This window comes from Tympanuchus pallidicinctus, unplaced genomic scaffold (assembly GCF_026119805.1).
Source record: "Tympanuchus pallidicinctus isolate F22 unplaced genomic scaffold, pur_lepc_1.0 scaffold4, whole genome shotgun sequence".
Taxonomy (NCBI): Eukaryota; Metazoa; Chordata; class Aves; order Galliformes; family Phasianidae; genus Tympanuchus; species Tympanuchus pallidicinctus.
The window spans coordinates 25049273-25121361 of record NW_026294758.1 but is presented as its reverse complement, the minus strand read 5'-3'; the positions used below and the strand labels follow the sequence as shown (position 1 = coordinate 25121361).

The following is a 72089-nucleotide window of genomic DNA, read 5'->3' as shown; positions in this document are numbered from 1 at the left end:
GCTGTGACTTAGCATTTCCACTACAAACATAAACTGTCTTTTCAGAAGTCTTTTTAAAAAAAATAGGTGACTAAAGTGGTATGTAGATTTCACCACCTTCTCATCTGCAGTACTATATAAACATCTGATTTCCCACAAGCATATAGAAATATATTTTAATAACACTGAATAATGCTGTTTTCTGGCTGGTAAACTTTCACACCAGCAATCTTAATATACGGGCTGCGAATACGTTAATGGCTCTAATTTAACATTTCTGGCTTCTGTCTTGCTTACACCGGAACACACAGGACAGTATGAAAGATTTATGCAGCAGCCCTTTGGACCAGTGAAACCTGCAACATGAGGGGAGTCAGCAAGATGAGGAGCACGCAGGTTTGTTCTTATTTTGTGGCTTGTTTACCAGACTGCCTGCATGGACTGGAAAATTCATTGCACATTAACTTTCTTTGTTTTTCCTCCTGAAGCGTGTGCATGAGCTGTGCAGCAGAGTGAGGTGCAACTTTCTATACTCTGTCTGCTATCCTTGTTAAACACAGAAACCTTTTTAATGATGATGTTGTTGTTCGTTTACCTGTTTGTTTATTCTGTTTTTGTTTGTTTGTTTATTGATTTTATCCTGCTGGAACTGTTACATTGGACATAGGAGCTGAATTTAGGATGACAGAGCAGATAAAGCAAGTCGCAACAATGAGTACTCTACAGAAAATTATCTTCTAAAAAAATGTCCATGATCACTTGTGTTAGTGGATTTTCCTCATCTTTATCACTACACTTTATACTTTATCACTACAGCTTGTGTGCTAGCAGCTGTACAATACTCAGCTCTGTATATGAGAGTAGAAATCATATAATTACAATACAGCCAGCAACATATCCTCTCTACATATTCACAGTGACTTTAGGTCCATTATTTCCCAGCAGAAGTTTGCTTGCATCTGCTGTTCAACAACTCAGCACATCCAAATGGGGCAGGTTTTCTACAACATAGCCTACTTGAATGGCAGCTTGGGCAATGTCCATTCAATACAAGTACAGCAGATTCTGATGTTCTGTTTTGATGTGTTTGTACAAGCAAGATATTTATACAAGTTTTTCTGGGCATCTGCATCTTATGCTCCACCCAGGCTGTCTGATTTCCCAACTAGAAAATCAAAATCCACTACTGCATCTAGACATAATTTCCAAGGAAAAAGCATACATGTAAAGGAATTCAACTGCAGTGTACTTAAATACACTTTTCTGTTTACTAGCTACTTAGGTTGGTAACAAAGCTTAAAGTAATATAATTTCATATCTTCTTTTAAAAATATTTTCTCTTTGACCTGCTGTCTCCTTACAGAAAAACTGTCAAGCATCTTTTCTTGTATATGGGAACTTTCTCTTGAAAATGCAGCACAGCTGTGCTACCTGATGTTCTGCATGTGAGCAGCCCACGGGGGAACTGGTTACTTTAAATGGAGAACATGAGTAAGTGCTTTGCTGGACCACAGCCAGGATGTGTGGATCACTTCAGAGCTCAGCCCTTCCTTTCTTTGCTTTGTTATTTTTCAAGTTCAAAGTGTGCCAGTGTGCATCAAGTTAATATGGTTGAATTACTCCAGAAAAAATAACTAGTAATTGCCTGACATTTTCAAGAGAGTTTTTCAAGGGTTGATTAAGGGCTACTTGTGGAAACTGGCCTAGTTTCCACAGGACTGTTTAAAACAAAAAATTTCCACATGCCTCAGACTGCATTTGGCCGTACTAGACATATTGTGACCTGTTTATTTTCAGAGATGGGAAAAAAATTCTCTTTTTTCCTGTCAGTAAACTTGTTGCCCTATATTTGGATAAAATATATATGACTGCATAACTGTTTGTGGTATTATGGCATTGGAAAAATATTGTCAACCAGGAAACTTTAAAGTATTGGGGTTCTCTGCTTGCAGAGTGCTTGGAATGTAACCACCTTTAAATCTGATTGCATGACTCCGACGGTAAGAAAGCCTGAGAACAAATAAATCTTAGAATTCAGTCGTGTATACTTGTTTTGGAGAATGAAGAGATCATGTGAGTTTGATAGCTCTCAAAATAAAGAGTTTTGTAGACACCTACTTTTCTAGGAAAGTTTTAAAAAGTAACGTAGGGCAAAATATTTATATTCCTTACTTTGTCTGAGCAAACTTGTTAGATACAAGACAAAAGCTGGAATAATTTTTCCTGATCCATTATTCAAAACATCTGACTTTTGTTTATAGCTCAGTTTACGTGAATGAGTGCTGGTGGAGGAATTTTATCCATTTAAAATAGAATTGCAAGTTAGATCAAAACATTTGTACTTGAGTAAGATGGTTTAAAGCTTATGGTTTAACATAGCAACCAAAACAAGTGTGGTGAACTAGAAAGTTTGCTCTGTGTTTATGCAGATACATTGTTCTCACAATGTAAGAAAAGTGTCCAATGTTTAACTCTGATTTACCAAATGGAGACTTGCAGGTACACATTACACTCCTGAGGCTGGTAAGTAAGATTGGATTTTTGGCATTTCTTTCTCATAAACTTGCCAAGCTGGAAAACTTCCTACATAACTGTTGCCTTTTTGGAAAATACTTATATTATTTCTTGGAAAGTGGCTGAAGGTCAGGCAGAGTTTGTTCTGAGTTTTACAGTATTTGTAATTGCATAACAAGGTTGTGTCCTACTTCTCATTGAGGTCTGGCTAAAGACTACTAATGTGAAGGACATGCACTTGCTGACACAAAAGGAACCCTACTGGGGACAGAAGCAGCATTATATGCAGACCCCGGTACATGCTTGACATCTATATTTATATTCAGAAAATATACTCAAGAACAATCTTTCAAACCCTTCAATTATATTCAAACTGAAGGAATTTTGATTCTAACAAGGGCTTGAGATAGGATCTCCAATTACATAGCTTTGAGATTATCCTGCTCTTTAGCATGGGACCTCAAAAACATGACCAAAGGATGGCAGAAGAAATCATCAAATATGTTGGAAGATGCTAGTCCTTAAACTATAGGCACAGGTGGTAAAGGAGACCACGGATGGTGGCACCAATCACATATGGCCATCCACTTGTCACTAATTGTGTGTCCTCACCCCAAGCTGCTGAGTCTGAGTGTAGGGCATAAAAAAGAGAACAAGAATTGCATGTGTCCCACATATAAAAATCCCATGTATGGTAAAAAAATAAAAAAAAAAATAAAAAAAAAAAAAGCAAAAAAGCAGGTTATAGGGGGAAGGTATGAAAGGTGGTCACACTTCTAGCAGGAAAGGAACAAAGTAAAAGCAGAAAGAGAGGAGTGGCTCTACTACTGTCCTCCTCAGCTAAGGACACTGCCACTTGGTAGCCACAGCAGATCATCCTCAGCTTTGGTAGATGAAGAGTGCTGCTTTTGTTTTTCTGCATGTTTTTCTGTGTGCAAAGTAGCTTTACCACACCACTGGGTTAAATATGGAATCACCAGAGCTCTGGAAGTTTGGTTGTGTGTGTTGCTCTACATGTGAGCACGAGAGTCTTTGTAAATCTGTGTTTTCTGCTCCAAGCTGTTCATGCAGTACAGTGACTGATGCCACAGTACTGAGTCAAAATAAATGAGTATAGCAGCTCCCTTGAATGAACTTGAGAATTTCAACCTCCTCTCAGTTTCTTTGTTCTGCTCTTACTTCTTATCCCATCAAGTGATTTGAGCAGGTATGCATTTATGCACACAAGCAGTTCCAGCAAAGCTAAGGGTCGAAGTGCTGCTTGCTTTCTCAGAGGCACATCTGGACAAATATCTCTCTCTGCACTTTTCCACTTGTCTTTTCTGATTTGTGTTTTTTGAATTTATGGCTTGCTTGCTTGCTACTGCCTGCCCCAGTATTTGCACGTTGCTCAGAGGAATGGCGTTCCACCCCATAAATCACAATTAACAGAATTGAAAAAAAAAAAAAAGTCTGCTTTGGGGATTAATGGGTCTGCTGTGGAGAAAATGGAACAGTTAACACAAGGAAGAAAAGTACGAGGGTGTGTGTGGTATTTCCGTTTTATTTTCTCCTTTAAGGTTTGTCTAACGCTGTTTCTGTAAGTCATAGAACTAGAAAATTGTGGGTGGAGGAGAAACAGTCCATACAATCATATATATATTCTATGGTGTTCCTGGGTTTTGGCAACATCTCGAAATTAAAGGAATTATTTTTCTCTAGAAATGCTATTACTTGGATTGAATATTGAAAGATAATGATTAGAAAAGATCTGACTTGTACTTTTGAGTATTCTGGAAGAAATTGACTTTTTGATGTTGTTCATTTTATGGCTTTTGAAAGGCATTCTGTGGTCGCATACTCAATGCTCTCTCCTTCACTATGGTTGTGCTGCAGGGCTGTAGTACATCAGCTCTGAAGTTGTCCCAGTAATTTCACAGAACATTTACTCACTGCGGAAGTTCAAAGCAGCCTTTCACTGAGCAGTGCCTGGATAGACAGGCAATAAATTGCCTAAAATTCATGGACAAAAGCCCAAGTTGTTGCATTAAGTCCAAATTGTGTCATTAGCTGAGCACAAACACGTGCTTCCAGTCCATCATGGAAGTTTCACCACGTTCACACCGCTCTCTGGAAATGATCCTCCCTTCTCTCAGTGGCTTTGCTGACAGAGGAGGTGAGAGGTGAATGAGCATGAATATGAAGGCACTGCGTAACACAGATACTGACTGAAAAACAAAGATTTTTGGGCAAACTGTCTTCTGGGAAAGTGACTGTTTTGTGAAGTGTGTAGGCCAGGCCCTGCAAATGACAAAATCTTGTAAGCTATCACACACTGCATGCCTCAGTGCCTTTTCAGCTCCCCCATGGCAAAGTTTGAGACAGAGATCACACAGAACTGATCAAGCTTCCCTCTTTCTAACTCTTCCTGGGCCCTCAGGAGGATCCAGTTTAGCAGTGTATTTACATTAATAAGCAAACAAGACCAGAAACCCTCACACCATTGCTGGGAAACATAAACACTCAGGTTCTTAATTTGTATACTTCTTGGTTTTAATGGCCTTTTCAAGAGAAATTTTATTTTGTGTTTTTAAACAGCATTGGTGTTTTAGTTAGAAATTATATATTTGCTTACAAATGCACAACTGCTAGGAAAAAAAGGGCCAAGTAGCTAAAAATAGAGAGGGGAAAGTCTTTCAGTGAAACACAATTTCCTGTCTGAACTTGAAAGAGAAAAAATACCTCTGAGGCAATCACCAGAAATCACCAGATTTTAGATTTTTTTTTTCTTCATTCAGAATGCTCCAATCTTGTTCTTGGTATCTTTCTAGCAGACAGATGCTGAAAATGTGCTGTATCAAAACCTGAGCAATTGCCACTGAGACGCTCTCTGTGTAATAGTGACTTTCAGGATGCTGATTTTTCATTGTGTGAGATAAACATGAAACACAGCAGTGTTCCCATGAAGCTAGATCAGCAGTATAGCCCCCTTCTAAAAGCTGTGCTTAGTTTCCACTTTCACAATGCTTGCTCAGGGATGCTCACGTTCACTGGTTACTGATTTCAGTACAGATATTCTGTACGAACGATATCAAAGAGGAAAAAGGCAGGAGTAAAAGTTACTTCTACCTCTTGTTTTCATGTTACAGCTGTCATGCATGCAGCCCCAAAATCAATACGGTTTCAGAAAGGATTTCCAGAAAAGAATGATTTATGCTATTTCCACAGATGCGATTCAATACCAAGTACCAAGCTGCAGCTGATAAGACTCGTTGTGACTGTGCTGTATCTTTCACATCTAGCAGTACTACTGTGTATTTAATCTGAAATACCTAGAAAACACTGGGTTAGTTATAATAATTCCTGTAATTCCTGTAATAATTCCTATAAAGAGCAGCATACCAAAGTTAAAGAAAATCCTGCTAGAATTTAGGACGAATCTGCTTCCTCCATGCTTTACATACTTAGATTTCTGTGTTGCAGACTCTCTTAGTGCTTACACTGTCCTCTCTTCCAACAACAGCATTCAAAAAGGGAGAGCACATTAGCTCTTTTCTATAGACATGGAAATACAGCTTGTTTTATTTCTTCCTGTGATTTAGGGATAAATGCAGGGATAACGTGGAGTTCAGGGATCCTAAGCAGTCTGCAGTGTTTGCTATTGACTGCATCATTTTAGAAACCTCTGAGAGCTGCATGAGGAGGAAACCAGTCAGTCATTGATTCAGGTCTAGTCAGTACAGATTTAGCTCAGAGAAATGTATTATATAGCAATACAGTGATCATCGTATATTTCAAAGGTAATACTTCGCGTTCTGCTACAAACGTTATTTTCCAGGATTTCTGACTAGATAGGAGCATTCCTAGATATGATCTACCTGAGAACTTGGAGAATTCTCCTCATCATTACAAATTACTTCTTAGCAACTCATTCATACTGTAGTAGAAGCTGGTAAATCTCTTTTATGTTAATATATAGGGATTGTTGTACTAAGTCAGGCCAGCAGCCTGATTAGTTGTGTGCAATGTCTCTTAGGGTGACTAGGGTTCAGATACATTGGATAACTGTGCAAAACCAGGTTGGTAGCAGGAAAGTTTATCTCCAAATTAGCTATTTCATTTTATCATCAATAGCAAAAATAAGAAATCATAAATGGAAGTTAAAGAGATACTGTTTGATGGTGGTCCTCTTGTCTGCATGAAAGCCAGCTCTACAAAATTTCCCAGATTCTTGACTTTACCTCTGAAGAAAAATGCTTACAAAGCTCTTTTTAATGAAGTTCAGTAATAGTTGCCTTGGCTTTAAAATGAGGAAAACCACACAAAGTAATCCAAGGTTTTAATATTTACAACACAAGGAAAAGCAAAGTAATTGACGTAAGTTGGCTTCCATATCACACAAGAAACACAAATAATCCTTCCTAACAAGTTTTCCCTGTGGAAAGTCTGAAAAAAGGTGCTTTTCTTCCACTTTACCAGAATAAAGAATGTTTAAACGTTGTTTTGTTTGAACATACAACTTCAGATCTATCCATATTTCAGCACTGACTCCTCGAAAGCACTAAGAGCCCTGTCTTTAGAATTAAATAAAAATGATGCCCAGAAACAGAACTATATCTCTATACTTAGGGAAATTCATAATAAATTATAGTATTTCAAATGTATGTGAATTGATCTAGTCATCCTGATAACGATTTCAAGTGAAGGATGTGCATATTAATGGGTAGAATAAAGAGATTCTGAAGGAGATGATATGAATGTTAATCTGAAAGTAAGGTTAATTTGTGAACTCTTGCATGGCCTTACGTAACCAAAGCAATAGGAAAAGCATGTAAGGCATAGGTTTGCTGCACACACTTCTGAGCACCCAGGAGTAGGAATGGGCCTGGCGCCGTGAACAGCACTGTGTCCATATTGTTCCCCAGCATACTGCTGCAGGAATTTCTTGTGCTTCCTGGCAGTGCATCGGATGCATGCTCTGAGGGGAAATCTGGCTCAATGTCTGGATGGCTGTCTTAAAACCATCCCTTACATTTAATTCATAATGTTCTTAAGACAGTGTTCTAAAGGGAAACATTTAAATGTTTAAATACTGAAACAAACATAAACAGAGTAAACTGCAGAGACTGAATGTAACATGCTGTATCATGCTGATCTTACTGCACATGCTGCTCATTTTCCCTTTCATGCTTGTTACACTCTGCACCTCACCTTCAGGACACTGTTGAGCCAAGTGGCCACAGACTGCCACTTTCTTCTGATGCTAGCCTATGGACTTTGGTAGGCTGCATATAAATAAAACCCTTTACAGTGAGGGTGACGGAGCACTGGAACAGGCTGCCCAGGGGAGGTGGTGGAGTCTCCTCCTCTGGAGATGCTCAAGAGCCTCCTGGACGCCTACCTGTGTGACCTGGTGTAGGGAACCTGCTTTGGCAGGGGGGTTTGATCAATAATCTCTGGAGGTCCCTTCCAACCCCTACAATTCTGTGATTCTGTGATTCTGTAATATAGCCCTACCACAGTGTGAAAAGCAAGCAGCCATTATTTGAATGCTTCTCTGCTCTTATCTGTAGACAGCAGTGCACTTAAAAGCACAGGAAATGTTTTAAATTTGAAGAAGTTGAAGAAGGTAGAAAAGGATGGAAATATCTGAAGCATAAATCATTGAAGCCTTTGATTCTTTGATATGATTCCCATTTCTTTTTCATCTATGTAGAAGGAGACTGCAATGAAGGAGAAAATCTACCAAGCCTTCTTTTATCATATATTACTAAAAGTAATTTAAATCATCCACATGGTGTGAAAATTCAGCTAAACTTATTCAGTGGCTATCTTCAGTGATCTTAAGTGTAAGCCTATGAGTTGACACTAAGGCCTACGTGTGTAAGAGAAGATGAAAAGTGCCATGGCCTCTCTGTGTGTTCATTGCCAGTGATCTGGTGAAGTTGCTGGTGGACAAATTCAGCACAGCACACAATCTCTCTTGTCCAGTTTCTTGCAGCTGCTGTAGCCACTAGCTGGTCTGCGGAAGATCTGCTCTTAGCTGACAGAGAGCAAGAGTTAACAGGAATAAGGCATCTCACTAGGTGGATCAAGGACATGGCACTGCTGGGGAGCCAGGATATCTCCATCATACAGTCTTCAACCATTACATGTTTATTTTGTATTTCTTAAATTACTGCAAAGTAGAATAGAGGCCTGAAAAACCTCATTTACCCCCTAAATTATTTACCAGTTCCGCACCAATCTTCCATCTACAGTTTCCCTTTCTTTTGTTTGATACAAATGAAATGAATGTAGTTGATCACAGTTATCAATCCAGAAAGGTCTTCTTAGCCTTCAGCAGCAGAATGAACTACCTGCATGGCTCCAATATCTCTGAGACAATTTTTTGTAACATTTCCTTAGTGTTTATCTGAAAATTTCCAAGATGTTCTCTAGCACTGCCCTGTCCATTAGCACCCACCTCCCAATTTTCATCTTAAAGCCTCATACTGAGGAGCATAGGCCCCTTTTTATCCTGACCTGATTTTCATGGGCTGGGAAACAAAACTTTCCCCTTCACCTCTGCAGCTGCTTTCAAGCATGTTGCCGTGTTCTTCTCGCTTCAAACTGAACAGTCCTATTTCTCCCAGTCTCACCTCACTAAATGTGTTTTCTAGACCTCTGGGTAATTCTCACTGCTCCCTTCTGGAATCCCTCCAGCTACTCCCCACCTTGCAGGAAGTGCAGCAGTTTGGCTGGGACTTTACACATGCTGACTAGAGTGGAACAAATACTGTACAAACCCTGTAGGTAATGCCTCTGTTTATATATCCCAATGCTGTGTTTACTTTTCTAGCAACAGCAGCAGATTAACCCCTGCTGGCTTCAGAACCACTGTGGCTCTCAGATCTGCAGAAGTACTGCCCAAAAAAGTTGGTTTCTGTGTAATCACTGAGTAATGGCTGCATGTGGCATATTCTTTTTGAGCTGTGCCTAAGTGGAAGGAAGAAAGGTCATTTCTCCAGACTGTCAAGCAAACATCATGTTTTAATGACACCAGCATCACTGCCTACGTCACTATCTTGGTGCCTAAAATTTAATAGGGTTGTTCCCTACTTTGATACCTTTGTTCTGAAAATGTTGATTTGAAAAAAAAAAACAAAACACAAACAAAAACAAAAAAAAGAAAAAAGAAAAACAAAAAACAAAAACAACAACAACCCCCCCACACACACAAAAAAAAAAAAAGCAAAAAAAAAAAAAGACAGAACTTAATCTACTGTTGTGTTTTTGTAGCAAATGACCAAACACTTCTGGTTCCACTTCTGCTTTCACCCGACTGTATTTCATCCTGACCTGGTATGCCTAGATTGCTTGTGTAAAGATCACACTAGCCAATGTCAAAAGCATAATGAAAGGTAAGATTTATGGCTTCCATTATTTATTCACAGGTCTTTGACATTATTGTGGAAGAAATGAAATTTGTTGGATGTGATTTTCTTCTTGATGCATCTTTTCTGACCATTAAAAAATTCTTTGCTTTAATATCAGTAGATCATTTTGTTTGGATTAAAATTTTCATTTTATTTTCTTAAAACTTTATTCAGTCACTTCATTTAATTGGCTAAGACAAAATTATCTTATCTGTGGTAATATCAGCTTAACAAACCTTGCACAACTGCACCCTTCAGGATGGAGCAGAATTTAAAATGTTATATTGCAAAGCACTGCTCAGCACAAAAGATCAACCTACCTGAATGATCTCAAGGAGTAGATTAACAGGTACAGGGTAAGTGTCAAACTTCAAAGGAAGTTTGGGGCCCTCTGTCTATTAGCAGGCAGCTTGCCTAGGGGAGAACATGAAAGGCATGGAAAGGTATGGATATTCTTGTCAGTAATTGCTCTGAGTTTTCATGACCAGCAATGACTACTGTTATTTGGAGGTATGATAGGGCTTTTGGAAAGTTGTCTTGGGAAGAGATGAGTAACTTCATATATTTCTGTGGTGATCAAGGAATAGCTTTCATGAAGAATAAAATCAAACAGCCACAAATAACAACAACAACAAATAAAATAAAGGAAAAAAAAAAAAGCAACAGGTGTGTAGATCCTTCTGTTAAGTAAGCCAGAGATGAATGTATAGAGAGAAGAAAGAACCACTGATGATCCTAGAACTGTTACTCCTTGAATAAAGGAATATAATTCATCTGAGATGAGACAAGAAGTGGTAGCTATAGTAGATATTTCATAATTGTACAGAGCAAAAAAAAAATCAGTATCAGTTTTATGGATCATTGTAGTGATAGCATATATAGAAGGATAATGGCATCTGCTGCACAAATCTTTCATACCTGTGTGAAGAAGATTAGCACGCTTCTGCTGTTGCACAGTCTCAAATGTTTAGAGAGGAGTTACAGTCAAAAAGGGGCTACGGAGTGGGGGAGACAACGTGAGTTAGAAATTGTGTTCCTGTAACATCAGCAAACGGATTACAGCACTGAATCTGCAGCTGGTTAACTTTTTGTACTTAAAAAAAAAAAAATGCTGACAGATTTGCCATAGTTTGCTTAGGAAGTCAAAGGACTCAGACAGTTTCTCATATTTTTTAGAATCATGTTATGGCCTTTTGGGAGTTAATAGGCTGTTTTTAATGGAGGTTTTTAATTTGCCTTCAAAGAACACTACAACCTCACACGTTACAAAACCTAGTGAATATTATTATCTTTTCTTAAATCTGGAAAAAAGAGGGCCACAAAGTTAAAGCGACGTTCTCAAAAAGAACTTTTCAGCTGATGTATCACGACCTGCAATCTTGAAGGCCTTCAGCATGTTCACCTTGAAGGCCTTCAGCATGTACAGAATCTCTTGTTACCAAATGCAAAATGATCTCAGTGAGAAAACAGCTCAATCCGCAAACACCACTGAGAGGGGCTGCAAATCAACAAATTCTGCAAATGTACCTCAAATGCAGTTCTACTGTCCACGTTCACACCTTCAGGAGCCAAATGTTGCCACATCCTTCCTTGCAAAATTTGCCACAGAGTCAATGACACTGGAGGCAGTGCAGTGGGCACGCAAGGATGCTCCTTAGTGCCTCGCCAAACCCCATGGCCACCTGCCCATGCCTCCTGATGTGCTGGGGCCAGTAGCTCTGATCCTTCATCTGGAGAAAGATGGCCTCATTGGCATCAGTAGCGGCAACAACAGGTCCTCCAGGCTGTCCCACCGCAAATGATGCAGATGTATTAGTGCTGCAGTCATCAACATCCTCCCTCGGAGACTTTACCTCTGTTTTTAAAACTGTTTGCAGACAGTCATTTTTCTGAATACTCGGAGTACCATGTTGGTAGGATATGAAACCAGGATGTCTTGTTCATTCAGTATTTTGTTTTCTTTCTACTATTCCTTATGAGGGCCAAGGATGGGCCTTATGTAGCAATAAATCAAGAAAATAACATGAGAGTGAACATACATGACTGTTCAGATTGGCAATGTGAGGTGCATACACCTGCAAATGCCTTGGTCCAAGATGCTGCCATATTGTTTCATAGAGGAAAGATTCTTCTAGCAAGCAGTAGAAGATAGGAATTTTGAGTGCACTAGGTAAAATAGTTCCTCTGATCCATTGCTTTTTTTTTCTCTTACTTTTAAGCAATTTCCACATCATTCAGGAAATGTGAATGAAATCAGGAAACCAGCTTCTGGCACATGCATAGGGTAGAAATCGTGTACTTTGGGGTACTTGAAAGGAGGTGTACAAGCTGAGATCTGCCCGTTCACAAGTGAGCTGCACAGTTCTAATTAGCCACAAATACTCTGTGGTACCCACAATCATTTCAATAGTCACACCTCTCTCAAGTGTGTGTAACAGGCACTTGCTGTGGTGCTGAGGTATTTTGAACTGACATATCGAGGGCATAGCTTTCTAGTTAGCATCCTTTAAAATCTCACAATATCCAAAAGTGTCTTTTGTGTAGCACAGGAATTGCTCCTAGCATGTAGAACATTGTAGTTGCCTGTGGTCTCATGTTTCTGCCACAGAAACCACTTGCCACCATCACCAGAACAGCAGACACTTCAGTCTTACTCCTTTGCGCTGTGTTGGTGTCATGAGAGCAAAGTGCTGGCTCACAGATAGGCAGCATGAGGCCCTTAATCTTCTTTGCTTGTTCACACTGAACTTGCATAATAGATGTAGCAGCCAGGCCAAATCTAGTTATTTATAATCCAGGAACACTCTGGCCTGCTGTCTTCATTGTGACCGAAGGGGTTTTCCAATGCGCAGGGCAATGTGCTGCTCACCATACCACTTCTGGTACTCTGCTTTAAGAATATTACTGCTAAAGATCATTTGCATGAAATGCACTGTCTTGATCTACTTTAAACACTTCTTTTGTCTCCACTGCAGCTACCACCTTAAGCATACCTAGTTATGTTCATCGTAGTATTAAAAATTGCTATTAACTGTTTTAGTTAATTTGGAATATGGAAATAATATGTTCAAAATTGAACACATCTGCCTGTAGAGTTTGCTATTCCTGCAGGAATCTAGGGAAACGTATTCTTGCTTTTCTGTGGTATTTCTTCCCTGATGCATTTGTTAGTCATTTCTGGAGATTGAGGCTTAAAAGCCTACCAGCAAATGGTATGTTATTTTCCAAAGAAAAGCAAATGCACCAGTAATAAGTGCTATTCTACCAGTCATTGAAAATCCAGTTATTCAACACAGTTATATCACACAGAGAGAACATTTATGTTGGCCTGGTGTACACAGGAACAGGCCTAGTGCTTCAAGCATAGTTCAAAAAGATATAAGGAAATCCGGGCTTTCTTAAATAGGTTAGTACATAATAATAAGCAAGACAAAAGGGTTTTTGGAAATAGAAACAAACTTGATTTAACACTGGACAAAATGTTACTGTCTATCCACAAACAAGATGCTCTCTGTTTCCATGCTGGTGTATAACTTCATCTATTCACATACATGGGATTAACATTTCCAAACACGACTAGGGGAGTGTCAGATAAAAGGATATTGGCCTGGCAGCAGAGTGCAGACAGGAACTGCAGGAGCAAGGAGTTGCTTCCCTCTTGTGCCTTCATGGTGGCCCAGCAGAACAAAGACCTATTCTTGGCCCTGATCTTGGGTCATCTTCATCTCTTGAGTGAACTAGAGCAGTGCGAGAACTATTAAAGCAGTTGAGGGAAAGTGAATATTCATGGCATTTGTGCTGTAACTCCTTTCCCTGGGCCTTGATCCTTAAATCAGTACAAAATTATTTCCTGACCAAAAATTACCTGGTATCTGATTAAGTGTGATTTAGTGACTTGGTTTTCTAGGGTATAAGGAGAAACAGATCCCAAGCTGTCCCAGCACAAATGCAGCTGTGACTCGTGTCTATGAAAAGCAGAGCTGGGAAGGCTGGCAGAGCTCACTGCAGCACAGCCATCTTGATCAGAAGGGAAACACACTGACAACCAGGATGGTAACCACATTTAAAATGCATGAGAAGATTGAAGTCAATTGCCCTGTGCAGGAGAGAAAATCTCAAGTTTCAGATGCCAAAGAAGGGTTGAAATGTATGGAGAGAGCTCCATACCACTGACTGGGCTCAGCTATTACCCCTGCTCAAGATCTGCGCTCCCCTGGAACATGCTCAGTGACTTTCCAGGCACTGAGAGTAAGCTACACAGCTCCAATTTCCTGCCCAGCTGAACTATCTGCATTACAAGTACACGGAAAGATTTGGATCAGCCCAATGAATCGAGTTCTGACCTTGTTTATTCAGCCTAGTAACTCCAGTGGAATAGCTCAGGATTTACATTTGTGTGAGATCAAGCTGATGGCTTTCTCTTTCAACATCCCTGGTGTTTTGCCATGTGGTTTAGACACATAGTGTTCTTGGATTCACTGTCCACTTAATTTATTGGAATTTAGGATAGATAACACCAGCCATGTAAAAGCATTTGATTAAGGTTCCTCTTTTCTACCACAGGGAGTCATTCCTCATGTTCCAGATCGGTGACACTCTTGCTTTTGGGAGTCTGGGTGACCCCACTCCTCTCCTTTAGTACGATTCTCCCCAGATCCAGAACATTGTGTGTCCCATTTTCATTTGAACAAACACACCTGGAAATGACTTTAATACATACTTTTATCTAATAGCTAGCTCACACAACTGCTAGACAGGAGATGATGTGGCTAAACCATGCTTGCCTGTGACCCTTGGGCAGAAGGATGTGGGGAAATGAAGGGATGCAGCTCCACACCCACAGCCGCAGCACAGCTTCACCTTCCTGGCCGAACAAGTGCAAGCAGGCAACAATGGGATAAGAGAAGGGGTGCATCAGCTTTCCCTCTGTTCATGTGCTTGAACTGATCTGCTATGAGCATCACCAGTGGTAGCAAACTGCAAGTCTGCAAACTTGGGGCTCTCTCCTGGAAAGAAATTCACAGAACTTCTGTATTTCAGAGAAAAAAAGCATGAAATACATCTCTTCTCACTGTGTTGATCAAAGTACACACTGAAATAGAAGCAATTCTGTACTTTACATAACTGTTTCCTGCCAACAGTTAGCTTTCCAGCATCTGACAGAGACATTTCCTGCTGCTACAGTTAACTTACTGATAACTTACTGCTGTTTGTTTACAAACATAATGTTCAGGTATCCTCCTATACCTCCCCCTTTCTTTTTTTTTGAGGCTGTTTTTGCCCCACACAGCCCCGTCCTCACTTGACCTTCCTGTGAACAGCACTGCCAGCTCACATGGGCTACCAAGGAAACATTGAAAACTGGTTGGACTTGAAAAGAAAGCAAATGGACTGTGAATTTCTGAGAGGCTACAGGTGGTTTTGAATGGCCAACTGATGTCTGTGCCGGTAACTTGATGTCTCTGGATCCTCTCCAGAGACCACACCAGACGGGTTCCACAGTCAAACTAGTGACTAATGGGCAGAAACCTACCCTCCAGAAGACAGTAGTGAGGAAAAAGTGATAGAGCCACAGTGATTCACAGGGAAGTGAAACCTCCAGGGATAAGTGAGCCTTGGCAGCCTGCAACCTTGCTCAACTCGAGCAACAATTGTGCAGCTGTCAGTACAGTCAGCAATGAGGCTAATTGCATAAGCAGTGGGAAAATAAATCTAGATAGAGCAGTAAACCTATGGCAATCTTGCCCTAACTCAGCAGTATCTGAATCTTGTTTTGTAGCTATGCTGTAGAAAATTGGACAATCAGTAGTAAGTTCTTAGTGGCTGGTTAGAGCGAATTTTAATTAGTAGCTGATACGTCCAGATAAAAATGCTAATTTGGGGATGATGAAGTGTTCAGAGGAGAAATCACGGAGCGGAGAGTTTTTTAGGTTTTTAATATAAATTGATAGGAATTTATTGAGATGAACTGAAGACTTGAATCTTCAAGAAAACACATTAAAAATGCATAAAAATCCCGAATGGTACTTCCATCCTGAGCATGTGTCTGGAAAGAAAGAAGTGCCTACTGCTGCAACTTCTTCAGGCATTCAGGATTTGTTCTAAATTAAATTTCCCAACAATACAATCATCTGTCTGGACAGATTCATGTGTTTAACTCTGGACACGTGCAGTACAAATCTGAAACAGTGCTGTGCAAACAGGATACTGTTTCTTTGTATAAAATATCAGCTGTGGGGTCACATTTCTTCCTCTGGATTCAGCAGCTGGAAAATATTAGATGAGTCACAAGGAGCTGAGTGCTTTGAGAAGCAGTACGCACCAAGTGCCATACAGGGTGAAGTCTTTAAACCCGCAGGTTTAAACACTAGATTTTTGCCTTCAGAGTGAGAATAGGCTGCTTTGAAAAGCAACTGATGTTATATGTTGACAATTGTGTTCAAGTTGGTTTAAATAGCATGCCTGAGAATATCTCACCAGAGTGCAGATGAGTCTTAGAAAACAGAGACATGCAGGACTGCAAGGAGCACTCCGGTGCTTCAGCATACAGTTCTCACAGCCCGCTCAGACTCAGTCTACAGCAAAAAAAAAAAAAAAAAAGTTTCTAGGAAGCCATAAAAAGACAGAAATTCTTGGTTCTTGTCTACCATTCCTATATTATAGGATCATCTGGCTTGGAATAAGAGGCAACACAAATAATCAGAGGCATTTATGGGCCTGGTCTGAAAGTTCTGGAGATACCCCACTGCCCCTTCTCAGCAGTCCTCTCCAGCACATTCCTATCCTTCTACCTCTGACATGTTTCTAGCTATTTCCTACACCTTTTTTGTGACACTGAAGTCTACTCTGTCTCTCTGTACCCCACAAAGAACACTCTGTTGGCATCACTTTGTGCTGATCGTGCCTGTGTCTTCCCTTTGTTCCTCACCACACGGTTCCTGCAGCCATATGCTCCACATGCACTGCACACCCCTGGACTCTTGCCACCAGGCGCGTATCTTCTCTGAACCGGGATGCCCAAGAAGAATGTCTTGCTCCAGCTGTAGCCTTGCCAATGCTGAGCAGCACTAAGCTATTATTACTTCACTTGATTTGCTGGCTACAATCCAGATTACTCCAGCATCATGTTTACTTTCTTTTTATTATTATTATTTTTTAATTTATTTTTTCAACAGGAAAACAGTGCTGTTGAGAAAGATCTGGGCTCATTTTAATTCTTTTTAAATTTGCTTCTTGAGTTTGAATTTCTTATCTGGCATATTGATTTTCTTTTCTTTTCTTTTCTTTTCTTTTCTTTTCTTTTCTTTTGTATGGTGAAACAGCTTTGTATTGGAAGTTGGAGTCTGACACTGAAGTAATACTGATATAAATGAGCTGCTCATCTTATGCATAGATTTTGTAACCATGCAGGCAGAAGTTTTGTGTCTTCCACTGAATAAGATAGTGAATATAAATTGTTTCTTTTTTAACCTAATAAGCTCCAACATGTAAGGGCTAGTATTTTCTTTATTTGGTAATTAACAATGCACTTTCTACTACTGAAATTTAACTGAAAACACATGTAATTCTGCACTACTTTTCATTTGAAATGTGATGCTTGTTCCTAACCAGTAATTTCTTATATACATAGTTTCAAATGTTTTGTGGAAAACAAGTACCCTTTGTTATTTCTACTTTCCAGATTTCAACACTGAGCTGTTTCCTGCTTGATCTGCTGAGGCACAGGTGTCAGTTTGTTAGATCTCCCATGGCATGTTATTACACAGCTTGAGCTTTAGAATCAGAGTTTCCTGATCTACTTAGCCATAATGCTTTAAAAAACACTTACTACCCTTTCTGCTGTGCAGATAGTTACAGACGCAGTGGGTTAAATAAGTGGCTTGCCTTGCTGTACTGCATCAACTAGCTGTCAGATATATTTGCTCCTGTCATTTTTCAATAGTTTTAATCAGTTTTCCAGCTCCAGATAGCCTCCTTGACTGCATAAGGAATATCATGCTGTTCTATTTGCCCCACTTGCCTTGTCACCTCCTTTCTGGATCAGCCTTTTTGCTGTTAATTCTCAGAACCAGCTCAAACTATTTTGTGTCATAGTTAAAGGTTGCTGCCCCAAGATTGAGAACAATATTGCTTCTTTTGCTACTGCACTTAGTGTAGCAAAACTCAGTTGTGCTGAGGTTGTGTAGGGCACTCAGCCAGTGGAGGTAAGTGACATTTTGGGGTTCATGGGAGTGTGAGGCAACGAGGACATGTGTTTGGGAGACATGTGAAGATTTCCATTCTCCACTGAACCACCAAACCTCAGATCATCTGAATTTATTCAGTGACTCTCCCTTAGGACCTGCATTTACTATAGCTGCAAGGAAGGTGAGGCTGACCAGGGCACTGTGCCAGAGCAAGACCCGAGACTGACAACTAGTGCACCAGGAACTGTGCTGGGCTGGAAGGTAACTTAGTCACTCCTGTTCCCCAAATCCAATAGGTGTCCAAAGCCCGTGGATTATCCTCACCCCTCCTATGCCCCCAGCCCCACTGCAGCACCTTCTCCACACTCAGCCTCTCTGCTGTCAGCCCTATCATGTGTGGGTGAGTTCTGGAAACGGAGCCACTGGGCGCACGGAAGATGCAAAGGGCAGAACAGGGCCAAGGCCAGACAGGTGTCACATATCAGGGAAGAACATGTGTGTGTGTACAGCTGCTGGCTGCAGCTCCCCAGCACAGGATCTGGCTACGTGTTATGGAATAAAAAAGGGTAGCTAGAGCTTGAAGATATCTGTGTACAGAGCCAGTTTTGTCTCATATGTACAGGAGCAAGTATGCTGCATGTGGTTAGAGTCCCAGAGAGTCAAAAGAGACCATTTCCCCATGGTTGTGTCTATTAATTAACATTCTAGGACCATTATAAGAAAGCTACGTATGAAACATCAAGGAATTCCTTAAAAGGACTGTACTACTGTTTTTTGGTGGGCTTTTGGCGGGTTTATTTGTTGTTGGGGTTTTTTTTTTGTTTCTTGGTTTCTGCTTAGTTACTCTGTAATTTCAAAAAAAAATTTGGAAAGTGCTGCTACATTGCTACATACAGGCAATGCTCACTGTTATATAATGAGATGCATATAATACAGGTTGTGTTTTCCTGATTAGGAAGCCTGTATTAATTGTAGAGCATATGAAAATATCTCTGGCAAAACTCAGTCTCTAGAATGGCAGCATAAGAGAAGCTGTATATTTTAAGGCATCTTTCAAGTTTAACTGTGCTATTCAGGGGCAATTTTCAGTTCTGTTGTTTGTTTGGAGACCTTAAACCACGGATCCTTATGTTATTATTAAAATCTAACATGTTGCTCTGAAGATCAAAAACCAAGGTTGTTATTACTCTGGCAGTTGCAAATTTTAAAATACTGTGCAATCCTTCTGATTGGTCAGTTTTAAAAGCTTTTCTTCTGAAGCAAGTTTAGATATTGCTAACAATAAGGCAGGGATTTTAAGGCTTTTTCATCACCTTTCATATCTCTTTCAGAAATGCTTCACGTACTGCCCAAACAAGTGGACAACAGGTTAAAAAAAAAAAAAAAAAGTTAATAAATTAATGATTCCTCTAATTATAGTAATGGTTTCTGTCTATGCGTTTACCTGTACATATACTATGTGTATATCTACACGCGTATACTGTAGATCATAGAATCACAGAATCACAGAATTCTAGGGCCTGATTCCAGAGATCAGCTTGTCCAATCTACCTAGTAACACGGGCTCCCTACAACAGGTTGCACAGGTAGGCATCCAGATAAGTCTTGAATACCTCCAGTGAGGTATTCCTCAAGACTTAAGATATTCCTGAGGTATTCCTCAGACTCCACAACCTCCCTAGGTAGTCTGTTCCAGCGCTCCATCGCCCTCAGTGTGGAAAAGTTCTTCTATATATTGGTGCAGAACTTCCTATGCTCCGGTTTCTGTCCATTTCCCCTTGTCCTATCTCTGTGAACCCCTGAAAAGATTCTGGCCTCATCTCTTTGCCTCCTGCAACTTAGATATTTATCAACACTGATCAGATCCTCTCTCAGTCTTCTTTTCAAAAGGCTAAACAGACCCGGGTCATTCAGCCTTTCCTCACAGGGGAGATGCTCCAGACCTTTATCATCTTTGTGGCCCTCTACTGGTCTCTCTCCAGATCTCTTATTTGTACAGGGGAATCCAGAAGTGGACACAGTACTCCAGGTGAGGCTTGACCAGGGCAGAGTAGAGGGGAGGATCACCTCTCTTGACCATGTTCCTTTTAATATACCTCAGGATGCCATTGGCCTTTTTGTTCACAAGGGCACACTGCTGGTTCATGGCCAACCCGTAATCCACCAGGACCCCCAGGTCCCTCTCTGCAGAGCTCCTCTCCAGCAGCTCATCCCCCAACCTGTACTGATACTTGCAGTTATTCCTCCCTAGGTGCAAGACTCTACACTTGCTTTTGTTAAACCTCATCTGGTTCCTTCTGCCAACTCTCCAGCCTGTTCATGTCTTGCTGGATGGCAGCACAGTCTTCTGGCATGTCAGACACTCCTCCTCTTCTGGCATGTCAGACACTCCTCCCTGCTTTTTATTGCTGGTGCACTTGCTGACAGTGGACACTATCCACTTGTCAAGGTTGTTGATGAAGATATGGAATAAGGCTGGACCCAGCACTGACCCCTGGAGAATACTGCTTAATTTAGGCTTCCAACTGGACTCTGTGCCACTGATCAGAACCCTCTGAGCTCATCCAGTTCTCAGCTACCTCACCATTCACTCATTTATCCCACACTTTCTCAGCTTCTTCATCAGGATGTCATTGGAGATAGTATCAGATGCTTTGCTGAATCCAAGATAGATTACATCCACTGCTCTCCCCCATCTACCTAGCCAGTGATGACATCACAGAAGGCTTTGAGGTTGGTTGAAGACGATTCCCCTTGGTGAATCCATACCGAATATTGGTAAACTTCTTTTCTTCCAATTGCTTGGAGGTGGGGTTTAGAACAAGCTGTTCTATCACCTTTCCAGGGATGAAGGTGAGACTGATTGGCCTGTAGTTTCCCGGATCATTCTTCTTGCCCTTCTTGAAGACCAGAGTGACATTGGCTGTCCTCTAGTCTTCAGGTACCTCTCCTGTTTTCCAAGACTGGCCAAAGATGATAGAGAGTGTTTCAGCAATCACCTCTGCCAGCTCCCTCAGAAACACATGGATGCATCTTATCAAGATCCACAGATTTATGCTCACTGATCCCACCCCTCATACAGAATCACAGAATCACAGAATCGTAGGGGTTGGAAGGGACCTCCAGAGATCATCGAGTCCAACCCCCCTGCCAAAGCAGGTTCCCTATAGCAGATCGCACAGGTAGGCATCCAGGCAGGTCTTGAACATCTCCAGAGAAGGAGACTCCACCACCTCCCTGGGCAGCCTGTTCCAGTGCTCCGTCACCTCACTGTAAAGAAGTTCTTGCGCACATTTGTGCGGAACTTCCTATGCTGCAGTTTCCAGCCGTTTCCCCTTGTCCTGTCTCCACTCACCACTGAAAACAGTCTAGCCTCGCCATTCTGCCCCCCACACCTCAGATATTTATAGACCTGGATCAGGTCCCCTCTCAGTCTTCTTTTCTCAAGGCTGAACAGACCCAGATCACTCAGCCTTTCCTCATAGGTGAGATGCTCCAGGCCCTTCACCATCTTCGTGGCCCTCCGCTGGACTCTTTCCAAGAGATCCTTGTCTTTTTTGTACTGGGGTGCCCAGAACTGGACACAGTACTCCAGATGAGGTCTTACCAGGGCAGAGTAGAGGGGCAGGATCACCTCCCTCGACCTGCTGGCCACACTCTTTTTAATGCACCCCAGGATGCCATTGGCCTTTTTGGCCACAAGGGCACACTGCTGGCTCATGGCCAACCTGTCATCCACCAGGACACCCAGGTCCCTTTCCGCAGGGCTCCCCTCCAGCAGGTCATCCCCCAACCTGTACTGGTGCATGGAATTATTCCTCCCCAGATGCAAGACTCTACACTTGCTTTTGTTAAACCTCATCTGGTTTTTTTCTGCCCAGCTCTCCAGCCTGTCCAGATCTTGCTGAATGGCAGCACAGCCTTCAGGCATGTCAGCCAATCCTCCCAACTTCGTATCATCAGCAAACTTGCTGAGGGTGGCCACTATCCCCTCATCAAGGTCATTGATGAAGATGTTGAACAAGACTGGACCCAGCACAGACCCCTGAGGAACACCTCCAACATCTTTCCAACAGATGCAAAGCCCATTTTAACATTCTTCAATTTCCTCATTGCAGCATCCTGGGACTCAGCCTGAATGACAATGAAAGGATAGTAGCCTTCTGGTTTAATGAGCCGTGGTAGAGCCTTCCTAATGTCTCTAACACGTGCCCCTGGAAGACAGCACACTTCTCTGGAGAGGTTATCTGGGCAGCAAATGAAAGCCTTAGTGCCTCCCAGCAAGGAGTCCCTGTTACTAAGACTCTCTGCCCTTTCTTCATGGCACTGGTATTAATGTAGTGCCCCCAGCTGGCCCTGCTCTCTATGCTCGTTACTTCCTGCATTCTTGATGTGCTTCACAGGGCCTGGGTTTGGACCACTTTGCAAACCCTCATGGCTTTCTAGCCTGAGAACCCTGAATTTAATATGCAGGGACACTGCAGGGGTTGGTAACACTGTGGGTGTTGGGGCAGATGCCTCTTTCAAACAGATACCAGAGTCCAGTCACTTTTCTCTCGTGGGTTATCAAGCCCTCTGTCCTGCAAGTGAGAAGCTGGATTGGCTACTTGCCTGTAAGGATTTAGGAGGAGGCTGCCAGTCTGCAGTAGGTGTATAGATAGATATAAAGGTGTTCACATAGATAAGGAAAAATTGCCATCTGTGGTGTTTCCTACACAGCAGTGAGATCACTGGCCATTTAGATCAGAAAGTGGTGGTACATGATCAGATTTCTGTGACACAACCAAAGGCATCAAACTCTGTCCTGATGTAAATTCCTTTAGTGGAATAAACAGTTATGGTATACGGAATTGCTCTCATTTGGTCTCAAGACTTGAAAACTTGAGAGCCAGACCATATCTGGTATCAACTGGAAGATCATTGCCTGTGTTTATAGAAAATGTGTTCTATGCTAAAAAAACTGTTCCCTATGCTAAAATGGAATCTGTGTTCTGTATTCTAAACACAGCAAATTCTAAGCACTTTGTATTCCATATTCTAAACACAGCAGTTCTAAACACAGCATGCTTTTTCCTCCAACAACACTGCTTTTAAAAGAGAGGAGTATACTGGTGTCCTTTCAAACTTCACTGAACATACTGAAAAAATACCATTTTAACTGGATTCATAAGAAGTGGAAAATGAGATGTACTGTATTTTCCACACATATAATGTCAGTCTCCTCCAGAAATTATTAAAAATATTATCAAGACTTGCATCTAACTCAGCAGGCTTAAAAGAGAAGCACATGAATACAGTTGTCCAGCAGCCATCAGTTCAGCAAGGTCTTCGACACTGTCCCCAGCAGTATTCTCCTGGAGAAGCTGGCAGCCCATGGCTTGGACAGGTACACTCTTTTCTGTGTAAAGAACTGGCTGGTTGGCTGGACCCAGTTAGAGGTGATAACTGGCAGTCACAACCAGCTGGTGACCAGGCACTAGTAGTACTCCCCAGGGGTCAGTTTTGAGGCCTGTCCTATCCAGTATCTTTACTGATGACCTGAATGATGGGATTGAGTACACCCTCAGTATGTTTGCAGATGACACTAAAGTGGGATAAAGTGTTGATTTACCTTGTGGTAAGAAGGCCTAGAGAGAGATCTGGACAATCTAGACTACAGGGCTGTGGCCAATGGGATGAAGTTCAGCAAGACCATATACTGAGCCCTGCATTTTGCCACAGCAACCCCTGGCAACAATACAGGCTTGGGGCAGAGAGGCTGGAAGACTTTGTAGAGGAACCAGACCTGGAAGTATTGGTTAACACTCAGCTGAACATGAGCTAGCAGTGTGCCCAGGCAGTCAAGAAGGCCAATGGCATCGCGGCTTGTATCTGAAATAGTGTTGCCAGCAGGAGCAGGGAAGTGATCATCCTTCTATACTCAAGGTGACGCCGCACCTTGAGTGTGTATTGAGTTTTGGTCCACTCACTACAAGAAAGACATTGAGGCCCTAGAGCATGTTCAGAGAAAGGCAATGAAGCTGGTGAGGGATCTGGAGCACATCTCACAGAGAGCAACTGAGGGAGCTGGGTTCTTTATTCTGGAGAAGAGGAGGCTTGGGTGTGACCTAATTGCTCTCTATAAATAGCTGAAGGGAGTTTGTGGTGAGGTGGGGGTCAGCCTCCTCTCCCATGTAACTAGCAATAGGGCTAAACAGAATGGCCTCGAGTTGCACTAGGAGAGATTCAGGTTGGACTTTAGGAAATACTTCATCTCCAGGCACTGGAACGGAGTCACTGTCCCTGGAGTTGTTCAAGAAATGTTTAGATGTTGTACTGAGGGACATGGATTAGAGGGAAATACTGGTGATAGGTGGATGGGGTTGGACTAAACGGTCCTAGAGGTCTTTCCCAATATTGGTGATTCAATAATTCTGCAATTCTATGATTATTCCCAGATCACTTCAGTTACCTTAATGGCTATTGTTTAGAAGGCAACAAAAGGAATCAACTTTTGCATCACCCAATATTCCTGAAAAAAATTAATAGTCATGTAAAGAACAGGTTGAAAACTAATTAAAGGAGCACTCATGTTAGAATAAAGAAGCAGAGACATCACAGTTACCATTAGAGCTTGCATATTTATTGAACAAATCCTACTAAAATAGCTAAAATACATTGGGTACTTGTAGTGCGTTATTAAAGATCACATCGTTACAAAAGCCTGCATTTTCAGCAGTACACAACTGCAACTATACATAAATGCCACAACTGCTGAATATTATTTGTTGCTCTATATACAGCACAATAGATGAATCTAATCTATTGGAAAAGAAAAGAGATACAGAAGGAGAGGAAGGGAAAGAAATCAAGGAAGTGCAGTGCATGCATTGGTATTTAACAGTCAGAAGCTAGAACAGTTCAGAACAAGGCCTGCCCTGTGAAAGGAAGAGCTGAAAGACAGAATTATATAAAAAATCAAGGTGGGCTTTCAGACTGTGTCTAACACAACAACATCCCATGAGTAGATGATACTGTTTAGTTTTGTATTTTGTGTTTTTTTGTACTGATAGATATCTGGGAGCAAGAACAAAAATGTAAACCTTTTATGTTGACAGTGCTGTGGGAATGTACTCTTTTCCCCTATAGGACTTCACCTCTCAGAAGTCTGCAGTATGTTTCTTACAATATCCCCTATTTTATATATTAGAAGAGGACTTTAAAACTTGTTCCTCTTCCAAAAAGGCCTTTAAAAATGACAAAAATCAAAACAGATTTTGAGAGGTTGCTTAAAAATTATTGCTTGTTTTTCTCCGTTAGGTGGATTGGAGTCAGAAAGGAGATTTTATATAAATTACAGTTTTGTGATTGCTCCCACTGTAACTGCAAGATTGTGAGTGGACCCTGACAGGGAATCAGTTCCTCACTTGTACACTATAAGTAGTTACTCACCTACGGCACTGAATAAGAAAGCCACACTGAAGACACAAGTAAACAAGTCAGTCCAGTCTAAAGAACAACATTCAGAAAAACAAAGTACCAACACCTTCTCAGAACATGGAAATAAAAAATAACTCCATCAGAGCTACCTTGCCAAGGAGCATATTTAAAGTCCAAAATAGCACCATTCATCAGTGTCTCAAATCCCGTGGCAGCATCACAATCACTTACCACAAGGAAACCATGAGTTTCATACTACTTCTATACATCAAAAGAGTACATGGATAAAATATAGAGATATACAGACAATTGATGAAAATAAACTACTAGGTTTGTTACATCTAAATGAAAAAAAGGGGGACTCTCAGCCTCTGCAAAAAGCAGTTAGGGATGGTAAAAATGGAGAGAGTAGTTTACCAGTTTCATGTAAGCAGTGGAGTTTGAGTAGTGGAAGACATTGCTGTGGTAGAACCAGGCCTGAGGGCCCACCTGTAATGTTTGTAAACATGGATTCACAGTGTGAAATTCTGAGAGCTTTCGCTTGAGTCAGAATGTTAAACCTAGTTTTATGGTACACATTTGTCCACTGTTATTCTCTAAAGCAAGGCTCAGAGTCCCATAGTTTCTTCATACACTTGATGATTTACACAGAAACAATTCCCAATACATGACACCATGACCTCATCAAACCCATACACCATATGTAATACAAATGGAAAACTAAAAAGTGTAGAGGTAATTGATTTTGGTGAAATGGTGACCATCGCCATTTAGTGGAGCCCAACATGCCCCTTCCACTTCACTTTCCTTCTTGCGATTTACTTCCTTTGAGATGGGAAGACATCCCTGCAGAGAGGAAAAATAGCATTAGCTGTGATTCTCTGAAGTATTCCTGGTGTGTCTTCCCTTCTCATGTCCTATTATACTCAACGTCGCCTGACTTCGGTTCAGAAGTAAACATCTATTAAACACACCTTAATCAACTGTTAATACTAATACCACTGAGGGAAAAAGATTGTTATATAACAGGCAATACCAGGCAAGCTATGCAACATCTGAGGAAAAGTCTTTTCTAGGGCTGAGTAAGTGTGCCATGGCAGTCAAAGAATTCCAGAGTTAGGTCAGCAACAGCCCTCCACCAGGAAGTCTGTTCAATTGCTGCAGCTGGGAATATCCCAGTTATCCTTGCAAGTTTAAAGGTTTAGAGATGCAATAGAAACAAAACCCTTTCAACAGATCACCAATTGTACATCCCCACACTACCCAACACAAGTTTTCTTGTGCCCACCAAACCAGGGAATTTTAGTGCCCTTCGTAATGGCTGAGATTGCTCAGGTCTGTAGCTGCACTAGAAGATGAGTGTGCAGTATTTCTGGTATTATTATAAATATGGCCAAAACCAAGTAATTATCCATTTTGCACATATGAAGCAGAAAATGAAGATGGAGTGTCTCAGTATAGTCAGTGAAAAACTCATGGCCACAACTCAACAGAAAGTACTGGGCCTCACTGAAAACATAACTCAGTACTAACACAAGTGAGAAAAAACTGATGCTCATGGTACTATCTATACCAAATTACCTTGCTCATTTGTTTCTATAACCTAAGCTCCGTTTTGTGGCTCCACGTGGCCTCCAACATAAAAGTGTGTCTAAGTTATTTCATTATTGAGAGAACTTTTTGCAGATTAACCCTCTAATTTTTTAAACGCCTTATGTCTTGTGCATCAAGCATATACAAATAAGAGACTTTTCTGTAATACTTCATTGAGAAGAGCACTTATTCTTTCCCTAGTGGGAATTCAAAGGCTCTGTAGTGTATTACTGTGGTTTCTGAAAAAGTAAGGAAGTAGTGTGCAGGCTACCCATCTACCTCTGAGACAATTTTGTTCACCATACTTACTTGCTCACTGGCTGAAGCCTAATCAGCAACATGAATACTTGTTTCAGCTCAAACCTCAGTAGGAGGCCAAAAGGCTATGCACAAGCTTAAAATACTTTGCTAGCGATACGTCATTATGGCATTTTAAACAAAAATAATGTGCTTATTAGCCATACATTCCAAATTTTTGAAAAGACTTCTGTGTTGTTGTTTTTTTTTTTAAGTTTGTATTTAAGAGCTCATAACTGTAAAGGTGTTTTATTGATTTTATTTTTTAATACATACCTGTTGAGATTGATTATTTTTAAAGTCTGTTTAAAAAACGAAAGTTATCTTCTCAAAGTTCAGTTCTTCTGACAGCAGGGTTTTGAGTTTCTGAATCAGAAGCTGAACAAAGAGTAGTCTTACAACTACCTAGAAAGTGCAGCTTTCAGGGTCTTCCCTCTTCTTTTTCTCTTATGACTCTTCAGAGCCATAATTTTCACTGGAATGTCTGTATTTGTCATATTTACTAGCATTGAGAATGAAGCCACCCTAGGGCCTTCCCACTGTGTTTATCAAAGATAACAGGCTAAATTCTGCTTTCAGTCACACAGGTTGCCCTGGGGCTCTGCACTGCACCCAGCCAGATTATCAGCCTGAAAAGGCTGAAATCCTTCCCTTAGGGAAAAACACTCCCCACACCTACAGGCATCAGAAATTTACAAACTGGGTGGGTTTCACTCAGTGGAAATGCAGAAGTCTGCTAGCTGTAGAAGAACTAGTAGAAACATAGTATTGGCTTTGTTAGAATCAGATTGGAGATTTTGCAGAAGACAGCATTGGCTTTGTTAGAATCAGATTGGAGATTTTGCAAAAGATAGCATTTCAGAGTGAGAAAATGATGTTTAAATTCTAGTGACTGTACAAATATCTTCCCTCACAGGACACCAGAAAATTCCTCCCATGTGGAATTGCTCATTTGTTAAATAAATTTGCTACTTGTGTATCATTACAGGATATGAGAAGAAAACTAGACATGTACATACAAAAATTTCATTTTCTGTTGAAAGTTCACGGGTGCTTTACAATCACCATTTAAGCTTTCAGAAGGGACACCACACAGACCAAAGCTCTGGGCAAATTTCCAAAAGTATTGTGTTGGTCAGTTCCTTTTCAGCTGTGAAAACAATCTTAGTGCTGAAATTCTGCCATACAATCATAAGATTAAAAGTCCCGTATGACCCTTCTGGGCTGGGAAGTAAGTTGTCTGTAATAAACATATCCATTTATGCTTGTTGGTTGCATGAGGGGAAAAAACAAAAAAAAAAAAAAACCCAAAAAACCCAAAACAACAACACCTAAAGCAATGAGAAAAAAAACACTAGGAAAAAAAAAAAAAAAGATTTTTTTAAAAATAAACTCTATTGATTTTATTTCATTCTTTTGGTAGTTCAACCAGTTTGGTACTAAAAGGTAGTACCTAAAATGTTGAGTTGCAGAAGGGCTAAGCAGTTTCTGCAGTTCTCTCCAGAAATTTATCCTGATTAATTTTATAAGCATTATGAACAATAGTCAGATTCCAACAACTGGGTTTTTGTTAAAGCTGATACTCTGCTAGAAACTGGATTGTGGGCAGCTAATATTTAAATTGCTTCTGAATCTTAACTGTGAAACTAAAAACTGCTCCTTTCAAGCCTATGCCAAATACCTTCTGAAGAATTGCATAAAGGTCAGAATAGTGATGAAAAATCAGGAATGCAATAACTATAAAGAAAAAAAAGCTATAACATTGCATAGTTCAGAAGGTTATCCCTTTTCATGATTTTTTTTCAATATATGTACAATACAAATACATGGCTACTCATAAAGCCAGTAGAATGCAGAATTGTTACGAAATATGTTGCACATAGTTCGTAACTTTATTCCTATGTTTTAGGAACTACTTTGAGCAGTCATGAATGAAACATTCAAAGCTGAAGCATAAAAAGAAAAAAAATCACCTAGCAAACACACAGATGATTAATAAAATTAGCTAATTTATTTAATGTAAATAGGACAGCATTTGATCATTTGGTACGTTTGTCTTAATCTAGTATTGCTATCAGCATATTCAGATGAATTTTAAGAACACTCTAAATGTTAGGTATGGCATGCTCACATGTTAATGTTAATGTACATGTTAATTTGAAGGAGTCAAATTCAAATGAGTCAATTCAACTATGAATTGTAGAAATTCCCTTACACAGAAATAAAAGTAAAATATAGTTATCCAGATTTTGATAACAAGGAGTTGGAGATAGTAATGGAAATTAAATTAAAACAGTTTTCATTTGCTCTTATTTGCTGACCTTACAATTTTTTTGCAGACTTTGAGTCATTAATGAATGAGAAACAAAAATAAAGCACATACATTCTGTAGTTCTGAACAACTGTTCTTTCCTATGTAAATTTCAAATCCAATTTGGGATTAATGAAACCAGCAACGGCAACAGAACAAAATCTTATCAGTCATATAACCCACATCTTCTGACCTTTTTGTCAAAATTGAATGAAAAATGTCTTGCACTATATGCTTACTATTTAAGCCAGGTGAAGAACAAAAGCTCACAAAAGAAAAACAACAACAACGCCCCTTCCTTCCCTGTACATTATCATTTCCTCTTTATTAGTAAGTGACAACAGCCAAAATTAAGCATTCGAAACTCAGATGTCAAGCCTGAAAAATCATCAGACAGACTTAAGAAATCCGAACTCTTGAAAATTAACATTTCCTTTCTGGTATGTAGTCAGTAAGAGTTCATGTTTTCTGCAAGTCTAAATGATAAAAACGTAATTTTAGAATCAATGCTGAAATCCTCACTTAACTGCTTGGCTCATGGAGCCAAAGCTTCAAGAAAAACAGAATACCATGAGACTCGTGATGAAATCATGAAACCCAGCTATGCTCTTGAAACAGTCATAAAATAAACTCCATTGAACTGTCAGTGTTTTGTGGCTCGTTGGTTTCTTTTTTTGTTTTGTTTGTGTATTTTTTTTTTTCACTCAGGAATCTTTCATCTTAGTAAACTGTTAGATGAGAGAAATAATAAATAACTTTACCTTTAGAAATCCTCCCTCTCCATGGCTGGTTGGGAAGACTTTCTGGCTAACCCAAATCATTTCCCTTGGCTGATAAACCTGTAGCAACACAAATAGGTACAATTTTAGGACAAGAGGGATGAATGAAAATGAATGAATGAAGACAATGAAGATGACTACCTTTGCTGATAATTACCGGAGACAAGGGGAACACAACTTTGGTAAACCTTTCATACTGAACTGTGAACTGAAAATTAATACTTTTTAAGTACATTGAGCTTTGCTATAATCTTGTGTCAGCACCCAATATTTTAGACTTCAAAGGAACACAGATTATAAAAGACAAACGAGCTGTCAGCAGGATTTAGTGGTGACAATACCAACCCTCTGTTGCTCTGTGGCAGAGCTTCCTATGCAGCCATAGGAGAAACGGTCCTATTTATCCTGCCTGAGATGAGCACACTTCTCCTAGGCCTTCTTTCTTACCAGAAAAATGGGTGAGATTCACGACAGGCTACAGCCTCCAGTGGGCAGCTGGAGTAAGTGCTAAGCAAATACACTTCAGTTACTACCGTGAATCTGATCTGAAAACCTCCTGTGCTTCAGATCCTAATCCCCAGGATGAAGACCAGAACACGTACCAATCTCACTCTCCTTAAGCTTTGAAGTGATCACTTATGAGTTGTATATAACACTGAATACCTTTTTTGTTTCCCTGCTGGGTCTGCCTGCTGTGCCTTTGGTTTAGAGAATACAACTCTTTCTACAAGGTGCTTGAACATCTAACAGTTTCAAGCTGAACATGATAAATTACAGCATTCAAACTTATTCACACTTCGGTTATAAAAATTTGCCTTGTCAATGCAATTCCTGGAGGACAGGCTTCATTCACCTGCATGCCATTGTATTTGTATTGAAGCCTAGAAATGTTTTCATTTCTGGAAAGTTGCACTTTGAGTAGTTGACACAACTGAACTAGATGTAGCTTGAAGAAATTACGTTGAAGATTATTTAAATCACCCTTTGAAGAGAAAATTGAGGACTCTACTATAAAGTAGGAAATGAAAGAGGGAAAGTTAAAGAATGCGGTCTGGGGCAGTGCTTGCTACGACACATTCTTTTACAGTTTTCCACAGTGCAAAATGCAGTGTTGCCTACTGATAAGACCATCAGAATTTATTTCATATTTGGGACTACTGCATGATCTCAAAAAAGCCAGTCATGCTCCCCAGCTATGGCTGACATAGGATAACATAGAAACTGTTCTGTAATTTCATCAGCTAATGTTCTCCTTGAATCTCTGAAACACTCTAGTGAAAAAAAACATGTAAACCCTGAGCTCTCCTGTTGATATTTATAATCATTGACTATCCAACCTGCACCTGTGCCTTTATCTTATTTACGTAGTCATATTCATTGTGTGAAAGCTCATGACATGAAGTAGCAACAAGGCATGCACATTAAATGGGCAAGTATACAAAAATGTGTATTTTCCTACAGAAGAAAAGAATAAAGGAACAAAAAGCATTATTAATTATGATGAAGATGAATTTGTGTATTTTCCAATGAGTCTGAACCAGATTCAGAGTGTATAGGTCTTGCACTCTATATTGCCAATTTGAAAGAAATAAAATAACACCTAACATAAGAGGAACCTCTAGACTTACATTCCTAAGATCTTCAAGAGACTGCAGTTTGAAGGTGGGTTTTAGGGATGAGGCAGGGAGAGAAAGATGTAAACTGTAAGATACAGCAGCTGTGCTTCAGGTTTAAAAACAAAAAAAAACAAACAACAACAACAACAACAAACGCTCACACAAAAACATCACACAGTGCTTCCCACAGCTATCTCCAGCTATCTTTCACATCAGCTTCCTCCATGGAGAAATATTTAGTGCCGCCCTACTCTCAATAGGCTTTTCAAAAGCAACTACTGTGACCATCACTGTAAGATAAAAAGCACACGGACCTCCTCCACATGCTGCTAAGTCCTGAGTTGTGCTGACAAAGGGTTTTCAGCACCTGCCTTTGGAACAGTGTTGAAAGGCCAGAGAATCATGCATGGCTTGGACTGCCTAAGTAGAGGAAGTTACTGGTATGAAAAAAAAAGATGCCCATGTGGAAAAGCCCATTCAGGACTTTATATAACCCACTAGGACCGAGGAAGAAAAAAAGCTTGTTTTTTTGTCATGCTGTCTGTCTTACAAAACGCAGAAACTACTTTTATGTTCACATATACTGACACTATATATAAAACAGCAAGAACATTAAGTCAGTGACAGCATCTTGAAACAACTGATATAAACATTGCAACATGAAAGATGATCTACAGGGAGAGAAAAAGTGCAAGGCAGTGCTTCATTACAAAATAGGATATAAGGCTTATTGCATTCCAGCTGTTACCATGAAGAAATACTTCAGATAAATGCTTTCATTGATACACACCATCCTCTAATTTCTTAGTACTTCCTGTATGACTACTATGAGAATACAAGCTTGGCTTAAATACCAAAAACATCAGGATTTAGAAAACAACTACTGAACTTTAGGATACATTGAGAACTGAAGTTCCTGCAAGTTTAAATAATGCAAAAGACTGACTCAAATTGATAGCCTAACTTGTTAGGGAAATATCAAGCTAGTAAAGTTCAACCATAAATTGTCAAAATGGATCATTCCTAAATATCTGACTAATAGAATTATTAGCCCTGGAAAAAATCTTCCTAGAAGAACTTGTGATACACAAAACCATCCACTTTCACTTTGGAAAGTCAGAGAAAAAGCAACAAACTGATGTGGGACATATTCGAAGCAATGTTTCACAACAACAATTCTGACCAAAAATTGAGGCCAACTTCATACAGAGAGTCGTGATCTGTAAATAATGTTTTCAATTTTTTACCCCACTTCTTGAAAATCTAAAAAATAAAAAATAAAAATTACTATTATAGATCAGAAAAAGCAAAGGTGAGGAAAACAAAAACCTATTTACTTAGTTACTAAAGCATCCAGACTGCAGAACTATTTACTTACTGCTACTTCTCTTTGAAATCAGAAGCATTTCCTAAAGAAAGCTCTCCTTTTCTCCACTGTTCAATAAACCAAGAATCCTCTTTTTGCTATTGCAGCAGTTCTGTTTAACCAACATTTCAAAACCTAAATGCCTATTCTTCCATAATAATCCACTGGTCCTCTCATAAACCTCTGTCCTCCTTAAGAGCAACAGTAAAGGAGCACAAACTTTTGCCTACCTTTAAAACAAACATGTAAAATAATATTTACAGAGCTGGACATAATTTACTGTATCAGCTAAAATGCTAAAATGATTCCTTACTACCCACTCTTCATCCCTACATATTAAAAGCATCTTTCAAACATTCAGAAACATCCATCATGAGGAAAAAATAGAACAAACAAAACCAGATTGAAGATACGCTAAACTTAGTACAATGAGCACAGACCTGTTAAGCATTTCTAAAATTATTAAAGACAAGAACTAGACAAAAAGTCCCCAGAATTACTTTTTTTTTTTTTTTTTTTCCCCCCCCCTCTCTCTTTTAATGTGGTCTACAACTGAATTCCTGTTCAAGTCAATTGCAATCTAGATGCCCAAACTAGAAGTTTAACAGAGAAAACCAACCACTCTGAGTGCAGCAGCAATCATCTTTTTAGAAGTTTCAGCTCACTTCCTGTCAAAAAAAAAATCAATTAATGGTAGAAGGTAGGAGATAGAATGGAATTATGAGAAGAACACTGCGAATTCCTAATGTCTGGAAACTCTGCGCTAGCATACCAGGGGGAAAAAAATAAAAGAAAAATTCTACCAGTCTTGGATTATCAGTCTTCCCTCAGACACAAATGGCTATGGGCTGAAGAACAGGGAATTAAAATGACATGTTGAAGAGAAGGAAAGAAAGTGCCATCACACCACTTCCACAGTGTGCTAACATTACACTCCTAGCATTCTGAGGGCATTTCTATACTTCTATGCCTTTAAAGTAGATCAGATTTTTCACCACCACTGCTTTGTAGTAACGTAACACAAATCAACAGCACTGGAGCTTCTAGAAGAAAGGTTGTCTATTATTTCCTTTCTGCCCGCTCTCAGTCAAAAAGTGCCCAGCAGATCTCTTCCAATTGTGCCTTGATGTATTTTGTTTTCCAAAAATCAGAATACTGTTGCCTGCTAAGTCAAAAGAGTTATTTCTTTGCAGTTTGTTGTGATTCCTAGATACCAGCTTATTTGAGTTGTAACATGCACTCCTATGTTCCCTAAATGACTCCTCATAAATCACAGTCCACCAGTACCATACAGATACACGAACAGTACCTGCTGTTTAAACATAAAATAAATTGTTTTGTTAAAGATCAATGCATGCTGTGTCATTTGCTGAATTGTAAGAGGTAAGCTGATGAACCTCTCTGCTGGAGTTTAAGATTGGGGAGCATTATGATAGCATATGATACTAATGTCTACCATGTCCCAAATCTTGCATGCAATATTTAATATGTATAGCAACTGTCAGCTGAATAGTTGCTACTTCTCAAGAATTTAGTTGGGTGACAATCTGCTGCCATTCAGTTTTGTTTTCTGCATCTTCCTGAATGCCAGGATACAAAGACTGCTCATAGTCTTTCAAATAAGGAGGAAAAATGTCAGTGAAGTTTTTGCAAATCTTTTGTATTTAAGAAGCTGCAGTCACAGTCTTGATAGGCTGATTCTGAAACACAGTCAGTGAGGAAACTTTCTGTATTAAACCGTCAGGAACCACAATTTTCCCTAGTTAAAACGCAACTTAATAAACTTAACTGATTTAAAAATGCTTTGATCCATAGCTCAGTAGGTTTGAGGTCTCTCAGTTTTGTATACAAGGTTGTTTTTTCTTGCATCACAAGTCTGAGCTTCTGGTTGAGGTGTAACAGTTATCCCTAGCAGGTTATTTATTAGCTGTCTTCACATTTTCAATGTATTGTCAGGGCAGGATATTTTTCCTAGCAATCATGCTTTCCACATCAATGCCACAAGCATTCAAAACTCAGTGGGGAAAAAAAAAAAAAAAAAAAAAAAAAGTTTTTTTCATGGTCATTTCACACATCCTTCACACTGCAAATAAAGGTAGATAAATGGTTTGGGAGAAGTGATTAATAATTATGCTATTGTTTCCTTCCAGACTGGAATTAATCCAAGTAGCCTACCTTTCTAAGTGGGCTTTACCTGCCCATTACAGTAAGAATTAACATGCAACAGCATACTGGCAGAATATAGCAAGACACCTGCACACCTGTACTTGCCTTTAATTTCTGTGCATCAGCACCCTTTTCTGCCTCTGCCTTTTCATGGGGAAGTTATTATTGCTGCATTTTATTCCTCCCCATCTGATGACTCAAACTCACAACCGCATAGAGATGAAAAAGACTAAATGAGACAAGTACACTCTTCCTTGCATCTCCCTCCCTGTGCTGTACATGAATTAGCAAGTTTATTCAATAGGTTCTTGTTTCAATTTTGTGTTTGTTTGGTTTTTGATATTTTTTTCCCTGTAGTCCTTGTTTATCACTTCTTCAATTTCTGTCAGTTTTACAGAACTAGATGTTATCTGCTATTTTTCTATAACACAAGGAAGTGATCTTTGAAGTAATTTTCCTACATGTGAACACAAAATTTCTCATAAAAACCCATCTTCATCCATCAGTTCTTTCACTGCTCTTAAACCTGTATTCTCCAGGTTACACTGAAGTTATTTCTATATAGCCTCCTATGTTGGCTCATCTGTATCAGCTTCTTCAAAGATATCACACTTGTCTTAATCCATACTGCATAGTTTGATTTTTTTTATATATGTGCTTTCAGAATCTCATGGTATCTACAATAAAAGAATTTGAGTGACTGTACAAAGTTTACTAAAGTACATAATTTTAAGATTATTTCACTTTACTGCTTCATAGCCTCTTGCTGCAGGAAGAGATATTGATCTAGGCTAAGCAAGCATATTTTGCCAACCAAAGGTCTCTTACCTGACTATGGCCTCCAAAACTGAGCAAATATGGTGTTCAGGAGGGGAAAAAAATAAGCTAATCTAGCTTGAGTATATGGTCAGCACGTTCCTGCCAATTTCTTCGGCTGATAAGAACCCCTAACACAAATGTTAGCAGCTTTCTGATATACATGATTGACTGAGGTTAGTTACAGAAAACAGTTTGTTCTCCCCCACATAGAAACCCTCCCCACAACATCTGAGCGTAATGTAATTTTTAGGCAGAGAGCTCAATTTGGACTTTTCTACACTAGTCAGGTTGAATTTAGTTTGTGTGCTACAAGTGCACTCATGCTGCTCTTTTTCTTCATTAAACATGCAAAAACCATAGCAAAGCATTGTTAATATTTACCATGCATGTGAAGAGTAAGAGGGGAAAAAAAAAAAAAAAAAGTGGTATATTATGAATGATTATGAATGTTGTCATAAATACTCATCATCCAACTTCTATCTGAATTCGTGAGTTTAGCAAACATATTTATTACCAGAGTATCACTTCTTGAAAGGAAAAGAAGTACAATTATTTCAGAAGAACAGAAAGAAACAAATGTATATTTTGTGGAAAGTTCCATTAAGCAATAAAAAGCTGCAAATTGCATTATTCCAACAGTCACTTTGAGTACATGGACTCTGAAACTATTAAACATTACAGAAGTCAAATAACAAAACAAGCCCCTCAGAAAACTGAGCTCCAAAACCTGCATAACAATGTTTTCTTCTAATTTTCCTGTGTGCTGCAAAGGTTGCTTTTATCACTTTACTTAACACATACACACACACACACACACACACACACACACAAACAGTAACAAGCCTGAAACTTAAAATAGCATCTGAATTTTGGTTACCAGTGAGTTCATCATTGGTCTTCAAGCACAACAAAGTAGTGAAATATTTAAATAGTAACCATTTGTATCTATGCTTAATGGTAACTGCAAAAGTAGATGCACTCTAAATTTCTCTACTAAGTCAGGTAAACACACAGCAGCAACACTCAGGACTGAAGGCTGCATGCTCAAGCTCTTCACTAGTTTCATACCCAATACTGACAAATTACTAGAGCAATACAGGAGGAAACCTGTATATACAGGCTGACTAAAAGTCCACATAGCCCAGCCTGCTCACTGCATAAAATTTTGATTTTAGGGAAAGGACCAGTGGCCAGTAGAGGTATCCTGGAGAAAGAGTAAAAGGAGAAAGCCCAAAACATTCATTTCTACAGTGTGACTTCCCAGATTCCTCCTTCCAATTTTGAATTACACAAAATGTATACACTGAGCTAAACTTCCAAAGCACAAGCAATTATTTAATTTCCTACAAATTCCCTGAATTAATATAACTTCAGAGGACTTAATGCACTGATTGCTTTGGGCTAACCCTGTTTTTTGGGTTGTTGTTGTTTTTCTGTTTGTTTAATTGTTTAAATTTCCCACACGTACCAGAAAGATGACTAGAAATTGTGATTTTGTCCTCCAAGTGGAGGAAAGTTCACAGCCTCTGCCACTTGCTCTCCTGCTGAGCCTAGCAGTGAAAATCTCCCTCATAAGATACCAGACCTTTTCACACACAACGTATTTCAGGCAAGTGTTGAAAGTCCCAGGAGTAACCTAGTAAAAGAGAGAAAGAACTACACTGTATAGCCAGTGCTTACCTCGTAAAAAAAGATGAAATAGCCACAACTGATGATATTGTAACAGGTGTTTGAAAGCATTATGGTACATTTAACCTGCACAGTCAGTGCATCAGCCTCATTACCATGATTTAGCATAGCCTAAATGTTACTCCAAATATAAAACACAACGTAAACCGTATCGTATATGTCACATAGTTTGAAAAGAATAAAATACCTGTGGCTTCTATGATTTATCTCATCAGGAGACAAGAAAACTTTTTCTGTCAAGTATTGTTCCTGATTTTATGTTGCCTTACATAACAACTTATCTCAGAAATTAAAGGTAACAAATTTTACCACAAGCTTGTATTCTGCCACCAAGGAGAGTTAATTAAATTCACATTTTTTCATACTGGAGATTTATCATAGATGAATTAATGTTAAAATGAAGAACGAAGGATGAATTGTTTATCTGTAACTTAACATATTTGAGCAACTGTATAATGTAAATATGTGCCTCCGAATGCTCTAAGATACACTTCATTTTGATAGTATTCATATTTAGCCGAGGCTTATTCTACCTCATGAGATTATACAAATTCCTTTGAACTTTTGAAACTCCTTTGCACAGAGGTATTCTATGCAAAGACAAGACAAGAACATTGTATACATTTTGTTATCGTAGTTAATAAAATTAATATAGAAACATTTCTTCCTGCAGGATGTGTAAATGTTACTTGTTTTGAGGCTGTGATATTTTGCTTTCTTTCCTTTTTCCTAATATAGTATTTACAGAAGGAAACATCAGGAAACCTCACAGGAGCATCTAGGCAGGAATCATTTAGTCGTGTGACAGTGAATGTGCCAGAAAAGCAATCTAAACTGAACCTCATATAACATTCAAACAATGATTCATAGTATCATTCTATATTAAATATTTGAAATGATCATTTTTGCACCTTTCCAGATTGCATCCTCAACCAACATAGCTCAGTGATGTATCAGGATGAATAATTATTTGAAATAGAAACAAAATATAAATATTAAAAAATCCCATCCTGATCAGTGATACTGATTATATTATTTTTATGAAGATTTTTGAGGGCTATTAGGCATAGCATCTCTCCTCTCTCTAGCCATCTGCACAATGATCAGAGCTCAGATGGAAAGAAACAGTATTCTGACTGAAATAAACGATTGTTGGGCAGGCTTTCAGTCTCAAGACTTAAAAATCAGTATAGCATTACACAGTACAGTATGACACAATTGTGTAGCATTACAAGGTGCATATATATTCTTATTTCTGATTTTCTGGAGTTTCAACCCGTGAAAAAATGTTCAGTAAAGGTTTGTCCTGGGCAAAGTGTTACTTAAATCTCCAAGTCAACATGTCAACACTGTTTTCATCAGATAGGATATGCTGGTGCAGTTAGAAAAAAAAGAGGATGCATGGCTGTGACTGGAAAGAAACATGTATAGAGAAATCTTTTAATGTCTTTTAATGTGCAGATGAGCTGTATCACAGAAAAATCCACAACATTTGGACAGAAACAACGTTTTCTTAAAACTCCTTTTCATATCTTCCTAGCCATAATTTAGTAAAGGTTTTGTTTTGTTTATTTTTCTGCATATTTGAGCAGCTGAGTTAGCAAAAATACTGCAAAAAGTGAGTTTTAATTTCTACTTATTTGTATTTTAAGCTGCTGTGCATGTAATTCTTCCTAAGTTTTCAGTAATGAAGAAGTACTGGAGGAAAGCAAACAAACAAACAAACAAACAAAAAACAACAACAACTTTCTCTCACTTACTTCTCTCGACCAATTTCTTTCTGTCCATGGCTATATAGGAGTATAACTAGATCTGGTATAGTCCTGCAGCTCCTCTGCAATTCTGAGCTACCATAAAGGAGATGTCAGTTCCAAATGCAGACTCAGCAATAACTAACAAAGCAGTATAATATTTCTCATGCCAGATCAGCAGTTATATTTGCCCAGTGTATTTCTATTACCAGGCTGAACAAAACGTCTTATCTTAGTATCTCATTCTTATTCTTCAGAACACAGGAATATGCATGTCTCTGGCCAGATCAGTTCCACAGGCACTCCTGAAGCAATCAACAGTTATTTCAACCAAAGTTAAGTCATTTTACAGGCATTGAAAATTAAAGAATGCATAAAGATATCTGCATATAACACACCAGAAAATACTGATAATGGATAAGCTGGGATGAAATCTTACATATAAGATTTCATAAATATCTCATAAATATCTTCACTTGACTTACATGATGTTACACATTTCAGGAAGAAATGCAAGGACATGGGATGATGATTTTCTTCCCCTTTGTCCAAATGCAGGCTATCATCTGTTTCTCCCTGAATTACTGAAGAAAATCACTTCCTTGACAGTTTTTCTCCCCAATAAGCCACTATTCTTTTTTTCTTTCTTCTTTCCTCCTTAAGCAAGACTACGAAATTTAGAGATTGCAAATGATTCTGTGTGATAGAACAACCTCAAAATGGATGCTGCTCAGACATGCTAACATAACTCACCAGCCCAAATGACCTTCCTCTGAGATCTTTTGCTTTGGAATGACATGGTCAGGTCAGTCAAAATTAAATTATTAAGGATGTATCTATTTACTGATGCATACTTTTACCAATTACTGATAAACTTGTCATCCTTAGAACCTACACTGCAAACTGAGAACTGAAGCCCAGAAATTAACTGCAGTGAACAGAAAAACAGGACATACCTGAGTGCTTCAGAAAGAAAAACAAAAACAAAAAACAAAATCCACCAACAACAAAAACCAAAACACACTGTGAAAGATCTAAAATGCCTTTGTAATTTCTTTCTTTAAGGAGGAAAGGGAGAGAGGGAAAGAGAGGAGGAGAGAGGGGGACAGAGAAGGTGTGGTGGGAAGACAGCTTACAAGATAGGGAAAAAAGGTCGCTCCTGCTTTTGTGAGGAGTCATCTTTAAGGTCAGAGAAAACTGAAATTAGAGTTTTCTATCTCATCTGACAAGAATCTTCATTTCAATGGCTGCATCACATAGGCCAAACAGCCTCTAAAACCCTGTTGTTGTTTTTTGATTTTGGGGGATTTTTTTTTTTTATTTTTTTTTTGGCAGTAGTTCTTTGTTTCTTTGCTTGTTTTCTTGGTATCTAATAGTTTAATTTTTTTTTTTCTTAAACAGCAATAAAGTCAAAAATTGTATGTTATGACATACAGCATTTTCCATGAAGATGGAATATTGAAATCCCAGCATTTCAAATAAACTTAGCATTTAAAGTAACCTCAAGACCTTACACACTGTAAATTAAAAATTAAAAATAAATACTTTTTTTCCTATATGTGGGCATTTTACATGCAAATAATACATAAGTAAGGACACATCTTCAAATGGCACATATTCCTGTGTAAGATGACTCAAAATGTCCATGAGATACAACACAAACTACACTCCTTTCCCTTTTTATTCCTCCTTAAATTGCTACTTCAGTATTATGTACCTCCAAGAAAGATTAATTAAACTGTTATGAGGCAGCAGTAATTCCATGTCGAGGAACAGAAGCAGCATCGAAAATTAACCAACTAACCTACTAAGTTGTTGGCATTTTTTGTTTTGTTTTTTAATTGTAAACAGCTTAAGAACATCAGGAAACTGAGAAGACAAGACAGTGAAGTTACACAAAGAGTTAATTTGTTCTTACTAGGCAAGTTTATTCTGGTCACTCGTAATTGGTCACTGTAACACTCCGGTCACTTTAAGTTTAGCTAAATAATTAATGAACTTTCAGAGTAGCTATGCAGGGAATTAAGCAAGGCATTTTTTTTCTCCCTATTTTATCAAGTTTAGTTAAGCCTGGTGAAATGTAAAAGCCAAATTCTCACTGAATAGGGAAAGCAGAATAGAATGTTTGAATGTGCTCTTATATTAAAAAAAAAGCAAGCACTTTTACAGTTATGTGTTACAATGTAAGAAGTGTTGATAGATAAATAATTTCTCCTGTGAATCACAGCTGCTAAAGGAATGCTTGAAAAAAGTACAAGAACTATGCTAAAGTTTGTCCACTGCTGTGAGGAAAGTATGTCAGTGATCTGACTTCATATTCCTATCACTGACATCCAGTGATACTGTGACAAAAGTGAAAGAAAGGAAGAAAAAAAAAATGGAAACAAGGGAGGAAGGGAGTAAGAAAAAGAAGATAAAAAGAAGATACAAAGAAAGAGGAGAAGTAGAATGAACAAGCAGAGGAAAGAAAAGAAAGAAAGGAAGTAAAATGGTTTCAGTAGGCAAAGAGATCCTGCCAAACATCACATCTTAAGCAATCTTCTAAGTTGGAGCAAAAACTCATCTTTCTTACACTGAAATTCTGACAAACAATCAGAAACAAGTGGAATTAAGAATTTTCATAGCAAATACAAAACTTTTCAAAAACAGCCAAAACAGATTTTGATTTATGTTACACTGCAAAAACAAAAGGTGCATATCCACCTCAGTGAATAAGTGGGTAGTTACATAATACTTTCTGTATTTGGATAGTTCTAACTTGTATATTATGTTCTGACATGGATATTGTTTTCACAAAAGTGATTTGTCTGACTATCACAGGAACCTTGCTAGATCTATAGGACCATCTGCTGGTAAAAATCAAAGGCTATTTTATGCCTAACAAAACTTAAAATAATCTTTTGTTCCAGAGATAGGCTTATATTGCATATAACAGCCCGCATACCATCTCAGAATGTGGGCTGATTGTCACCTTGGTGTTGTTAGAAAAACAGTTTCCTTATCCAGTATTCCACAGTTCTGTGAACAGAACGTATTTTAACACAATTTCTATTCACAGCTTAAGTGAATCACTTCCCTTACAATTCCTCACCCCCAACTACTCATTTATGTACAGATGAGCTTTGATGAAAGTAGGTTCCAGAATAGATTAAAACTCCAGAATTTGCAAGTTTATTTTTGCAGATGGGAATGATATGAAACAAGGAGCCTTAAAGAAAAAAACCTTACTACAGATTACATATTGTATTTTAAACGTCCCTTGCTTCATCCTTCCTCCTCCACATCAAAACAACTTCAAAGGCCCACACAAATATAATATAATAACGCAATAAATTTAACCCAATTTTCATAGTAGTATATCCTTGAGAATATCACACATTATTTTACGTCACATACAGAAAATAATTTGCGGTCATTCTTCTACTTAGTGCTAATTTGGGCAAGGTATTGTCCCTTATAAATTAACACACTTTTGTCTGTGATAGCATTGCACACCAGTAGCAATCAAAATAAATCCTACTTATGCCCACATATGCATTCAGGAATAGATGGGTCTTCGATCAAGAATTCTGCATGACTATAGATCATATGATTAAATTATGCCTACTTTACGACTTCCTCAGTGAAGAACTGTCTTTGTCTTGCTGACCCTCAAACATTCCCAGGGAACACCATATTTAGAGAATGTTTAGGTGCAAAATCTGTTTTATCCTCAAAATTAATACATGCCAGCAGTAATAACTCAGAGCATAACATATGGGCTTTACTCAGTAAAAATATAAGCACAATTAGCACTGAAGAAAATGGACAATTCTTGAACACTTTATTGAATATATTCCACGTGCTTGCAAGTCCAGTTAGGCTGAGGCCTAGCTTTTTTTTTTTTTTTTTCTGAAACAGATTTGAATCACTAGAAAAAGCTATAATTCATTAGAAACTACCAAATAATAAGAAAAACCTGTTTGCATCTTATGTACTTTCCTGACAGAATAATATTAAATCTGCTTCATTTACTAATTACACTGATCTATTTCTTTCTTCTTTTGGGGGGAGGGAGAGTGAAATTACTGGATATTGTTTTGCCTGAATGTTTTCCTAAAAGTGTGCTGATGTGTATTTTTCACAGTCACCTAAGCATGCAATTTTGCAATTAAATAAGCCTTACTACACAAAGAGAGATTTCAGATTTTTATTCAAAAATTGCAAGAAAATCAAAGATTCAACATGCGGAGACTTTCAAGGTACATCCATCACTGTATGGCAAATCTCCTTAACTTCAAAAAGTTTGTCTTTATAGATGGGTGCTGAGGATGGGAAAAGGTTTGTATTTATTAGGAAAAAAAAAAGTGCTTTGCTAAAACAGCTAATTACAGCTAATTCTTACCATTTTTAGATTCTGTTAAGTCTTAGGATTGCAGTTTCTCTCAGGTAGCACAAGGATCTGAAAGTAATTAAAAAAAAAAAATAATGAAAACAAATGTAATTAAAACTGTCACAATATTTAAAAGGTTTCTTTTTTTTTTCTCTCCAGTGTGACAGTAGTGAGCCAAGAATAAGCTTCAGTGGTTAAGATTAAAGTCATGCAAATTATTCTAACCACATGTACACTTATATACCATATTCCTCTACTCTTCAGTGTTCTGTAGGCTTAAATATACGAAAAAGGAATCCCTAGCACTTGGATTTGCAAAACTATTATGCTATTCATAGCACTTGGTACTTCTCTGAAGAGTCCTAATGGTTAAGACACCTAAAAATTAGTCAACGGGACAAAATCCATCAACCTGTGCTTACTGTGAAAGGTGGTCCATTGTTTGCAGCCATACTACAAAGTGTGGAGCTTTTTTTTTTTTTTTTCCCCAGTCAAGAAACACGCATTACAGTGTCAGGCATTCACAATGTAAGGGCCCAGAGAGTAGGTATTTTTGGAAATGGCACTGCATTACATAACCTCCCGTTTTCTCTCCCTCTATTCCACACACACATACTTGCACGCACACACCTATTTTTAATAGGGAGGAAAAAAAGAGTAGGTCCTACCTCGTTCAAATTACTGCTCTTTTAACTGAGTGAATTTGTAGCACACCTCCTTTATCAGTTCTCATAAAGTGAAAAAATAAAGTTCTCTTCTACTGATAGATTATATATTTCTTACCTATAGTGTGTACGTACGAGATATAATTAGGTATGAGTCATACGTCTACACACAAATACATACATCTATGCTGGACAGAAAACTGCAAACTCTTACCTATAAATGGACATAGAAACATTTGGAAGAAAGCACATCAAAAAATGCTCACCAAAATACATTTGTTTGGGGTTTTTTTGTTTGTTTGTTTTTGTTTTTTGTTTTTTCCCCTCTCTCTCTCCCTAAAGAACCACCCAAAATTTAACTGCTGCACATGCGAAAACGCAGAAGGCTGTTGCAAGAATGACTGCTTTCTAAAAATAAACACCAGCAGCCTGAGAGGAATCCAGTGTCAGGGCGGAGAAGAGGGAGATTCGTTTTAAAAGAGAGAAGAAAAGAGACGAAAACCCAATCCTAGAGCCTTGCATACATGCTAAAAAATCTAAGCGCCCAAAATTCAGAAAGGCGTTTTGGTGATTTTGGAGTGAAAAACCAAAAAAGAGAGGAATTAGTTTTACAAAACCACTCCTCGTCTCCCCTTGCATGTGTGCAGCAAAATCCCCAGCCCAGAAATCCAGCCTCAAAGCACAAAGACAAAGAGTTAAGCATATATACTGCACGTTCTCTCATCTCCTTCAAGAAAGCCTGTTTTGGAAATGTGCACCGAGAGCGTGCTGCAAGCTGCAAGCACAGACCAGCTAAGGGCAAAAGGAAACGAAGAGAAAGAAAGAAAGAAAGAAAGAGAGGATTAATAAAAGTAGAACGAAATTCTGTGGATTGGAATTGCATATACTTACAGACAAAAGCCCCCGCTCCCTGCTCACTTTCTGTCCTTTCTACATGATCTGAAACACAAATGTGGATTAAAAAAGGGCAGCATGCTACAGAGGGAATTTATAGTTGGGGGAGTGGAGAGAGGGTAGGGGGTGTGGGGAGGAAAGACTGCACCTCTTCCAAAGTGCAGTCGTGGAGAAAAAGGGGTGGGGGGTGGCTGGGGGAAAGTCTCCCTCTCTCTCGGGCTGGGATTTGGCTGCCAGCGCTGGTTATATTGAACAATGAGCTAATTCTGATGGTAGCTGGCTGCCTGCCAGCTCCCCGCTCCCCTCCCGTCCCCTCCTTACACATACACACTCCCTCCGCCCGCCTCCCCCCACCGACCCCCCTCCCTTTCCTCCCTCTTCCCCCTCCTTCCCCCCCCCCCCCCCCCCCCCCGCTGCTGCAGCGCCAGACTGCTTAGTCTGCAATAATCCGCAGCCGCACGTCCCCGCGCTGTCTGGCGGCCGGGCCAGCGACCGCCCCGCCGACGGCCGCAGCGCACGGCGCGGGAGGCGGCGCCCCCCGGGCGCTGAGGGGAGCGGCGAGGTGCGGCGGCCGTTGGTGCCCTCGCGCCGCACCGCGCGCGCGGGGTCCGGCGCTCCCCTGGCGGCGGCACGGCGCGGGGTTGGGCGGCGGCCAGACGCGGAGCGGGACCGGCGCGCTGAACGGCCGCGGCCCGCCGCCAGCGCCCGGGAGCGGAGCGGAGCGGCGCGGGGGAGGGAGTAACCACATACTGTAATAATAACCCTGCGGCAGCGGCTGCAAAGGGCATCTGAGGAGAAGGGGAGGGAGACGGAGGCGGCCGCCCGCCCGCCGCTTCGCCTCGCCGGTGCCCGTCTGTAAGAAAATGGTGGGCAGGAGCAGGGAGCGCCGCGCCGAGGGGCCGAGACCCGCGCCGGGACCCCGAGAGCCGCCCCTCCGTGGCGAGCGGCCCGCTGGGAGCCGAGACCCTGCCCCGCGCCGGCCTTCCGATCCGAGCTGAGCCGCGGCTCCGGCAGCCGTGCTGCAAGCCGCAGGTGCACGGAGCCCGCTCGCGGCCGGGACGAGGCAGTGGCACGGGGCGGCAGGGCGGGAAACGCCGCAAAGTCTGGCTCCGGACCGTGCGTGCCTGCGGCAGGCTGGGGAGAGGCCGGGCGCGCACAGCCGGACCGCACTGCGCGTCCCAGAGTGACCGTGAGCGGACCTGATTGTGAGCAGATTTGCAGAGCAAGGGGGCAGAGCGAGGGGACACAGCGAGGGGACGCAGCGAGGCAGAGGCAGCCAAGCAGAGCGCAACATGGTGGCTCAGAAGACAGCACAAAGACTCCCGCGGTGACGGCACCAAGAGAGGAGTACAACACTTTGGTAGGGAGATGATACGCTGCTAAGTAGCTTTACCTCTTTATACGCTACACAGAAATATATGGTAAAAAAGAGAAACAAGTGCCCCGTTATCCTGCAACACGTGCAGCTGTCTTCCTTAACGTCAAAAGAGCCTAAAATCATACATGCTGCAGGCTTGGTGAAAGTTCAGGCTTCTCCATTTCGTGTTTTTTGAGCAATGAAACTTGTTTTCCAAGTTCACTTCTAAAAACACCCTATGAAACTGCACTTTTTGATGGTCCACACAGAATTTCCATTTGTTTGATGTAGAGTACATGCTTGAACGTCCCCCAATCAGCTGCCACTCCCCTGACCATGCCCTGCAAGCACGCCAGCTTACAGAGACTTCCAAGTGGAGGGAGAAAAGTAGGACACAAGCAGCCCCTGATACTTAAATCTATGATGAGCTGTGATAGTAATTCTAACTGCAGTGCGCTAGGCTCAGATTGTTAGCCACTTAGGGCACATTACTGTATCATGTAATTATTCCATTTCCTGGAACAAATTTCTTCAAAGAAACCAGAGTATCTTCCATCCCCTCTGTTTTCTGCTGGATTTCACATAACCACTCTGCTGGCACACACATTTTCACCTTAGAGACAGAGCTACTCAGTGCCTTTCTGCCAGTCTCTACCTTTCCCTACCTCCCAGATGTGGATTTCTGGGAGATCTCTTCCTTAAAAGGAGGGATAGATCCATGTTCTCATTCACTTGGATTCACTTCAGACCTTTTCCCTGCTGTTGTCATTATGGAAATGAAAATCCACAGAAATTCACAGTTACTACTGCTTCTGGGTGTTCTCCTGTCTGCCTCCTCCACATGTTGTCACCAACTATCGGGCCTCTATCGCACTAGAAGTTGAACATCTAAGCTCCATCTTGAGATGGTTAAGGAGCATTCTTCTAACAATTTCTGGAAAAGCAGATGTGTAGATGTCCCAGTGAAAGTAGAAGTCTCTCACTTGAGTGAGAGAAAAAATTCCCTTTGGTTTCTGTTCTTCTCCTGGCCTGGGTGAATGTGTATCAGCTGGTATCAGTGATTAGCCTCTGGGGAATTAAACTTTGTGTCGTGTAGGTAAGTATGAGGGAGGTGATAGGCTTGCATCAAGGAAGCTGCTACAAAGTTGAAGTGGACAGTGTTGAAATCACAGAATCACAGAGATTGGAAAAGGCCTACAAGATCTTCCAGTCTAACCATCCACCTATCACCAGTGGTTTTCACTACGTGGGTTGAACATGCCAATATAAGGCATACTGGGTATTACACGGGATTTCCTGAAAAGCTGTGGGGAGAGGGATGAGATCATGCAGGTTGTGAGCTCTGAACTTAGAGCTTCAGTATCTGTCCCTCTGCAGCTGCTTCAAAATCCTGTGAGAACAGCTCCTGTAGACGTTATTCTAAAGTATGTCCTCACCTAAAAGAGAACTGCTGCAGAAGGGATAAAATGTATGATAACAATGACCGTTTTCATTTCAGTCAACAGCAATTTATGATTTCCAGACTGGCAGCTGTGCACTTGAAAAACAGCAGCCACAACACCAGTGTGGGCCTAAGACTCTAGAACATGTACCACAATGATCTAACAGCATAAACAGCAGGAAAAACAAAAACAACAACAACAACAACAAAAACAGCCAGATACAGTGGCTTGCATGCTTGTCACTCTTCCTCTGCAAACACCATTCCGGATCTAACATAGGAGTGCTAGTCTGAAACATACAGCCTCTATGATCTGGTTAATTCCAGCAAAGCCCCAGTCAGGTTGGGTAGGATCCTGGGCAGCCTGATCTAGTGGGTGAAACCTTGCCCACAGCAGAGCATTGGAACTAGCTGGTCTTTAAGATCCCCTCTAACCTAAGCTATGGATCTGTGATTTTCTGTTTTTAAATCATAGCAGGGCACAGCTTAACTCTTAAAAAAATGTGAATATCTGGGAAAAAGAGCCATCAACGCAGTATGTCTCCTTTTATATCTCCTACCTGACAAGTCTATCGAGTATCTTCTAATTCCTATATTTGAGTAAAACTGAATTACCATTCCCCAAACAGGATTTACAATTCCCACTGGCTTTAGAGAAAGTTAGAACACTTAAAACTTGGATTGACTTGTTAGTGCTTCAGTTGTACATCTGGACTGTAAAAGTGTTCATAGCAATATCTATACACTGAGAAAATGGAATCATCTGAGCTCAAAAAAAGAACCTGATCGGGAGTCATTCTAAAGTACGTGGCTTTCATTGGATTACATTTTCATGTAACAGTAGCATTGGGTTGGTTTTTGTTGTTAGTGTTCTTTTTGTTTGGTTGTTTGTTTGTTTTCTATTTACAGTGACACCATTAAATGAAGTTCTGCAGATTATAGTACGATATGTATTTCACTGCCAAGTTTTGTTTCAAACAAATTACATTCAACAACTTGGGAGAAAAAACAAAAGCCTTCAGAAACTTGCAAAGGAATTTACATTTGCGCTTTGACTCATTGCAAATCCAGGTGCTTAAAAGCAGAGGGAGCATATGTAGTTTTAAGAGTGACTGGGAGATGATAACTGGGAGAAAGAATTAGCATGCCCTCCCTGAAGAATGAGGTGAAGAGCAGAAAGAGGAGACAGCAGAGAAAGTGTTACACATTATCAATATTCAGAATATGTGTTACAGTGCTGATCATGGGATTTGTTGTTAATAGCCAACTAGATCAAATTCCAACACAATGGCGATTTGAATCATACGTGTGTACTCTGCACAAAACAAGATGTTTCCTAACTTAAGCTGACGCTCTTGGTATGTTATTTTGATACGTGCACTTGCAACGTTGCTGTAGCTGCACTGCTTAAGAAACATGAGATGAAGCCCAGCTCCGTAACTCACATTACATACTGTAGCATTTATTCATAGTAATTGTTGCACAGAAGACTGTGTTAAAACCTGTTCTAAGTTACAGTTCAAGAGATGAGTTTTTCTATTCCATTCAATTAAATAAACACTGTCTGTTTAATTTGAATTCATGAGTGTTCATTTAATTAAAAATGTACTTTTTATATTATAGGACAAGATTTCCTTTTTTTTTTTTTTTTTTTTTTTAGCAACTTAGTGAGGATCTCCTAAATTAGCTTAGTCAATACTTGAGAAGAGTGAAACCAGGTTAGGTTTAGCTACAAATATGAGTTTAAAACTAAATTTATTTTGACTGGATTGCAAGAACTGAGTATCATTTGCTTGAAATTTGCAGGATTAGAAGCTAAGTGTTTGATCTGAATGAGTTCTGTCAGCTTATTTTCAAATGTCTGGATTTCGACTTTTTTCTCACTACAATGGAATTACATACAAACAATCAGAGATATTTAATCTAGATTAAGTACAAGAATATTCAGGATCACCGTTGCCAATTCCGCTGACAGTTTCTATGATCTGAACATTCTGCATTACAATCCCGTTATTGTCACTACATTAGAAAACATTCAAGTGCCCCTGGCATTTCTGCAGCCAGATATGGAAAGGAAGGTCTATAAAAGTAATCACAAAAGTGAACACAATTTGTGGCAGACACAAACATAAACACTTCTGTTTGAAGAATATACAAAGGAAAAAACCAACATATCCAACTGTACTTAGGACCCCTTAATTCTGCAGAATAGGCCACACCATTTCCTTTAAAGTTTTTCAGCTCTTCTATCAAGAAAATGTGAAGTTCTAGAAGTGATGAGTATGGAATTAATGACATTTTTAATGCTTTGTCTTTGATAATTTTATACCATAGTTTCATATTTTTCTACTTCAAAAACCTACAGGGCATTTCCGGAACTTAAACCCATTTGTTTTATTCTGTGGAAAAGAATCCTGATTCTGTTTCCCAATAATACTCCCATTCATTTTGGAGAGAGTAAGCTTCGGTTTAATCTGCATCTAATGATTCTCTCTTTTTGGTTTTTCAGGGTAGTGACCAAAGACCAGGCAGTAAAAGAATGAGGTTAAAAGAAGTTAAAAGACCCCTTTTAAAATGGCGATTAGAGGTGCTTCCTGAAAGACTTCTGTGTGAGTGTGTTAACAGAACTAGCAGAGTCAGCAGAACATTCTGTCTGTTTTGCCACTTTGGTAAAGCCTGGGATTCAGCAATCCCAAAGTATCACCGAAAGAAATGATGTGTTTTTTAAAAGACAACATAACATTGAAACAATGACAATTTTTCTCCTCAGTTTACTAGACCAGATCAGTTATGCCAAATTATACACTGCTTGATAAAAATTCAATTCTAGCTTCGGAGAGATAATCACTCACATGGCATCTGCTAAATATCCATTGTAGAATATAATACATGCTTATTTTGTATGTAGTCTTCCCAACACACCTGTTTTGCCAGACAGAGATGATGCTGGGGGAAACTGACATTTGGTCTGCAACCAAAAGACTGTGATCACTCTTGCATTCTAAAGCAATAGAATAGCTATAAAAATACAAAATGATGCCTTCTTCAATCTTCGGACTTATATTTAATATATTAATGCACAGTGTTTTTAGTAAGGATAATTGCAGTTACTTTGTAAAACTAGTGCTTCATCATCCTGAACAGCTGCAGCTAAAGTGTTTGAACTATATGCAGGAGATAGAGAATTGGAAGCAGAAGATCAACGTATGCTGAAGCAGCTGAATTTATAGTCTAGAGTGCTTTCACTTCTGCAGATATCTATGGTTATTTGCTATTATTAACAAGCTTTGTTAATAAAGTATTTCAAGTGGCTTTTGATGGAAGCTCTGTTGGTTTGTGTTTGGCACAGAAAAAAGCTTTGTTCCTGATCTTTTGGGGGTTATCTTTCTAACTCAACCAGTGTATTTCAGCACCATGTGTAACTGTTCTAGAAGCAATCCTAAGCACTTAATGAGTGCTCAGAGCTTATTATTTGCCAGTGCAGAAAGAATGACATAACCAAGTGGAACTTCCAATTAAAGAAAAGGGGAAGAAACTGGAGAGGAGGGGAGAGAAGGGGAGAGGAGGGGAGAGAAGGGGAGAGGAGAGGAGAGGAGAGGAGAGGAGAGGAGAGGAGAGGAGAGGAGAGGAGAGGAGAGGAGAGGAGAGGAGAGGAGAGGAGAGGAGAGGAGAGGAGAGGAGAGGAGAGGAGAGGAGAGAGGAGAGGAGAGGAGACGAGAGGAGAGGAGAGGAGAGGAGAGGAGAGGAGAGGAGAGGAGAGGAGAGGAGAGGAGAGGAGAGGAGAGGAGAGGAGAGGAGAGGAGAGGAGAGGAGAGGAGAGGAGAGGAGAGGAGAGGAGAGGAGAGGAGAGGAGAGGAGAGGAGAGGAGAGGAGAGGAGAGGAGAGGAGAGGAAAAAGGGTGAAAGGAAAAGGAGAGGGAATGAAAAGACATAAAAGGAAAAACATTTATGAAAAAGTTGAGCATGGAAATGCATGCTCTGCTGACTGGCAGAGCACAGAGGGTCATTGTTGGTGGTGCAGAGTCTGGTTGGAGGCCTGTAACTAGCGGTGTTCCTCAGGGGTCTGTGCTGGGTCCGGTCTTGTTCAACATCTTCATCAATGACCTTGATGAGGGGATAGTGGCCACCCTCAGCAAGTTTGCTGATGATACGAAGTGACATGCCTGAAGGCTGTGCTGCCATTCAGCAAGACCTGGACAGGCTGGAGAGCTGGACAAAAAAAAACTGGATGAGGTTTAACAAAAGCAAGTGTAGAGTCTTGCATCTGGGGAGGAATAATTCCATGCACCAGTACAGGTTGGGGGATGAGCTGCTGGAGAGGAGCTCTGCAGAGAGGGACCTGGGGGTCCACGTGGATGACAGGTTGGCCATGAGCCAGCAGTGTGCCCTTGTGGCCAAGAGGGCCAATGGCATCCTGGGGTGCATTAAAAAGAGCGTGTCCAGCAGGTCGAGGGAGGTGATCCTCCCCCTCTACTCTGCCCTGGTAAGGCCTCATCTGGAGCACTGTGTCCAGTTCTGGGCTCCCCAGTACAAAAAGTCAAGGATCTCTTGGAAAGAGTCCAGCAGAGGGCCACGAAGATGGTGAAGGGCCTGGAGCATCTCTCCTATGAGGAAAGGCTGAGTGAACTGGGTCTGTTCAGCCTTGAGAAAAGACGACTGAGAGGGGACCTGATCCAGGTCTATAAATATCTGAGGTGTGGGGGGCAGAATGGCGAGGCCGGACTCTTTTCAGTGGTGAGTGGAGATAGGACAAGGGGAAACGGACACAAGCTGCAGCATAGGAAGTTCTGCACCAATGTGGCAAAGAACTTCTTTACAGTGAGGTGACGGAGCACTGGAACAGGCTGCCCAGGGAGGTGGTGGAGTCTCCTTCTCTGGAGATGTTCAAGACCTGCCTGTATGCTGACCTGTGTGACCTGCTGTAGGGAACCTGCTTTGGCAGGGGGTTGGACTCAGTGATCTCTGGAGGTCCCTTCCAATCCCTACAATTCTGTGATTCTGTGATAAGAACAGCTTTAACAGCCTAAGAGCTCTGAAATAACATTTGACAGATAGTAGGAAAATTTGAATCATAGAATTATTGAATTTCTCAGGTTGGAAAAGACCTTAAAGATCATCAAGTCCAACCCACAACCTAGCCTAACAAGCCTTCAGTAAAACATGTTCCTGAGCACCTCATCCAAACCGTTGTTTTCCATACATTCACATTCTTTCTTAACATAGAGAGCTACACTACAGCCCTTCCTGCCTTGAAAGACGGAAGAAAAAAAAAAGAAAAAAAAAAAGCAACAAAAGCGGGTAAATAAAAGAAGTTTTTTACTGTGAATTTTCATGTGGTACCCTTTTTGGTTCCTACACTCCTGCCTGAAGAAACAGAAGCAATAAGCAGGGACATGAAACAACGAGACAGGATGGACACAGACTATGAGAAGAGCTGCCACAAGCCTCTCTTGATGCACTGTGCAAATTGGGATGAAGTCCTATCCCAAGAGGTCAACATGGAACAGCTGATGAGAGTAAAAGAGTATTCTCAAGCAAAATAAAGGTATAAACAATATTTGCCAGTGCCTATGTCTGAAGTTACACACCTACACAGTGTTCCAATCTGCAAAGGCAACAAACACAAGCTATCTGCTCACACTTCTTTAGAATCTAAGATTTTATCTGTCTTAGTAAATCATTTTTCATCTAGATCCAACTGTAAGAACATGATTGTAATTAGAGTTGGTGACTTGCATTCTCAAAACAGAACATGACTGACACTCACTTCAAGTTCTATTTACACTGCCAGAGAGGTACAGTTATCTTGCATATAGTAACATGATATAGTTGTTTGAGACTACAAGTTTTGCTGATAAAGCAATAAAGTTGATACAGTAATTTCTGTTTAGAGTTTGACTTGGAGCTCATGACATTTTGACTAAGTAGAGAGATAAATTCAAAATCCACTGTACTCACTAGATGACTAGTTTTCAGAAAGAATTTATGCACGTGTAAATGTCTAAGCAATGAAAGGCACTGTGGCTCTTGGCCATCAACTACTTAATATAGACCAGGAATTTCACATCTAGCATTAGGACAGCTGCTATTTTTAATATACATTTCAGAGAGTGATGGAAAATGAAGGAGATGCATCAACAAAGTAAAATGATCCATGCACTTTTCATCATTCCCCAAGGTTGAAGCTCTATTTGACAAAAAGTTACAGGACTAAGCTGCTTTCATGACAGTCACTGTCCTGACTAAAACTTACTCAGAAGAAAGGAAGACACTGAGATACAGCAAGCCAGATTTAAAGGGTTACAATCAGTCACTTAAAAAAAAAAAAAAAAAAAAAAAAAAAAAAGTACTGTGTGTTACTATATTGTTCTGTAACATTACAGAATTCAACATCTTTACAAACAATCAGAATGATGAGGAAAAGCACAGCCTTGGCAAGTTTGCAGATGGCCCCAAACTGGAAGGAGTGCCTGATGCACTGGACATGCACAGTCATCTAGGGGGAGCTCCTCAAGAGAGAAGAGAAATGGGATGGCAGGAGCCACACGAAGTTCGGAAAGAGCTACATCCTGCACCCAAGGAGGAATAACTCCAGGCATCAGGACACGCAGGAGCTTCGCATCCAGAAGGTAGTTCTGCAGAAAAAGGCATTGGGTTCCTGCTAGGAAGGGTAATGGTGTCCTGGGCTGCATTAGGCAGAGCATTGGTGGCACCCTGATAGAGATTATCCTTCCCTTCTATTCAGCCATGGTGAGGCCACATCTGGAGTATTGGGTCCACATTGGTATCTCCAGTAAAGAACAGTCATGGACCTTCTTAAGAGAGAGCCCAGTGAAAAGTCACCAAGATGACTGAGAGACTGGAAAACCTCTTCTCTGAAAAGAGGCTGAGATAGCTGGGACAGCATGTAGACTCAGGCGGATTTCATTAATGTATATAAATCTCTGAATGGAAGGTACAAAGAGATAGTTCTTGTCTCATTTCTGTGGTTGCCAGCGTCAAAAACAGAAGCTGTGAACCTAAACTGAAACACAGCAGATCAACTAGGAGCTTGAGGGGCATGTTCTTTACTGTGCAGCTGAGGGTGCACTGTAACAGACTGTTTATAGAAGTTTGGAGATTCCTTCTTGGAGATGCACTGCACCAAAATAGGATGCAAAGATGATGTTAAAGATCTGTTATTGAATATAATGAGGTTTTCACTACTTCTAAAACTATTAAAATATTGTTCCTATTTAATCAGATAGTTTTCAGTCTTACCTGGAAACTGGTATAGATACCAGGATAAAGAAAGGGAAATGGCAAAAATTCACCCAAGTAGCTACTGTTTAACTGTGGGTTATGGAGGTCTTCAGCAGATTTCTGTTCATGAATCTAATCAGACTATCATTTGATACATCATTAGCTGAGTGAAAGACTTACTGGATCAAGCTTGTTTTTTAGTAGATAGAAATCTGCGTCACTTAATGCCTGCAATATGGTCAGGAATAAATGGCATTCATGGCTTCTGAAACAATAAAAATTTGGTGGACTAAAAAGCAATGCAGATTGGTTGAGAAGGCCATTTCAGAATAGTGCTGTAATTGTATGAGCAGTATGGTGAGACACATAACCATGAGCCTTTTGTTTTCATATTGTCTTTAATAAGGGGTACTGTCTGTTTCATCCTCCATTTCTGTTACCACACTACATACCATCAACTTGTTTTTTACCACAATAAAGGCCATGTTTCCAAATTCTAAATGAACAGAGAATGCATATTATCAAATGCTTTCTTTCACTTTTACTGTTACTATTCAGATTCTTTCAATCACTATTCAGATTCTGCTATTTTATCCCACAGTGAAGTCATAATCCTGAATTTATATTATCACAGGCTGTTGCCCTGGAAATGGTGACTTTGTACTTCCACACAATAGCAATTTGAAATGGTAAAAAACATACAGATTGCTTAGATTGAAAGCTCATTTTGAGATTTTAACAGCTGTGCATTTTCCCTTAAACTTCTAGGGGATAAACAGAAAATTGCTGGGTTTTAAGTCAAAAGTTTATAAAAGCATTCACACTTCAAACCCCTTGCAGTATAAAAATGATGTTAGTTATTTTCAAATGTCAAAAGGGAGTTGCAGCCGGTGGATTTTCTGAGACCAGCTTTGAAGTAGCGAAACTGCAGTTACAATTGTAGAGGAGTCATACTTTTCCAGCATTGCTTGGAAGTTCTGGGTAATATTTTTCAAAGTTGCTTCATAAAACTCTGCTTGGAAAAAAAAAAGACACATTCATCTTGCTATAAAATCTTCTGCATCTAATAAAATAATGTGTGAAAGAATAAATAGTAAAGAATATCTTAATGCATTCTTTTTTAAGTAAACAAGCTTAAATCTTGTCTCTCCCACATGTTTTTTTGCTTAGAGATTTTAACCATTTAAGGCAACATCTGGCAAGAGTGTGTTTTCTCCAGGACATACCACAGGTCATACTGATAACTGATTTTTCACTGATCTATCCCTCACATTCCTCTTATAAAATATATATATATATTTTTAATAAATATGACGGGGGGAAAGTATTGGGTGTTTTGTACTATACTAACTGCAGCCTTGGCTTACAGTAACACTTTTCTCTGGCAATATAGTTCAGTAGCACATGAACTCAACGAACTTTCAGTCAAGCTCGTAGTCTCATCTTCAGCAAAACAACTCAGGTCTCCACTTTCCAGTTGTCCAAGAATCACAGGTGCTTAGCTGCAAGCTGCATTGCTCAAATTCCTCCCATATAAAATGGACGTCACACAACATGATTAGTAGAATGATATATCTCTGGCCTACTAATGAGGGGATTCACTACTCTTATCTCAGATAGGCTCACAGACACAGGATTTTGCTGGAATAATAGCTACATCTTGAATTCTAAAGTAAAAGTGGTGATTTGAAATGCTTCACGGCATTTATGAGCCAAGAGACTGCCTGATCCGGAAGGATGACCATAACGCACCTTTGCAGCACTTTATCATCTTTACTCTGCAGGGCTGCAATGTATTTTGCTTTAAATTATGCTTTAAAAAGAACTGAAGGTTTCAATTAGTGTTTACTTCGCCCTTTATCATAAGTAAACTTCCAGACTTTTCTAGTTCAGAGATTCAGTGGCCTGTATGTTCTCCATATTACAATCCACAAATCTGAATTTCTTCAGCATCTAGATTTACACAGATTTTGATTCCTTCAGAAACTTTTCCTTACTTGTATGTTTCCTGCCTACAAGATGATAACTTTTCTCCATTATAGGACATCATTTTTTAGTGCAGTGGAGCAGCAAATGGTAAACTGGAGAAGATGTAGAGAGAAATGTGCTAGGAGTGATCACATGCTTCTGGAGCAATCTTTTCTTCAGAAGTGGCAGGAGTAAATGACCTCACTAACCTTTAATATAGAATTTGATGCAGTCATGAAAGAGTGCATATGTTGTCTCATCTGTTAAAGCAAAAGGCTAGGTTCAGTCACTCAGGAATTTCTGAGTTGAACTGCATTTTCTCTTGCTGCCCCTTTTCACAGTTACCCTCTTCATTTCCCATATTTTCAGGAAAATGGAATACTGATTACATCTCTATTTCATATTAAAATCTGACAGAGACGTTTAAGGGCTGAGAGAAAAGATGCATAAGATCAAAAATCCTGTAAAAAAAATTCTAAGGATGATGCATCTGGAGAATGTTATTTCTAAAGCTTGCACTACCACGTAGAGTGCCTTGCTTCCATAACTGAAAAAGAATTTACAACATTTATGTCACTCCAACACTCTTTTTCTGAGTTACAACTTCCAGAACCCAAGAACTTTTGTGAGCAAAATGTTGAACACACTTCCATTTGTGCACCAGAATAGAGGAGAAAAATCATATGTTGAATAGGCTTTTGCAGAAAAGTTAGCGGAAAGATATTTGAGGGATTCTGTGCAACGCCATTTGAGTTTTAGAAAAGCAAAGGTCTCATCTGTAATCACTGATCTACGTGAAGTCATCCTGTGTTTTTGGAAAGATGTATTATATTTGTGTTTTTCTGTAGTTCTTTTCTGTTTCTTGTCCTTCCCTCTGAGAAACAAATCAGTGCTAAATAAAACAAATCAGAAGGACTTGTCTGAAGCATAGCATTTCATACACTTTCAGATAGCATTATTGATGTTGTGGTAAACAAGACAGCACTGCAGGAATACTCAGAAATTATGGTGCCTTCCTCCAGTGCACATACAAAGGAACTCAGTAAGGCTATGGAGCTCTTCAGTTAGTGAATCATTTACATTTCACTGTGAGCTTAGTCCAACACCCATTTAAGCTGGCCAGATTCCTGTTGACTTCAATAACTTTGGATGAGGTTTCTAGCAATCATGACATTTTACAAATCTTAAAGAGCTCTTCTTTGTTCTCTGCAGAGCCAAGCAAAACTGCAAGCAAAATAAAATAATTTCCAAAGTATCCAAGCAGATACAAAACCTACCTGAAAATAGCGTAGGTTGGAGGAAATCATGATTTCTTTATTAGTAATTTTTTTTTAAGAAATATTTGATAGTAACTTTTGTATTATATAGAAACTTCTGCATTATGAAGGATTAATGAAAGTGTGGTGTTTTTGTAATAATTTTCTCTCCTGCTGAGAAAAGACTTGAATTTAATAGAGCAAGTTTAGACTGTAATAAATTAGAACCTGAATCATAGAAGTAAAAAAATAAGGGAACATTTAAGAGACTATAAATTCTAGTGAAAATAAGTCAAACACAGTGGTAAACCAGATGTACTTTGATAAATAAGAATAAACTGAGAAATGTGCATATAAATGTATAGATGAACTACGTGTAACTACAAAACTAATATGTCAATAAATGTTACAATTTAGTAGCTTGGTGAAATCAGAGGCATGCGTAAGGATTTAGAAAATTTTATGAATTTGGAAAATTCTTAACAGAGGTCAAAACTGAAGCATTTGTACAGACATTGTTTCCCATTTTGCACAAAGCTGGATTATGAACAGCTTCGTAAATCAGAGTCCCTGAGGCCTTTAAAATGAGACTTTGATATATATTCTGTAAATACATAATCTAGAAACCCCCCCAATATGCACTCTTCATAATGATGGGGATAATCCCTGAAAAGGGAAATTAATTGGAAATAATGCCCTTAGCTCTTGCATTACTTAAAAAGCTCATTCTTGCAGACAGGATGGATTCGTTCCCAGTAAGAGCAAAATGCCAACGTGCGCTGTGACTTTACTAACCTGTATATTTACATGTCAGTAGGATCACTGACCAAATTCATTTAACAAATTTCTGAGGGAAATGTTCATAGCATCTGGGTTTGTCTAACTCACTAACAGCATTAAGTGAGCAAGAGTGCTCAGTCTCAGTTCTCTCTGTGTGCATTCAATATCAAGCCACAGCAGCAAGTTTTATCCACATGACCATTCTGGCAGGGAGCCAGGAAAGCCTATCGCACCTACCTTATCAACAATGCTTTTCTAGCAAAAGAATTTTTATAGATTAAATTATCCTGTCACAGAAATTATTCAAACTCTGCTCCTTAGGGACCTGGTTTATATTTTACCAGCAGAAATACTGCCTTTGCTAGGGTAAGTTGTTGTTTCTTTGCATCTCATTCCAGCTACAATAATTTTTTAATACAAAATAGAAATAAGTAATATTTGGTCCTGGACAGAAGTTAACATCAGAAATTGGTGGAAACAGTGATTTATCATACTAATCATAGCAGCACAGAATCGCTCGGGTTGGAAAAGACCTTAAAGATCATCAAGTCCAACCACAACCTAACCATTGTACCCGAACAAGCCTCCACTAAATCATGTCCCTGAGCACCTCATCCAAAGGATTTTTAAACACATTCAGGGGTGGTGATTCAGCCACCTCCCTGGGGAGTCTATTCCAGTGCTTAACACCCTTTCTGTAAAGAAGTTTTTCCTGATATCCAACCTAAACCTCTCCTGGCACAATTTGAGGCTATTTCCCCTCATCCTGTCACTGTCACCACTGAGAGGAGACCAAACCCACTCTCACTGCCATCACCTTTCTCAAGCAGGTCCAAAGAAGGCCTCATAGCTCAGAGCTTACCCCAGCAACTCCCTTGCACTGCTGTTTCAGTCAGAAATGGTGTAAAAATTGAAGAGGACTCCCTTAAATTCCCTACAGTGAGAAACTATCACCTGTTAAGCTGAAGCTGCAGAGACAACTTCGAAAGTTAAAGAAAAAGTGATATTAAGGTTGTGCTTGATACCAAATAGAACTAGAGGAACTGAAAACTTGCTCTTATAGAATTATTCAACCATAAAATTGTTCAGGTTGGAAAAGACCTCTTCTCTGCCTTTGGGAGTAGTTCTGAAGTTGTTCAAAATTCAGAGTTTTTGACTTCATTGTTAAATACAAAGATCCTTAACCAACTATGTCATCTTTTATTTATGGCTCTTCTGTTAACTATTAACCCAGAGTTGCCATTTCTTCTACTGTAAATTCACTGTGACATCACCACTTTATTATACAGCAAGTATGAATTTTACACTACCTTGTTTGTAACTACAAAACCTTTTTTGTTCATCACTGTAGCAACTGCTTCCCCAACTCAGCTTAATAGGGTTCTTGTCTAGACAGCATTAAACATACCAGCACTTAAGCCAGTCTGCTTTTAACAGCCAGGTGTGCAGAAGGTGCAGTGCAGGGAAAAACGGCAGCAGAAATGCAATGAGTAAGAGACAGGTAAGAGTATTTTGGGAGTATTCATCAGTTGAATGAGGCTGTTTTTAATTCTGGAGGTACTTGCTGAGTTTCAGTGCTAAAAGCTGTTGCTCACCTGGGGCTCACAGAGTTACTTGCATACATGAAACAATGTCAAACTGCTTTATAACTGACTTCAGAAAGGACCACCGTCAGTTGTGGTGTCTAGGAGCAGAGGTGTCTTGTAGGGACAGCAGTTCATTCCACTGTTCCTTCAGATGAAGCATAACGCATCTGTGACTGAGCACAATCAGTAGATCCCAGTGCGGACAAAGAAGGTCTGAGTTCTGACTCAGATCGCTGACTTGATTATGGAGATTTCAGCATAAGGAACCGAACGTTCCGCAGCGCTGTCCACGTCCTCATCATGGGAGGTCTGCTTCTGGAAGGAGACGTGCTCAGAGGTGGTGTAGATTCTTGAGTTCAGCTGGATGTAACAATGCAGCCTCTGTAAACAGTTTGTTCACCAAAATCTCAAGTTTCAGGCACTCTAAAGCGTCTGCATTGTATGACCAACTCTGCACCTTCTTTCTCTAAGGAAAAGAACCATATTTTTAGTATTAGCTTCACAGTGTAAGAGATCAATGCCTAATGGCTAGGATGGTGAGACAGGATATGCAAATACACTTAAGATTTTTTTTGGTCTTCCCTCCTCACATAGAATGTCTCAGCCTGTATGTTTGAAGATACTAAACTGTAAGAGTACATTTTTTGGAATTGTCATTTCTTTGTTAAGTAGATCCAGACTAATCAGGTCCATCTGACATCTAGACACTGACCACCCTCAGCCTCCCAACAAACAGCAGGCATTCCTCCACTTCTCCTGTCTCCACTTTGCATGAAACATGCAAACTTTTTTAGACCATAATGACCAAATGCTGAGACATACTTCTAGAAGATGAAGGGTAAAATACTCTGCGCAGAGGCAAGAGTTGTAATGGGACATTTCCCACTTCTGAAAATGAGAAGCAGTGGCATGAATCATGGAATCATGGAGTCATAAAGGTTGAAAAAGACCTCTAAGATCATCTAGTCCAACTGGTCTGTTATTCATCTAAACTCCTTTTATATTCAACGGAGAGAAGAATCTAACCCTTCATTTCTATTTCTTATTTTCTGTAAGAAACTGAAAATTGTCATACTTCTTTCCAAGAAACAAAGGAATTAAAAATTGTTCAATTGAAGGCACTACAAACATCGTTTAGTTTAACTGCTTGATCCCTTCAAGGCTAACCAAAACCTAAAGTACATTAGTACTTTAGGTGTTTTCCAAATGCCTCTTGACAACACATCAAGGGCAAGAAGAGTGATATACAGGAAGAAATACAAATAAAGTGGATGAACCAGTCTTGATTTTGCTGAGCTAAAAGGCAGCTAATTATTCTTACTGCTAAGCCAATGACTCTCTTAACCCTCAATGGATAAGATAAAAATTTTTTGCTGATATATGATAGATATATAACATATACATATTCCTGTGTTGAATAATGAGGAGGGTATGACACCAGGCTCACTTAGGAGCTGCATACAGCACTTAGCATTACTGTTGGAAGTACTTTGTGAAGCACAGTTTCCAGGCAGAGGTGTTTGCAGGACTAAATACCTGAATTTTAACCATTATCTATTTACTAGGGTTTTTAAAAATATTTAACCCACTAACTGTATGCTTATAGTAAGATAAAGAGAGCAGCACAGTACATACAAATCAGCCCAACATATGAATTTTTTTATTGCAGCAACAATTAATGAGTATGTCCTCAGACAAAGAATGCTACCACTTCACTGGGAGAAAAATTGTGATGCATACTGGCAGACACCAGCCTTCCAGTCAGCTCTGTCTCAGGACAGCCCTGGGTTCTCATGCGGGAGAGGCAAACGAAGTACTGTTCGCTGGTGCAGAACAAAAGGTACTTATTCTAGGTGCTTGTCAACTTTTATACCCACACAACACAACAGTTTTCCCGTGCAACAAAGACTGGTTTCACTTAAGGGTTAGGCCCTTGTAGGTCTATACATCTGGCTCAAGTTATTGTTGAGCTTTACCACTCACTAGCAGTACAACGACGTTCTTTATCCCACAGGTTCTAGGTGATACAGCATCCAAAATCAATTCAGGGCTGATGCCTGCTGACAAGCATGCTTATCACAGGAATGGCCAGAGATGGGTGCTGCAGCTACCTGCCATGCCAACCCACTGCTACTCTTCTGTGGGGATGACTGTACAAGAAGAGTTAAAAAACAAAGCATTTCTGAAGAGAAGGCACCCCTGGTAGACTGTTGGTAGGGATATGTATTTAGCACATTCCCAATCCCATCTCATATAGACAGACCTCTGCTCTATCCATGAGAAAAGACTCATGGTGGAAGCACTAACATATAGCTCCAAACACTGAGCCCTCCTTATTTGATGTGCTTTCTGTAAAGGATGCAGTTTGCACCTTCTGGAACACATTGAGTAGGTTGAGAGTGAAAAACGAAGGGGCCAATTTTTCATAAATATGGCAGTAGATGATAACATTTGGTTAAATGATCTGTTGCTTGGTACACAGCAGCTTATCCATTTGCACCTTTTTACAGCTATCCCAAACTCATGCTCACAAGACTGCATCATGATGTTCACATGCTACATGCCAACAACACACTGGAACATTCACAGAATTATGTTATACTCTTTCATGTGTTTAGCTTAGCATTGTTTACATTGAAGAACATGATCATTCCATAGAGGAGAATTCTTGCAACACATTCATTCATTCCATGAATGGTAAATAAAACATTTTATAGTTTGAAAATTTCTCTTCCTAAATATACTTTTTTGAAAAACAAGTACTTTCTACTCAAATTCATAACACCATGTACCATGTGTGTGATTTCTGCAGGTATGTATAATTACATGGACTTTCACTTCCCAAACACTCTCCATTTGTTTTACATCACAAAAGCAACATGGCAGCCTAGGTGTTGCTACCTGCTGGACATAAACCATGAATCTGACTTCTGTCGGATAATCCTTTGTCATATTATCCTCATGAACCGAATGAACTGGAATTAGAACAAACTCTGATCTACTTAACGTTCTTCCAAACCTTCGAAATAACTGTGTATACATGGTAGAATTCACTCCACTGCTGACAAGTTAATTACCTGTAGCTGTTTGGAAAAGCTTGAATCCTGAACCTTAAGATATAAGCAAACAATGCTACTTTGCTTTGAGGGTGCAATTAAATCAATGACAAGCTTAATAAGAGCAGTAGCATAAATTGGGGTATATTGCTAGGTGTCTGTAGATAGGGTCCTATCAACTTAGTCCTACCAGTTACCACCGATACCTTCTCCTTAAATTTCCCAAGCTTCTTTGTTTAAACACTTTGGGGAGAACAAAATGACTTTTTGAGATGACAAGAGCCTAAGCTAAAGCATTAGCTATAAGAGCTTAATATTCTACTTAATTAAGCCAGACTGCTGATGAATGCCAATAACTGGTGCAGTGTAGAAGGGATTGTAAACAAGTAGGGATTTAATCTCAGTGTTAATATTGTCTCTTGGAATATTAACATCTGTGTTTAATAAAAGATGCAGCTCACTCATGGAACACGATTATTATTTTTTTGTGATAAAATCTCGTGTTTACTCCCCAGCATTACCTTCATTCCTGAGGCCAATGAACTTTCAGGATACTTCCAAATCCCACCAAGAATACAAAACCAACAAGAATGATGTCTATTATACATACAGATGCTCCAGAAAAATGTATTGTTCTCTACTCAGAAATAATGTTCAAATGTCTAGAGGTGCCTTCTAACCTACTGTAAGCAATTTTTCTCTGCACTCCAGTAGACTCCAACATAAGAGCTGCCTGTATGTGATATTGCCTATGCTCTGACACTGATGCTTCTATGCACTAGAAGTGATGGGAATCCACTGGATTTAAGCATTCCCTTTAAAATATCAGGAGCATGTAACGTTGAACTGGAATGATAAAGCTGCATTGGATAGTGTTTTCCATTCTATAGTAATAGGTTCTTAACTTCATAGAATATGAAATGTAAATTTAAATACATGCTGTTCTTCATGGATAGAACCACTACGGTACCATGCATTTTATTTCACACTAAGATAAATACAACAGCAATCACTGCATTCATTATTAAAAACACTGTATTTATTGCAAAAAGTACAAGTAGAAAATAATTCACAGACTATAACAGGAGAAACAAATTCCTATCAGAAATTTCAACTTAGAAATCTCAGAAATCAGAAACAGTAAAAATTTCTATAGCAACAAATAGCATATTTTTTCATTATGTTCGCTGTTCTAATTGTCAAGGAACTCAATGTCCTCAAAACTTTACAGCTTACCTTGCAACATTAAAACAAATAAGCAAACAAGCACATAAGGACATACTTTAACTCTTCTGTCTAGAAAAAAAAGTGATTAATTTCTATTTTTGTACTATCATATTCCTCTCATGATTCTCCCTTGAGTGGACAAAGTTTTGTAACTGCAAAGACTTTTCAAAACAGCACCTTCACTAGTTCTGCAGCTCTTCTGGTGTAATGTTTTTATTCTTCATAGTACACTCACTAGAGGTTGTGGATGCCCCATCCTTGGAGGCATTCAAGGCCAACTGGATGTGGCTCTGGGCAGCCTGGTCTGGTGGTTGGCAACCCTGCACATAGCAGGGGGGTTGAAATTAGATGATCATTACGGTCTTTTTCAACCCAAGCCATTCTGTGATTCTATGATTATGATTCACTATGCTTTTGTCTTGCCAAAACCTGTCTAAAAAGAATTGCTAAAACAGCAGCTGGCCTAAGTGGCTGAACAGGAGGGAAAAGAGAGCTCTAAATGCCTTGAAAAATTATCTGGTAAGAAAAATTATCTGGTATACATTTCTATCGAGTAAATATTGATAAAATTGTCCTGATAGTAGGCATTAGCAACACAAAATTTTAGAAGACTCCTGGGAATTACCATCAGTGGGACATGGATTTGGTCCATCTGTATGTTTTTACTGAGGGCTTTGAGCATACACACAAAAGTAGTTTTTAGAGAAAACACCTTACTCTTGTTAATTTTTAACAGGTTCCTTTCCATGCCTCCATTGTACTTCACTTGGAAAAACAGTTCTCAGTTAGAAACTCAGTTAGAAATTTCAGTTAGAAACCAAAGTGGTAAAACAGTACTTGGATAGATGCTCCTTGATTATGAAGAAGTAGTAACAGAACATTCCAGATTATCTATTTTTGCTCTACACAGCTGCAGTTCTTCCATAGTGCAGATCTCAAGGTCAGATTCCTGTTCCAGGTGCAGCTTGACAAATCCTGGAAAAGAAAGGAGGTGCTGTGCAAAAGTAATTGAAAGCAGAAATGAGTTTTTGCTCAGTATTTAGCTATAGCTGTCACTGTAATAGTTTATAGGTTTGCATGGTGAACTTTTTCTTACAGATACAAAACACAAGAGATGCCAAGGGCTGTGTCTAACATGCTTCCAGGCTGTGCTAAAATGCTACAGACTTATCATGCCAGAACTGGAATGAGTGCTGTTGTTACCTGTGAGCCAAATGCTGATTCAGCCCTAATTATATTAAATAAGATACATGAAACACACATACAGAATAAAATCTGTTCTGTTTAGACCAATTTAGAGATAAACCATCTGTAGTCTTGTACCTCCAAAGACTCCAGGAAAAGCCAATAAGGCATTTTGTATTGTCTTATGTTCTTCTGCTATCTTCTCTGGAGAAGAAGGTGATGAAGTTTAAAAACCCCTCCAGCAGCAGAGCCTGCAGGCAGGACAGCCTCATGGTTACTTCTCATGGTAGATTGAGCACATGTGGCAGAATCTCGTTTTTATGCTTCTATTTTAGTTTCAGCAGCAACATTAATTTAGGAGCTTGAGGTTACAGCTAAATTGTAGTATTTGCTCATTGCATACTGGAATTATTACAGGAAAATCTTATTTAAAAAAACAAAATCATACTTGAAATTTACTTTGATGGATGTCTTTGTAATTGTGCATGTTTGTCTCTGCAGCTTCAAACAGGAAAGAAGAGGAAAATGCCAAAAGAAAAAAGTCCTGACTTCTGAGTACGGATAGAGCAAAAAAAAAACCTGGACTAATGGCTGCTGGATCTCACCTGTTTTCTAGATGGGAACTGTACACCTCGTTTCTGCTCTCTCAGCCCTGTTAAGGTAGCATTTTAGTTTCTATGCTCACTGAGAAACTGAAGACAGCTTGTAAGAAAAATAAAGACTGAGGTCCTGAATCACTGAGCTCATTTTCCCATGGATAAAACTATATAGTCTTTAAAAAAAAAAAGAAAATATATTCCTGAAGAGTAGGATCTAATCAGCAGAGTTACTGCAGACCATCAACTAATTAACTCAAAATTGGCTTTCTTTTTTGCATAGAAATATATAACTCATTAGCCTTTTTGGCTAGAGAGGTAGTGCCTTTGTTGAATTAGAACTGAGCTTCCTTAACCAATGACCATAGAACATTATATATCAAAATTCAGACTGATTTATCACTTCAAGAACACTTAAAACATGCCAATAAGAAGGAATTAAGATAATAGAGCCCTTCTTTCTCCACTATATTAACAGAACTTACCAGAAATTGAGACAGCAGGATCTCAGTGTTCTCAAAACGATTAACACCAAAAGAATGAAAAAAGCATCAGATTTACATGAAAAAAAAAGAAGTGCAAAGTAAGTAATTTACCCAAGGACAATGCAGAGAGAATTCTAACAATTAAAATACACTTTTTAAAATTAAGCTTCCCAGAGGACACAGTAAATGCAGCTTACCCATTATCTTCACTCATGTGCTATTGTCACATTACTAAGAGAAATGCTGCTCTATAGCACACCACCACCCTGCACTGTTAATTACACTGCTCCATCAACATTCAGGTCTGACTGCATTTTTTTCTATAGCAGTGAAAGCCACTGATATGAAGGTTATAATTAAACATACAGGAATGTGGGTGAAGGAGGTAAGGGGGGAGCTGAACATGTATGCATACAGACTGGGGGAGAACGGAAAAGCTTGGAAATGGAGTCATCTTCTGTAAGAGATTATTTTTCTACATCATTGTCTCAAAGCTTGCTGGGGACACAGATGAACAAGTCCAAGTAAGTCCTGGGCAAGGGTTGAAAAGTCCTTTGTCTGAGGGACACTGATGGACAAGGCCAGGGGCAATGAGAGAGAGATAAGCTGCAGCTTACTGGCCACGAAGCAGTCTTTTGTGCAGACTGATCTCAAGGAAGATGGCCATCTCAGAGGGTGCTGCACATGACTCTTGCTTAAGCGCTCAGGGATGTCATGTAGGCAGGAGAAAATGTAGGATAAAAGAAGAATAAAAAACCACGAGGTTTAAGATTTTCTGGCAACAGATTCTTCATGAAGAAGTTTCTGCCATGAGAAGCCTCATGACCTGCTTCTCTCCCTCCTGTACTTGCTCTGTGTTCTACCACAATGCTGAAGAAAAACAAAGATGTCTGCCATCAGATTCCTCACACTATGGAATTCCTGCATGCTGACAGACTCTCCTGGTCCTGCTGCTTCCACCCGGATTGGTTCTGCAACTTCTTCCTGCTACCTGCTTGCTGCCCAAGGCCAGCCTTGCTGCTGCTGTCCTCCCCTGCTGTTTCTGCCTTGGACCTTTGAAATGTCGTGCAACGAGACCGCTGCTGGATCCTGCTGGTGACCATCCCTGCTTTATGCGATTCTTCCTTCTTTCCTATCTTTTCTGTCGCTCTCCTTCCCTCCTCCGTCTCCCAGATCAGAATTTATAATAAACTGCTTGGACCAACATTTGGACTGTTGTTTCTTAATCTCATGCCGGGTATACAGATATTAAAAGAACCTCATCCCCCTCCTATAAATTGGAACGAGACATGTTCATGCAAAAGAAACAACCAGGCTCGCAACTCACTTTACAAAAAGGTCAGAGAATTAAGTTTTGTAAGCAAGAAGTTGTACTGGTTGCTGTGATGGGGGACCCTGCCTCTGCCTGGAAGCAGCACTCTGTCACCTCCCAGCAAAAACTACTAGTCCTGAAACTTCATGGACAAATTGCACAGCCTGAGGGAGCTATGCCTGGAGATGAGATTCTGTGGTCCTGCACGCCTTTTTCTGAAGAGCATTTGCAGTGCTTCCTGCGGCCAAATCTGTTATTGGAACGGTTTTGCTCGCATGAAACTTTAGCTCTGTGTTAATTCACTTGCTGGAAGACTGCCCTCTGAAGTCTAGTAGACAAGATCAAATTGCAGTGTCTGTCTCCCACCGACTTTTGGCAGAGTGGAGTGGCTGACAGGGAGTTAATAACTGCACCTTCAATCCCCTTCTCATCTGAGACCCACAGGAAACATTTCCAGCTGCTGCGTTATGAAATAAATCTCATTTTATCTGTCTGTTCCTTGCACTTACGGTTCAAGAGAGAAAAATCATGATGAATCTATAACATCTGGACCTGCTAGGCCTCTATCCAATACCGAAATTTGTCCAGGTAGTCAGCCCCCAACTTTACTGAAATTGTAGTAGGTCTGAGAAAACACAAAAGAAAACTTCCATCCAACTGAAAGACTTCTGGGCAATTTCTGGCATCCAAAACAATGAAGCCAACTGCAAATTTTGGGCAGTGCGCTTTAACTATAAAATTACATTCTAATATTGATAGATGGCAATAAAAAGGCTTTTCAAATGACACAGAGAAAAAATGCTTTTAATGTTGTTGGACATTGGCTAAGCCTAAATGCAAGACCTAAGCTACACCAGTCTCTTCGAATCTGCTGTTGTGTAGAGGTTATTTCTTTGAATGTGAGTCAAATATAAAACCTTTGCCACTGAATTTGCCTTATTGCAGATATAAACATTCCATTTACTATTCTGCACACTGCAATTGCTCTGCGGATTCTTCTTCTGGTGTTTTACCTAAGTACATTAGGAAGTTCTAGAGTTGTTTCTGCTCTTCCCCTTGTTTCATTACCATACGTGACTTCCCTGGATAAACAGATGGCAGGAGACCTAACTTACGAAGACCTGTTGAGAAGATGTAGTCAAATACCTACTCATGAAGCTTACTGTATGTCACACCATGAACAATCCAAGGAGTGCAAGATGAATTATTTGCTTAAGCAGTTCCAGTGAGGTTGGCTGGATTTTTTTCACAGTTATATCTGGAGAAAGGGAGCAATGGTCTGTAAAATGTAATGCCAGTTTGTGCTCTTATCTGCAGTATGAACCTGGTACTTCCTGATCCAGTATTCAGTGGAAAACAATTTCTCTGCAAAGAGTTTTAGATTGCAGTGGGATTGCTGCCAGAGCAGAATGCAGCATAGGCAACAGAGCCTTGATTCCAGCATTCCTCTTGTTGGAGGAAGCTCCATTAGGCTGTGGATTTTGAAGTACTGCAGAACTGTCAACTCTTATATACCCTCAGAGAGAGTCAGTCATTCATTACTTTGTATGTTGCACTTCTTTGATAATGGGTCTCAGTAAAAAATATACGAGCAATCACACACATCCATAGGAAAGTCCCTCACATTCTGCTCTTGATACTAGTTTTATAATGCTGTATAAAATAAACTGGAAAAGAGATGTTTCATAAAGCAGTGGATCATTTTATTATTACTGGGTATACAGTAGAAATAGTCAAGGGAAGAAGAGCCCATCTGGACTATATTTTTGCCAGTCTTCCATCATATGGTGGCATACGATTACTGATATCTACATTCATGTTTAAAATTCTGAAATTTCTTATTTTCTTTATCTACATTAAATTAAATTCCAAGGAAGAATCAATGTCTGAAATTCTGTGGAATGGTTGTGTTTAACATGAGCTTGTGATTGCACAAGAGCTGTTTTTTCCCCTTAAAAGAGACAATGTAGCTTTCAGGAGCCCAAGACTTGTGAGAAATAGGGAAGGTAGGAATGCTTAACAATGGTCTTACTAAACAAAAACTATGTTTTCTCTTCCAGACTAGATCAGAAATGTAGATTGGGACCACAGCCTTTGGCTGTCCCCACAGAAGGAGCTGTGTGCTTCTCTTTTCCCAGACAGAACCACAGCAGCTTCCATATCAACACCCTTCAATTCTGATTTAGCACAACCATTCCCAGGTGTTTGGTTTTCATTACATTACTCATGATATTGCCAAAAAGACTCCGTTGCCAAATCTTTGTTTAGTATCGAGACTGAATGGTCCAAAAGGAGACCACTGTTCCTAGGGAGAGCCTAGGTGTGACAGGATACAGCCCTAGTGAACAATTTTTGTTTAGCCATAGAGGGAGAATAGCTGAATTCAGGGAATTCAGATGCAGCTAGAAAGTCTTGTGTTGAGTCCTTCCCATACACAGATGTCCAAGAATACAACAGCTGCAAATTATAAATAACAGTAATTTCCACAGATACCCATGTGATTTTTTTTCCTCTCAGATTTGTTATGCAGAGCTCAGGATCAAAGTTGAGAAACTTACACAGAAAGTGAAGAACATGGAAAAAAAGCATGTTCTGAATGTCCAGCAATTCAAAGGCCATTATGCAAGACTGCACAATCATGTGAATCATTGCAGCTGCTTACTGGGAATTAAGAATTTGTATGCTATGCCTTTATGCTTTCATCTCTGAGATAATATCCCCGTTCTCGAATTAATGTACGATGTGATCACTGTGCTCTATCTCACTGATTCCCTACACATGCTTAA

General features: G+C 39.7%; 1 protein-coding gene across 4 annotated transcripts; it reads right to left on the bottom strand.

Moving 5' to 3' along the window:
* Positions 1 to 24676: 24676 nt before the first annotated feature.
* On the bottom strand, positions 24677 to 47109 carry NREP (neuronal regeneration related protein). 4 transcript variants are annotated; one of them, XM_052701051.1, is made up of 4 exons: positions 44267 to 44315; positions 37911 to 38078; positions 30458 to 30535; positions 24677 to 26341 (listed from the first exon to the last, which is right to left on the bottom strand). In XM_052701051.1, exons 1-4 carry the CDS (start codon positions 44267 to 44269, stop codon positions 26216 to 26218), a joined length of 375 nt encoding a protein of 124 aa, XP_052557011.1. In that variant the 5' UTR covers positions 44270 to 44315; the 3' UTR covers positions 24677 to 26215. The 4 variants fall into 4 exon arrangements, 2 of the variants coding, with proteins under 2 accessions (XP_052557011.1, XP_052557010.1); XR_008210536.1 differs by lacking the exons at positions 24677 to 26341; positions 30458 to 30535; positions 37911 to 38078 and adding exons at positions 44058 to 44186; positions 45811 to 45858; positions 46244 to 46323 and having other exon boundaries at positions 44267 to 44323; XR_008210535.1 differs by lacking the exons at positions 24677 to 26341; positions 30458 to 30535; positions 37911 to 38078 and adding exons at positions 44058 to 44186; positions 45811 to 45858; positions 45962 to 46137 and having other exon boundaries at positions 44267 to 44323.
* Positions 47110 to 72089: the final 24980 nt, after the last annotated feature.

What these genes read in the sequence shown, in the direction of transcription:
- NREP (XM_052701050.1), bottom strand. Translation starts at nt 47,107, where the DNA reads ATGTTGCGCTCTGCTTGGCTGCCTCTGCCTCGCTGCGTCCCCTCGCTG. An exon ending in GCCGCAGGGTTATTATTACA is followed by an intron (nt 45,859 to 46,563) that starts GTATGTGGTTAC and finishes TTTGTGTTTCAG; the next exon opens with ATCATGTAGAAAGGACAGAA.